Source organism: Crotalus tigris, unplaced genomic scaffold, assembly GCF_016545835.1.
Source record: "Crotalus tigris isolate CLP2741 ecotype Arizona unplaced genomic scaffold, ASM1654583v1 scf7180000017744.3724543626:3957646, whole genome shotgun sequence".
Taxonomy (NCBI): Eukaryota; Metazoa; Chordata; class Lepidosauria; order Squamata; family Viperidae; genus Crotalus; species Crotalus tigris.
In genome coordinates, this window is record NW_024096611.1 from 1708233 (window position 1) to 1780321 (window position 72089).

General features: G+C 39.1%; 1 protein-coding gene across 1 annotated transcript; it reads left to right on the top strand.

Annotated features, from left to right (window-relative positions):
* The first annotated feature begins 22934 nt into the window (after nucleotides 1–22934).
* On the top strand, nucleotides 22935–27317 carry RASSF10 (Ras association domain family member 10). The gene has a single exon (XM_039340338.1). It carries the CDS (start codon nucleotides 23345–23347, stop codon nucleotides 24875–24877), a length of 1533 nt encoding a protein of 510 aa, XP_039196272.1. The 5' UTR covers nucleotides 22935–23344; the 3' UTR covers nucleotides 24878–27317.
* Nucleotides 27318–72089: the final 44772 nt, after the last annotated feature.

Here is a 72089-nt window from a genome sequence, read left to right on the forward strand (position 1 = left end):
GCAATGGATAGAAACTAATCATAGAGAGAAGCAACCTAGAACTAAGAGAATTTTCCTGTCAGTTAGAACAATTAATCAGTAGAACAACCTACCTCCAGAATGCTTCAACACTGGAAGTTTTAAAGAAGAGACTGGACAACCATTTGTCTGAAATGGTATAGGGTTTCCTGCCTGAGCAGGGGGCTGGACTAGAAGACCTCCAAGGTCCCCTCCAACTCTAATATAATTATTATTAATCATTGCAGAGTCAACTAGATGTTGAGACTGGATTTGGCATTTTTGCCTACCTATCGAGTCCTTACCAAAGACCTGGGATAGGCAGATGTGGATGTTTGATGGTATTACAGATATCATCACAGGATGGAAGCTGTTCCTAGTAAGACCGCCTTTTGCAATTGACTAATAACAAAATTGTCAATGTCAATGGTGTTCAAGTGGTGCTCCCAAGGCATCTATTATATTGGTACTACCCTTGCTTGCCTTTGCTACAGTCGTTCTATTTCTATTTGTAAGTCTTTGTATTTTGATATTTTCTCCAGTTCTTTCTCTTCTATTCTGCTGATTCCAGGCACTGCCACATCCACTATCTAGACTTTTTTGTCTTTCTTATCCACAATTGTTAAGTGCAGGTGTTATGTGGCAGGTGCTTGTCTGTTTGAATTCTAAAGTCTCAGAGCAATTTAACATTTTCATTTTCTATCTTTATTTTAGGTCCCACCAGTTCTTGCTTGCAGGCAAATGATATTTCTTGCAGATCTTCCAATGCACCATTGTTGCTACTTTGTCATGCTACTGCTTGTAGTCAGTCTATGCAATCTTCTTGCAGCAGCTTGCCAGATGGTCCACTATTTCTTTAACTTCTTTGCATAGGCAGCACTTACTGTCTGTTGCTGTCTTCTCAATTTTGACTTTGTGTGCATTTGTCCTTAAGGCTTGGTCTTGTACAGCCAGAATTAGTCCCTCAATCTCTTTCTTCAACTTTCCTGCTCTTGGCCATTGCCAGGTCTTGTTATTATCTGCTTTCCCCACTATTTTTTAATGTACTGGCCATTTAATGCTTTGTGTTACCATGCCTCCATTCTGTTCTTCATTTGATCTTGTAGGCCAGTTTGGTCTCTCCAGTAGTCAGTAAGCCTTCCTAATATACTAACTTCAGTGCATCTTCATCATTGACTTTCAGATATTCTTCCAAAGCCATTTTTTCTTCTTCAACCATCTGATGTACTTGCAACATTCCACGCCTACCTATTTGCCTTGGTAGATAAGAGTCTATCAATGTCACTGCGTGGATGAAGGGCATGATTCACTGTCATTATTTTTCTGGTTTTCCTATCCATTGCTTTTAGTTCTGCTTGAGTCCAGTCCACTATTCCAGCTATGTATCTAATGACTGGAATTGCCCAGATGTTGATTGCCTTCATGGTATTTTCTCAATTGAGTTTGGACTTTAATATCTTCTTCACTCTCTTGATGTATTCACCTCTATTTTTTTTCTTGACTACAATGTGCTTGATGTTGTCAGTTTGAAGGATACCCAAGTATTTATAGTAATCTTCTTCAACCAGACTCTTAATGTTATTTTCATGGGGCATCCTGATTCCTTCAGTTTTCACTATTTTTCCTTGTTTGATAGTAAGTGTGGCACATTTGTCCAAGCCAAACTCCATTGTAATATCTTGGCTATATATACAGACAGTGTTGAACAGCAATTCTACTTCAGATGAAGTTTTTCCATTCAGCTTCAGATCATCCATGTAAGGGAGGTGGGATAGTCTGGCAGATGTTTTTGATGTTTGATAACCATGGCCTGAGTTATTCAGTATTGTTGACAGAGGAAACAGTGCAATAACAAATAGCAGTGGTGATAGTGAATCTCCTTGAAATATTCCTCTCTTGATATTAACCTCTCCCAGTCTCTCACCATTGACCTGCAACTGTGTCTTCCATTGTGCCATCGATCTTTTGCACAAACTTTCTGATATTTCTATTGACTCCTGTTATTTCTAGGCACTAGATTATCCAATCATGTGGCAGAGAGTCAAATGCCTTTTTGTAGTCAATCCATGCTACATTCAGGTTGGTCTTCCTTTTCTTGCAGTTTTCCAAGATCATTTTGTCTATTAGGAGTTGATATTTTGTTCCTCTGCTATTGGGGAGGTTTCCGTTCTGCTCAGGTGGAAAGAGATTGTTTTCAACTAGATGCTGTTGGACTGCATCAGATATCACACCAGTTAGCAATTTGAAAGTTGTTGGTAAGCAGGTAATTGGCCTGTAGTTGCCTGGTGCTGCCCATTTTGCTGGATCTTTCATTATCAGGTAGATTTTCCCAGTTGTTAGCCACTTTTCAATTTCTCCTCCTTATAGTATGTTGTTGAACTGCTTGGCTATGAGTGAGTATAGGACAATTAGATGTTTCAACCAAAAACCATGTAGTTCATCTTCACCTGACTAATTCTTGATCTTCCTTGCTCTTTTCTCTATCATTTCTGCTATTATTAGTAGTTCTTCCATTTCAATTTCTGTTCTATTTGCATCCACCTCTTTTAACCAAGCTGCGTCCTTGTTGTATTTCTTTGGGTTATCCCATATCTGCATCCAGAATTGCACTGTTTCTTCCTTGTAGGGTACTGACTGATTCATTGCAGTTTCTCCATTGATGGATTGGTAGAAATGTTTCTGATTGGATTGAGAGTTCTGATTGGGGGTTCTGCCTGTCGAGCTTTGTATCTGCTGATCTTCCTGGCTATAGCGATCATTTGCTGCTTTATTATTTCCAGTGCTTTCTTGATCTTCCTTGTTTCTAAGTGGTATTTCTTGATTAGGTATTCTTTGGTCTTCTTGTTCTTCAGCTTCTTTTCTTTCATCTGTTCTAGCTTGCTTGCAACTGATCTTAAACTTGCTGATGTTATTTTCCAGTCTAACCTTCCATTTTTGTGGTATACTGTTTGTTTTTTTTTCTTCTTTGTTGATTTTGTATCCCAGGTATTCAGTTATAACTGCAACTGTGCTGCATAGTGGTTTGTTTCTTACAATGAATTGGTGCTTATACTTGATATTGCAGTATTTGCATCTTTTAATACTTGTGCTAGCTGTTTCTTTGGAACAAGCTTCAATGCAGACAGCCTTATTTTGTTGTTCTTGTGCTGTTCTAGATGGTCAGTTATTCTTTGTTTCAATTCTTTTATTTCTTTAGTTAGAGGGCTTTGTTCTTCCTGAGGAAGAGATGCCTGGTTTCCAAGTGAAAACAGTTGTATATCTCTGCTGGATTCCTCTACTGCCAACTCCCCTGGTTTGCCTCTACATTCTGAGTTACTTCTGGCAAGGCTTTGATTTCTTTGCTCTGGGTAAACCTTTGCAGTTTGTCCAATTCTGTTTCTGTGAATACTTAGTTCCATTATTTCTGATTCTGGATGTTGTTCTTTCCAGAACTGGTGCATTCGCTTCAGATATTCTCTTCTTGTTGGATTTGATCTGTAATAACAGATTATTTCTATGTTTTCAATCACTGTGTATTTGCGACGAGTAAACACCTTTTCCTCCAGTAGTTCTGCAACTGCTGAGCCTGGTTGCTCAGCCAACAGTCCTGAGTCCTGTAGCCCATTTTTCACCAGATATCCAGGAACTACAACATCTAGCATGGACCTTGTTAATCCGGGCGACATCCAAGCCAGTATGGCTTTCTGAAATTTACGTTTCACCATATTTTTTATAGGAGAGACACTCTTTGACTCCTCTGAGGAGACCTGTCCAGTATGGTTGAACCTCTGGCATAGCTCTCATCTTCCTCAGAATACACAAGTCCCACAACCACATCAAGATAGTACCTCACTGGGAGTTGTTATTATTCTTTCATTAACATTTAACCAAAATTTTGTTATTATAAACCATTCATTGAAAGAGCTAAAACAGAAAAACCAATCAGAATCCAGAGATTTCCTATTTTCATGGATAATAGCAACTATTATTCCTGAAGAATGCAGCTACAGGAACTGCCTGTCTATGTATGTATAATATTTCAAGATCTATACAAATCAAAATAGTATCTTAAATCATGTAATTATTAAATTATATACTGTACCATTTTTGAAAGTGGGAATAACATTCTATTCGAGAATTTTAATTTCTCTATTGGTGAAAAAATAAATCAGAAGCTCTCACAGTTGACTGCATTTAGCTGATTCAAAATAACTTCTTTATATTCATATAAAAATATTTACAATACCATACATTCTTCTTTACAGCAACATAGTTCAATTGAAGACTTCTTACAGAGAGATACAGAGACAAAACTGAGACTGGAAATCCAGCTCCTAACTCAATACCCTTTTTGCACAGACTCAGTAGCACTTTCTTCACATTGGCTGACTGAGTTACCACATGACTCTTCCTGCTCATGAATATTCCAACACATTCTTAGCTGTTTCAGTTAACAGGCCAACAGTTTATTCAGTCCTTCCCCTTGCTACCAATACTTTTGTTTAATATGACACAGATATTCCATAATAAATGCATATGGAGGCTTAGATTTAGCAGACAGGAAAGCTTTGTGTAAATCCTGTGTTTATTGTCTTATATATTGACAAATAATTTTATCTTCTTGTTTAGTTCTTTAAAATTCTACTATGGATTTTATACAATAATATGACCATAAAAATATGTCTTAACTACATGCCAAGTGGCCATCAGATTTCCAAATTTAATTACAACAAAACATTATGCAAAATCTTGATCGTTCCATTTTATAAAAAAAATATTTTAAAATGAGGTAGGAATATCATCATGAAAAAATAGAAAGAGGCTTATTTATAGTAATTGATTCAGCTATTAGGTTATGACCAAATATTGCAACTGGATTTGTATCGTATTTATGCAATTATTCAATGAAAGTTCAAAAATGCTGTGATCTGGCAAAAGTTGTAAAGCTTGGTTAAACTCTCCAGCCATAATTATCTGATTAATGCTGTACCTCAACTAATAAGATTTTTAAAACCCCTACATAATAATCTGAATTATCTTTAGTAGGATCATCATAATCAACATAAGCAATACAATTATTAGGATATTTAATTGTCCATATTTTAAAAAGTATATCTAGATCACTTATTTCTTGCATCACTATGAATCTTAAAAATTGTTAATTATGCTTCCTACAACATATTTCTACTAGATTTTGATTTTCCACTGATGTAGAATTGACAAACCCATTTTCTGAAATGTTCTTTTTGATATGGGATAATATTGATTGCTTTTTAAAACAGCTGTTCCAATTTTTAAATTGTCCAAATTGGTACCTGTATTCTTTTAGAAAAACAATTGAGGCTATTCACTCTATGAGACAAAGATTTAACAGGTAAAATAATTTTTAAAAAGAAATCATTAAGTCAAAGGTAAAGGTACAAACTTTAAAATGAATGTACGTTTAGTTGCGCCTAACTTAAAAAAATAATCTGAAAATTAAATTGTAAAAATCTACAAATGAAGAAAAGGAAACAAAGACATAAAATAAAAACTAAAAATGAATGTTAAAAAGTTAAAAAAAAAACACAACCCACCTACCAGAACTAAGACCACCAGATGATATGTTCTGATACTACAGTATCAAACAAAGTATGAAATTAGGAGAAGTAAGTTCTTCTCCTAAAGTAAGAAACAAAATAAGGCTATTTATTAGTGTTTATGCCATCCATTTGATTTGATTTAATATGGAAGATAGAAATATATTGTCCAGAGTTCCCTTTCTTTCTTTCTTTCTTTCTTTCTTTCTTTCTTTCTTTCTTTCTTTCTTTCTTTCTTTCTTTCCTTCCTTTCTTTCTCTTTTTTTCCTTCCTTCCTTCCTTCCTTCCTTCCTTCCTTCCTTCCTTCCTTCCTTCCTTCCTTCCTTCCTTCCTTCCTTCCTGCCCTTCTCTGCCCTTCCCCTCAGTGTTAACTCCTGGTGAATGCCTGGACTAGTACTTGCAGTTTTCTTGGTAACACATTTTAAGTGGCTTCACACTGCCTTTTTCTTAGGCCTCAGAAGGACTGACTGGCCCAAAGTTGTCCAGCTGTACTAAAACACAAGGTCCCAGTTTCTACCTTGTCTCTTTAACCATTACACCAAACTGGCTCTCCTGCCCAGTACATAGAGCAGTATAAATATTGAAAGATCCACAATAACTATAAAATAATAAAACATTCACCATGAACGGTGAAAATTTAAAATGTCTAACAGTCTTTAGACCGAGTGCTGCTCTGCTAAGGCTGAAAAACTTTGCAATCTGAAGGGCAACTATGCACATCAGTGCATTAGTTTGTAGAGAGCAGAGGAGGATCACCTTCAAAACAAAAACAAAATAAAATCAACCCACTTTGTCCCTGGTGGATGAAATGGATCTGAACAAGATGTGGGCAAACTACTTTGAGAGAAAGAACATCTGGAAGAGACAGAAAAGCTTCCTGTGACTAAATCCCAGTGTTTTGCGGTTCTCTGCATCTATGACACAGGAGCCTATTTCTCTTTTCCCAAAAAAGGTAGTTTCATTCAGGCCTGAAGCGAAATGACAGGTCAACAACATCCCAAGATGAACAGTCTGTTTTGTTTTGTTATGTTATCCCTGCACGTCATGGGAAACCATTTGCTCTCCTCTCCCTTCAGGGCAAACTTTCAAAGCGAAGAGTTCTTGCTTACACTCCTACATCCTCTGATTTCTGGGGAGAATCTGTTTCTACCAGTGATGCACTTCCTTTGCTTTGAAAACTCATCCTTTAATGCAGGAACAGAAAGGTTCGATTAAAAGTAAGTATATCTTGCTGTCTGCCACAGGCACTGGAAACCAAACATTCAGCAATTTACAAAATTATCTTCCTTCAGAAGAAATTTCCAGCCCTTATGAAAAGGAAGAAAAAGTTAGGCAATTCTAATTGGAGCTGGAACTGATGTATGACTTGACAGGACATAGATACAGGTATGGCAAATCTAGACAGCATACTAAAGAGCAGAGACATCACTCTGCCAACAAAAGTATGTATAGTCAAGGCCATGGTTTTCCCATTTGCAATGTATGGCTGTGCAAGCTGGACCATAAGAAAGGCTGAGCGCAAAAGAATTGAGGCCTTTGAACTATGGTGCTGGAGAAGACTCCTGCGAGTCCCCTGGACTGCAAGGTGATCAAACCGGTCAGTCCTAGAGGAGATCAACCCTGACTGCTCTTTAGAAGGCCAGATCCTGAAGTTGAAACTCAAGTATTTTGGCCACCTAATGAGAAGGAAGGACTCACTAGAGAAGAGCCTAATTCTGGGAAAGATTGAGGGCAATAGAAGAAGGGGACGACAGAGATTGAGGTGGCTGGACAGGAAGGCCTGGAGGAACATTGTCCATGGGGTCGCGATGGGTTGGACATGACTTCGCAACTAACAACAACAACAACAAAGATACAGGTAGTCCTTGACTTACACCCATTTGTTTAGTGACCATTTGAAGTTACAACAACCTGGGAAAAAGTGACATGACCATTTTTCACATTTATGACCACTGCAACATCACGTAATTAAAATTCAGATGCTTGGCAACTGGTCCATATTTATGATGGTTGCAGTGTCCCGGGGACATGTGATCTTCAATTGCGACCTTCTGACAAGCAAAGTAAATGGGGAAGCCAGATTCACTTAACAACCATGTTACTAATTTAACAACTGCAGTGATTCACCTAACTGTGACAAGACATAAATGGAATAAAACTCACTTAACAACTATCTCGCTTAACAAGGGAAATTTTGGGCTCAGGTGTGGTCATAAGTCAAGGATTACCTGTATTTAATTCTCCGTTTCCTCTTTCAGGCTTTGTCTTCCTTCCCTTGTCTTTTCCTAAGGATCCAATTTCTTTTTTGAAATAGTCCAGGCTCCCTGTTGACAAGATCAAGCATGTATCATGAGGGTTTTAATCAATGAACAACACCACAGTGTTCATCACAGGCTCTATGGCACCCTACACATGTTAGTGTCCTTCCCTTTGAACTCTGTCATACAGCTAAATGTGTGTCTTCCAGAATACGAGTAGGGCACTGATTGAATTTGGCCAGAGTCTTGAAGCAGCAAACATCTTAGAATTAATTCCTTGGATCCTTGGATAATTTTTTTATTTATTTTTTATTATTTTTCTATTGTTACATTTCATTGGTGCTTAATAAACATTGTGTTATCTGGGTTACTTTTTGTTTTGGTTAATAATACAAATTATATTCCTAGACTCTACACTGTTTTTCCAGCCACTGATAAAATAAATTCCATATTTGAAAATATTTTGTATCTTTTTCTCTTTAATCCTCAGCGCGAGTCTGTCCATTTCAGTGCAGTCCAATATCTTCTTAATTATCTCTCCATCTGATGGATCCTTGGATAATTTGTTCTTGATCAGCTGAGGGTTTTTTTCTCAATTTCTAAAAGCTGCCTTCAACAAAAATGCCTCCCTTTCCCAGACAATTGGTATTAGAAAAATAATGCTTGACAAAAAATCAGGAGTAGATGTCTGTATGAAAAAATTTATGGGTTGATCTTCCTTGGCTGCGTGGGTTCACGACTCTGTCATTGCTTAATGCTTAGCTTCTATCTATTCATCTTCACATACTAATATCTTCTAATTCTACACAGAAAAACTAAGTAAAAAGCCACGTCTGCTGTTTTCTAGTTTTCTAGCTAATTCAAAACCAATAAATACTTTAGTTTCAAAATATTTCAGAAAAAAACCAAGATCATTATGTTGTAGGGAAAAAGGCTGCATACAAAGTTATCTTGGAACATTTTTTTTCTCTAAAGAGATTGATGGGTTGTGAGATAGAGTCTGTTAAGAGCATGCACACTGGGAAGTAAACATACTTGCAAATGTGCATACACTCCTTCACACAGCCACTTTGCAATCACTGCATGCAGTTTTGTGAACATCTGTGTCTTCAAATTATCTCCCAGTCAATTTTTCCATGCAGGAATGGACAGTATTAAATATTTTTCATCAGAAGAGGCTACTTTGCACTTCCCTTCAATGCAATCATCTAGTCTAAGCAGAAGTTGAAACATATGGTCTAAAAGAAGAAAAGTTCTGGTTGTGTGTCGCAGATAGACAGATACAGGAAGTCAGAGCTCTGCCTTTTGCACCCAATTTCACCCTCGGGTGCCCTAAAAACGGCCTAAAGTCACCCCGAAGAGGCAATGAAGAAGGAGGGGTGCCTCATCGATCGCAAAGAGATGGTGGTCTTTCCGTTTGATCTGAGGAAAGACCTCCAAACTGGCAGGGGAAAGACTGGCTACATTCCTGTGGCCAGCCATTAGCTGCTGACAATTGAAGAAGAAAAGCACCAATTAGCACATGGTAAACAGCTTGTTTGGAACTGGGTGAGAATATTGATCCTTTCTTTCCTATTTTACAACTCAATTTCCTTGGAAAGGCTCCCAAGAAGCTAAAATCCTCTGAATGTGAACAGAAGCAGTCTTTTAATTTCTTTTATGGGGGACAGGAATACATAATACTGAAGTGGAAGTAATATAAAGCTACAGTTTTGATAAATTTGAGAATTGAGATAATTGTTAAGATTTTCTCTTTGGAAAAAAAGATTGAGGTGAAATATAAGAAATCAATTCTTTGTCTTAACAGTAGAAAATGGATTTTGAATGACATCAAGTGGTGGATTTGAGTACAGCACTATAACTAGCTTCCTGGCTGCTTGGTGACTCCTAGCTTAATGGAGCTATATCAATCATTCCCTGATAAATCTAGTCAAGTAATATAGGAAATTGTTCAAGAAACATTTCAGATGTTCAAGACTGATACCCAGGAAGCTTTTTGCGCTGTCCAAAATGTAGGGAAGAGTTTTATCAAAACAAAACTCAGAGGACACACACAAAAAAAATGGAAACAAGAGAAAAAGAGCTTAGGAATTCAAAGAATACACACAGTGGATTGTATCTTACAGATGCTGAACCTGTGAAAAGAAAGTAAAGCAATAACATATTTATAAACTGATTTAATAAACAACCAGATGGGATGTATTATGACCCACTAAATCAGAAATTATATATTATCATGGAAATGGATATTGTTTGAATGATAACTTTGTTATGCAAATGATACAAATTGCATCATTTTGTATCATTTCCATGATAGTACATTATGCAAATTCTGTAAAATTGTAGCAAAAATTTGATCGGTTGCATGTAAAGTTCATTCTACCAAGCTTGAACTGCACATAACTTTGGCTTCAGCAGTTTTTTTTGTTAATTTCAACACACAATTTTCTTAATTTGTGTTATTATCAAAGCCCGATAATATCTTTTTGCTGTGTTTCTGATACAGCATAGGTGTCTGTGTGGGGGAAAGGAGGGCCAAGGAAGGCAAAATGATGGTGGCAGCAGCACAACTAAACTCTGCCTTTTTTGTAAGTGCTTCAGTGTTGGGCTTTGATATCCAGCTCGGGATAATCTCATTCCTGAACTTATAAAATTAGAACTTTCATTATCTTTGCCTTAACACTTCAACTGTGAGGCACTGCTAGCTTTATGAGAGTCACAAAAGCCAAAATATTCAGCACTTTGGAGGAAGTGGATTGAACTATAAAGCTTCTTGCTTCAGCTTTACAAAATCTTTCTAACTTTCGAATGGGAATTTCACATTTTCATTTATCTTACTCTTCGTAGATCCCTTTTGGACAGCAATTTAAAAAAACAGCTGTTGCACCTTATAACCTTCTTGTCAAGGTCAAAGAATACCTATGCTGTGGCATCCATTACTGCTTCTTAGTTTGCCTACAGATTCAGGGGGGAGGGAAGAATGGAATGCAGGCTTCGGGACATCAGACTGCCAAGCCGTGAGAACCAAGATCGCTCAAGAGTTGTTTACTGAGAACTAAAACACGCTCTCATAATAATTGTCTGACACTTCACTGGACAATGTGACCTGCACTATTAGGAGGGAGGGAGACTCTATACTTTTAATATATTGATTTTGGCGCCAATTAACCAGAGCTGGTTTTTCTTTCACCTGTGCCGAAATGGTTTACCCAATAAAGTTGTGCATTAGAGATCAGTTTATCTCAGCTGTGCTTACTTCGTTGGGTTCGTCAGGCAGAACCACAGCACTTGCCTCCAATCCTTTCAGAGTAGGCCAATGCCACTTCACTCCCTGGTATTCTAGCCCAGAAAAATCATTCTTTTTACTTCCGCTATTTTAGAGCAATGCTGGTGGAGATCTTAAACCTGCACAAGGTTTAAGAAGAGAGAAAGAAAGCTCACAGAAGGAATAGCATTTGATCTGGAAAGATCTGGGAGGCTTTGCCTTGAATCAAATTCTTAGGTCAAAGAAGGAAAAAAGACCTCAAACGTTTGCACTACTGTCCCTAGAGGCAGCTCCTTGCCAACTTCCCACGATTGCAGTTTCCAAAAGTATGGGCTGCATTATTTATTTATTTATTTATTTATTTATTTATTTATTGAATGGCCATTTTAACTAGTTCAAACTTTTTCAGAAATATACCGCTATATATGCTATTTTAAGTTTTGATTGGGACCTGCCCCGAGTTGACTATATAAAGAGATAAATACAGGTAGTTCTCGACTTACAACAGTTCATTTAGTAACCATTTGAAGTTACCATGGCGCTGAAAAAAGAGACTTATGCGTGTGACCATTTTTCACACTTAACCACCATAGCAGCATCCCCATAGGTCACATGATCAAAATTCAGACGCTTGGCAACTGACTCATATTTATGACGGCTGCAAGGTTCCAAGGTCATGTAATCATCTTTTGTTACCTTTTAACAAGCAAAGTCAATGGGGAAGCCAGATTCATTTACTAACTTAACAACTGCAGGGATTCACTTAACCAATGTGGCAAGAAAGGTCATAAAATGGGGCAAAACTCATTTAAATATCTCATTTAGCAACAGAAATTTTGGGTTCAATTGTGGTTGTTCAGTCGAGGACTATCTGTAAATCATTTGCCTGTCCCAATAAAACTCTTAGGGAACAAAAGAAGTAATGGATCTAGAATTGTTATCCACACTGGCCGGAATCTATAAACCAAATGCACAATTACTGAAATCCACTTCACCCCCACCGCTCCAGGCCCTGATTGAGCAGCATGTAGCTAAATCACCACAAGAAGTTGCTCATCATTAAAAGCTCCATTTCCTTTTAACTTCTTGCCAGAAGGCTTTCTAAAACAAATATCTTAGGCTAATAATGCTGTAACAGTTTTTGTGCATCTGTTAATCCTAAGAGGTGAGCTCTCCTCCGTGTCAATGAAGCCTTGAAGGCTGCGCCATTTTGCTCACAGGTGTTTCAGCTCAATATAAACATATGCCAGGGGGCCCAAACAACTGTTCATTTTAAATCTATAGTCATTAAAAGGTAATTACTTAAAGGCTCAATAAAGTCTTGGTTTCACATCTGGACTATGAAAAATTAATGGTTTCCAACTTTCCTCTTTATCTGCTACTTCCAATAGCCCAGATACTTCCTTGCCGTCTTAAAATACTAGATACAAGACTGAATGGTGGAAAAGAATTAAAAAAAAATCATAAATTTTTTTATTTTTTTTTTTGGTTTACGGACAATCTGAGATAGCTTTAGCCTATTAGTGAATTGTTATGAGAAGCAAGGTTTATGTAGAAAGGCTGAAGGAATTGGACTTTTTAGGCTAGAGGATAATTGATAGGAAATATCTGAAGGGTTATCATACAATAGATGGCTAAGGTTTGTAGTCTTCTCCCTCAGAGAGACTAGATTGAATGGTCCATTGTTTGAAAATCTTAATTGTAAGACTAGTTTGACAATGAAACCATTACACTTTTAATAGTGCCTGATGAGTAAATCCACCACTAAATATTATGTTCTTTTGCTTGTTTGTTTAGGGAGCTGGTGTAAGATGAAACTAGAGGGTTAGTACTGGAATGTGCAGGGATGAGGACAGAATAAATGTAGAACAGAACTAGATTTGATTAGGCTGGAGGAGAACTGAAGAGAAAGGGATCATGAGAAGTGGAAGTACATAAAATTGGAGAAGCATAAAGGAATTGGAAAGTGCAGTGGCATATAGTACCATTGACTGTGGTTCTTTAGGGTTACCAGTATGGTTGTGGGTTGTTTGATTGATTGATTCATTAACTGACTGGCTATGTCCTATAAAATTGCTGTTGACTCTTAGGGACCACATAGAGACATTTTCTCCAAGATGATCTGTCTACAGCCCAGTCCTTCAGATCTTCCAAAAGGGCATCCATTGTCACTGTAACTCAGTTCATCCACTTGGCTGCTGATTGAACTCTACTTCCTCCCATCTTTCTCAGCATTATGGATTTCTGCAGGCAGCTGGGTCTCCATATATATAGTGGCCAAAATATGACAATTTGAGCCTGCTCATTTTTTGCCTTCAATGAGAATTCTGTATTGAATTGTTCTATGATTCATATATTTCTTGGCTCTCTATGGTATTCTCAGGAGTCTTCCCCAACACCAACATTGAAATATGACAATACTCCTTCTATCTGACTTTTCCAAGATCCAATGATCATTTTCACAGGAAAAAAAACATTGCCAGGATCCATGTGTAGGCATAAAGATCTTTGAAGTACTTCGTGACCGTTGTTCTCTTACTCTTGACCGTCAATCCTAAGTGACAGAAGGTATCCAGTACTTCAATAATTCATTGCTAACTTTAAGACTGGTTGCCTTACCATGAGTTAATTTCTTATATTTAATCCATTCTTTCACTGTGCTCTTTGACTGTCATTGCAGGTTGTTCTCATTTAGCAACTATCCATTTGCAGATATGGCACTGATGCCATGTGATCATTCCTCACATTTACAACATTTACAATGTTTTGATCATGTTACCATTCCGATACATTTTTTAATGCTACCCTTTTGTTTATGTTCACCTCTGATGATGTAATCATATTTATGAATGGGCAAATTATAAATATTCTTTTCCTAGATAACTTTAAATGTTAAACTGAGCTTTCAAACTGGGACAATATTTTCTACTAAAAACATTTAAAATTTGGAGTTTTTAAGCTATGAACAGACAGCTAAGCTTCCATATGCATTGCTTATCTAAACATCTCCTATCCGTGACCTGCATTTTTTAATCCTTTCAATACATTTCCTCGATGCTGCAAAATATCAGAAAGGCAGAATGGTGGAGTTTGGTTTCTTTACTTCTATTTTATGCTGTGTGCCTCCAAGCATAACATTCTGGATAACTGCCTTTATAATTGGAAAACCTCTATGAAACTTGCAAGCATTTGGAAGAGAGCAGTATACTTTGTATTTTAAAATTTAAATATAATAAAAACAGGAGCCTTTTCTCTGTGTGCATTGCTATCTTAAAAAGTGACACTTTATACTTTTGAATACATGCAAGTTAGTGGCGTGAATCCATAAACTCTGCCAAAATCAATACGGAGACCCCCGTTGCTCCAGTATGGATGGGAAGCAAGGTTGTCAAAGTATCTGAAAAGAACCTTTGGGACTGTAACATATTTTTTTTCTTCCACACCAAAGGCCTTGGGCACTTTCCAGCACTAGCTGAAATCAATTGTACAATGAAAAAGAGCATAAAGAAAAAAATATATCTGCATAGGAAAGCAGCATTAATATTTCTTGATTGTTGCATCATCAGCTCTTTGGCATTTGAAGAGCAAGGATGAAGGGTCTGGACACATATAAAACCAACCTGTGATTAATCTTTTAAGACACCTATGCTATGTGGGAATAACTTCTGACAATGTGCTAATAATAACAGTATAATAATTCTGTTATTCTGTTTCCTCTGAAACATTTCCTTTTCCATAGAAGATATATTTCCTGATCAATCAAAAAGTAATGGTGGACAGTCTCGGACATCTACCCTCCCCTTCTTTCCAGGATTGCTTAAGGCGAGCCATAGTTTGGCTGAGCATCTTGCCAAACCATAAGAATTCAGAATCCACAAATCCATGATGTTTAGTAATATGTTTCCTTCATGCCTCCTTTAGTCCCTTTCCAATATTGGAATTCTAGTTTTAGGAATATTCTCTAATATTTGAAAAAAATGGCTTTAGATGCTTCTGGAATAAATGTCAACATTAGGGTCCTTATTCTGAATTCAGAGTCTTTCTCCACCTTGGCAATAGTTAAAAAACAGACCACAGACCTTCTAATTGCGTAGATAAAATTAAAAAAAATAATAACAAGAATAAGGGAAAATATCAGTCTAAGGCTGTGTTTCATTATCTGTTTAGCCCCAATACAAAGTCAAGCGGATAGTCAGATGATAGATACGGTAGATAGATAGATAGATAGATAGATAGATAGATAGATAGATAGATAGATAGACAGACAGACAGACAGACAGACAGACAGACAGACAGTCAGACATATTCAAATATTAAGAAAAATTATTTACAAACCAGCCAAGCTTCAGATTTTAAAGTTTCCTGCACCTATATAAAGAAGCAAAACAACTCTTTTAGAGTTTTTTTAAGAGACACAATTGAATATCTATGTTTATATCAGAAGAAATTTGCCCTCTTATATAAGACAATTAGCCTTTAAACAAGGCTAATCAACAGATGATGAAAGCAGTGGAGCCATTTTAGATAGACTTTCAGATAATTCTTTTTTTCATGTAAATTTGTTCTCCGATCTTAATCCAACTTCTGATGCATAGCATTCCCAGTTAGCCAGCTGTTCACGTTGGGTTTTAGCTTCCAAGTCGTTCATAGAGATAAGATCAGTTTCTACTGCGTACCTGATATAAATGGATGAAAAATAAATTATAACCTAACAACAATGCCATTTTTTTTTTCCAATTTGCCCTAACAGCAAGGACTTTTCTACACAATCTGTGAATGTGTTAAGTTTAAATTATTTGGAAAGGTGTGGCTTTCCTGACTGCAAAAGGAGGGACAAAGTCAAGGGCAGCATTGTTTCAGTTCTGCTTCTGACATGGCAACTGATGGAAGGATTAGATTGACAGATAACTCCACTGAAAAGTGGCAGGGTTTTGTTCAGGATAGCCTGGTTACCTCTAAGAAAGCCTCTGTGAAAACTGAGCTGTCCAGACCAGAATCTCCCTCCTCCTGCTTATCCATGTATAGGTTCAGTTACAGGCAAGAAACAGCTTGTAACCGAGCCTAGAAGGCCTCACTGGCTCTTAGCTCGGTCCCAGTATTTGTCTCGCAATTCCAAAACCAATAACTGGGAGACCTCATAAAATAAAGTTAAGAGCAAAAGAATACAGGCCTGCTGTACAGAAAAATAACACAAAGCAATTCTGCTACAAAGGGTTAGGCTCTGCTGCTGTTCCCCTTGGCTCACGTTAAAAAGTATGAAGGATTCTGTTTAATAAAATGTAAATGTAGCCCCCTCCCCATTGTCAATTAAGGAAATGAAGCATAATTAAATACAGGGTTGCACATGCTTGTTCTCCATTAATTGCAATATGCAAATCTAGCATGCAAGAAATGTAACATGTCTAGTTAGAATTCTAGATACGATTCCCAGGATACAGAAGAGTAAATGGGTCTACGACTGCAACCTTAACAGGGTGTAACAATGGACTGGATGGTAGCCACAAGTAGTGGAATAAGATGTCCATAACTAACAACCTTTATGAGTATAGGTAGTCCTTGAGTTACAAGAGTTCATTTAGTGACCGTGCAAAGTTACAACAGTATTTTAAAAAGTGACTTATGACCGCTTTTCACACTTACAGCCATTGCCGCATCCTCGTGGTCACATGATCAAAATTCAGACACTTGGCAACTGGTTCATATTTATGATGGTTGCCATGTTCTGGGATCACCTTTTGCTATCTTCTGACAAGCAAAGTCAATGGGGAAGCCAGATTCACTTTAACATACTGTGTTACTAATTTGACAGCTGCAGTGATCCACTTACCAACGGTGGCAGGAAAGGTCATAAAATGGGGCAAAATTCACTTAACAGCTATCTCACTTAGCAACAGAAATCCTGGGCTCCATTGTGGTCGTAAATCGAAGACTACCTGTTTTAGTGTTTAGAGTAAAATCTACAGGAGGAAAAGGAGTGGAAGATAGGGAATCTTGCTTACAAAGGGATTAAAAAAGATGGTGAATTCTAGCTACTTTCAGATGAATGCTGCAGATGAAGCCTGAAGAAGACATTTTGAAAAGCCAATGAGAATCAGAAAAGCTACTTGAAAAACGCTTAAATAAAGGTGTGGTTTGGAAATTAATTGTTTTCCGTTCCTAAGTCGTTGGACCATGATGTTACCTTTGGTGAAAGGCAAACTCAGAAGAATGTGGGGGAGGAGATCGCCCAGGAGTGTTAGGTGGGGATGTGGAGTGTATGGGGTGTGGAGTGGATATTTATCTATAAAATTCTTCAGTTAAATTAAAAGTAGGGAAGTATTCTTCTAATTAATTGATTACTTCAGTTTTCACACCAAGTATCTGATTAATGGAACAATAATATGCTTCAGCTGAAAATATTGAAAAACAGGCAGAAAAAACTTTGGTATTTCTTTGTGATAACATTATGATTGGCTTTGTTTTTAGGATATGAAGCTCAGATGACTCAGCTGTAATGTGTATGATTTCAACAGAGAGCTATGCTGATCACACAAGAGATACCAGGCCCTGTTGCATGTTTAATAATTCCAGCACACAAAACCTTTGGCTGAGTTGATAGCATTCACCACGGCGTATCGTGATCTATGCACTTTTTCTGAGATGGGCAGCTACATAAATTTTATGAATTAAATAAAATACTTTGTGTGATCTGCAAATTTTGATAAAAAGTGTAACAGATTCCATAAACTCAGCCAGTTGCAGCTAGACAACAAACCTACATTAAACAAATGTCTTAACACAATGTATAAATTACAGTAGGTCCATCTCACATCCCTCATTTTTTTAATTCCTTCCTAAAAGCCTATTTCTTATTTTCTTGAATTTATCCCTTCCTGGATCACATTCCATAATGATCTTGTTAAAGCAGGCCTAAACCATTCATTCATTCATTCATTCATTTTCATTTATAGCCAGGACTTTACTTCAGTCAGGAGATATCATCCACCATATAAGTGGGAAGTTCTTGGAAGACAAGTGTTAGCAGCAACAAGATTGTTTTTCCAGAACTATAAAACAAGCAAATCATTTTCTTTTGATAATGAGAATGCTAAAAATGCTACAAAAGTATTTATTTACAATATTTATATACCATCTTCCCTCTAGGATAGTGGTGGCGAACCTATGGCACGGGTGCCAGAGGCGGCACTCGGAGCCCTCTCCGTGGGCACACGTGCCGTTGCCCCAGCCCTGCCTCCCCCCATAACCTCCTCTCCAGCAGCCCCCCTGAAGGAGACTCACCCTCGAGCGTGGCCCACATGGAGCAGCGCAGCCAAGGACATGGCAGCCAGGCAGCGTAGACAAGACTCTGCCCTCACACCCCATCATGCAGTTGATGCTGCAGGGCGCGGGCAGAGGGTGTGGCCGCCATAGCGCTTCTGGGCTGCCTGGGTGATCTGCGGCGGCGGTCCCTGGAGGTGGTGAGTGGTCCTGTGGGCAGGTGGGGTGGGGGATGGGGGCAGACCGGGGGTGGGCAGGGGAGTGGAGCAGGGGTGGGGCCAGTTTTGGGGCACTCAGTCTCTAAAAGTTTCACCATCACTGCTCTAGGACCTGAAAACAGCATACATAAAAGTTCCTCTTCCCTTACTTTTATCATCACAACCACCCCCCAAAATAGGTCTGGTTGAGAGATAACATCTGGCTAAGCATCACTTCGGAAGATTAATGACCAAGTGCCCATTTGCATCTTGGTCTTCTTACTCATGATCCAGCAATCTAATCCTACTGGTTTGGCAGAAGCAAGTCCAGAAATATTTATATCTGAAATTACAAGCATGGCTGAGGCATGGTTGTTTTTGTTTGCAGCTTAACACTTGTATTGAACTTCCTCCTCCCACCCCAAATCCCTAATTTCTTAGCCCTGTGATGAGTCTAATGAAGTTTCACAAGACCAAAAACCAGGTCCAATGTGGTATTGCTCAATGGTTCATATAAGTGGGGAGCCTAGATAAGAAAGCTCTCATCTGCAGAAGGGAAATGGAATGGATGCTTGAACCCCAAACTGTGTGGCTCTCTTTGGCAGGAATGGTTTCACATGTCTCTATCCCACCCAAACCTGATCCTCATTTTCTACCATTTACTTCTTTATACATAAACATACAAGTGTATGATACTTTTGAACATTCTTTCTAAGTTAAAAAAAAAGCAAACCAATAAAATATGCCTAAGCCTGCAGACAGCCTGAAGCATTTAATGTAGTTGGTACATCGCTAAGCACACTTAATTAACCCACCTAACATGCTTCCCTGGCAAGCAACCCCTGCCCCGGCATTGTTAAGTCTCATTATACTTTATCAGGCCACCACAACATTTTGCTTTTGCTGGCACCAACGGCACATGGCATAGCATGGATCTGATGTAGCTTGTGACACGGGATTGACATCACTCCAAGTGAAAATATTATGATCAGAGGGATGCTTGATAATAGGGAGGGTGTTCACAGAACAGCTTGTTTAAGCATTTAGGAATCTTCTCATGGGAGGTTATTACCTTAAGACTGCAGAGAAGGCGAAAGGAGCTATTTGGCAGAGACAGGTCCACGTACACCTCTTCCAACAAGCTGATCTGAGAGAATGGTTTCGCTAGGGATGGGCAGTCTTTTTGTGGATTCTGCAATGAACTTTTTCAAGAGGAGAGGAGATAGAGTCTGCAAACTGTCTCATTATGCCCAACATGCATCTGGATGAAACTGAGATTTTTCTCTTTTCCCTACTTATTTAGAAGAGGATGTGTTTTAAAACATTGCAAGATACCTATGGTAGGATTCCTGATATAGTTTTTATGTGGTTTCCACCTGAACTTGGCTATTACAGCCAAAAAGAAAAGAATTGACCACAGGCAGACTTGTGGCCTTAAGCTGCCCACTCTGAACTAATAACGCCTAACGCTGTTCACGGTCCAAGCTAAAAAGTTAAAAGATTAACCAGTCTGAGGAGGGAACCTGGCCTCGGGGTTTAAGTTTCTCCAAGTAAAAGCCAGAATTACAATTACTATTTCACACTGAGAAGCTATAAAACGTTGGACCTGAAAGTGGGAATATCCCCTTATGAATCTGCTCAAACTTGTAAGAATGAGCTTGTAGGGCAGCGGTGTCATCCTACCGAAGCCACGCCCACCCCATTGTCAGCAATGCAAAGAGTCGTGATACCTCACGATACATCACATGACATGGCAAGTTTGACACCCATGTTGTAGGATCACTATCAATATCCACTGTGTTCTTTTCAATGACAAACGAACATTTGGAACTGTGGCTTCATCTTGATTTAAGTGGCCCACTTCAGCTACATTTCATAGCAACCACTGTAGCTACAGCCATTTTAAAAATATGTTTCTAAATTGGATCATTTTGCCTAGATTTAATTTTTATTTTAGACTATGTTTGTAACCTGCCCTCTGGGAAAGCTTGGTCTTGAAAGACAGAATAAAGGTATTTAAAATCCATAAACCTGCATCTGGCTGTTGCAGACTACTTTAATCAGTGCTGTTTGCACATATGCTCCCTCAATCCTAGAGAGATAATGCACTCTAAATTAGGATTTTGAAGAATCCAAGCAGACCAAGAAATGTATTTCTTTGCTGCAGTAAGTTTGACGTTTTGTAGATTTGAGATTTTTCAGTCTTTTGAAATGATGTACCTGTCCATTTCTGAAAAAAAGCACATCTGCCCAATTTCCTCCTCAGTCCAGATCAGTTGTACAAAAGCTCGTAAATCAACAGAAACCATTACCTTTGAAATGTAAACTGTTTGAACTTGGCACTTTGTGCATCTCCAGCTCAACTCTTAATGTTCTCTGCTTTGGGCACCAAACACTGAGAATTTATCTGTCAAAAGGAGATATGATTTGTGCTTTGTCTCCCTCCCTCTCTTTCTCCTTCCTCTTTTCTTTTTTTCCCCCTCCCATTCTCAGTTTTGCCTTTTGTATGGCCATGGTTTTCCCAGTTGCAATGTATGGCTGCGAAAGTTGGACCATAAGAAAGGCTGAGCGCCAAAGAATTGAGGCCTTTGAACTATGATGCTGGAGAAGACTCTGGCGAGTCCCCTGGACAGCAAGGCGATCAAACCGGTCAGTCCTAGAGGAGATCAGCCCTGACTGCTCTTTAGAAGGCCAGATCCTGAAGTTGAAGCTCAAGTACTTTGACCACCAAAAGAGAAGGAAGGACTCACTGGAGAAGGGCCTAATGCTGGGAAAGATTGAGGGCGATAGAAGAAGGGGACGACAGCTTAAATGGACTCCAGAAGATGGTAGAAGACAGGAAAGCCTGGAGGAACGTTGTCCATGGGGTCGCGATGGGTTGGACATGACTTCACAACTAACAACAACAACAACAAAAAAAATACAGATAGTCCTCGATTTACATCCAAATGGCTTTTAATACATGGAAAAGCCAGATCATTTTAAATGTTGCTGTTATTAATCAGCAACTTCTTTATGGGAAAAACATAATCGGCCTATCTCATCAGAATAGATAGGGATGGTACCGGTAATAGGGCTTTCCCATTAAACACTGCAATCTTGCCAGTCACTGGAAGCATGCCTTCTCCACTGCTATCAGTGCCCTACCCACCCACACTGAGATTTGACAGGTCCTCACCCTCTTCACCTGCAGAGAGCACTTAAGACTTGGCTCTCATCCCAAAGGTTGGGACATGGTGTGGTCACAGTGGGGAAAAAATATTGAGAATTGCATCAGGGAAATGTAGCTGTAGCACCTGGCCTTTCAATTTCCGGCTTTCTGTTTCTTTTTTCTTTTATTGTTGCACACATTGGGGTTTTTTTTTTGGAAATAGTTTTGCTCTAAGATAGGAGGCTTTACAAATGTTTTAAGTAAATAAATAAAGTAAAAATAAAAGCAACATTCTCATGTCAGACAAGGCAAAAAGAAAGCTCATTTTTTTCATATCCGTTTTCCAGAAGTGAAAGATAAAGCGTAAGATAATCTAATTGCCAGGAAGTGAATTATACTCAGAATAACGGGGTTTTGTCCCCATCTGGGCATATGTAAAAAGGTAGAGACTTATTGTCTGTTCATTCTTTTGCTATTGAAAGAGATAGCAAATTTTCTCTTTGAATCTTGGCAGCAACCACAGATTTTAATAATGCTTAGTAAGGTTTACAGTTCACTGTGCATATGATCTGCAAAATGCTTTGGCATGCGAAAAGTTTTTTGTTTTTTGTTTAATTACAGGGTGGGGGATTTTATTCAATTGAAAGACATTTGGACTGGATTTTGACTGTTTTCTTTGAAACTTTCTCTTCCAACAGTTTTTTGCAAGGTGGGTGGGTGGGAGGGTGTTGGAGAATAATTGGACATGAACACTTTCTATCAAGGAGCTCCAAAACCGATTAGGAAGGACCACTGCAAGGATTTTTGTTTTGTTTTGTTTTAACCTATTGTGTGAAATTGTATAACTGGGCGTAGTGCCCCCTGTCCTTTTAAAGCTGGGGGGTGGGTGGGATGAGAATATATACAGCACCAGAAAGATACTCTTTTTCTTTAGGGGACTTTACCCAATTTCAACGAAGAACAAAATTTAAGAAAAATGAAGAGATTGGGAAGAAAAGGTTAGGAAGGGGGTTCAGAAAAGTGGGAAAAAATAAGGGGGGGGGAAATAACTTCCGATTTCTTGGGTGCGGATATACAAACGTAACATACAATGATCTCTTACTCTTAAGATTAAAGTACCAGCATCTCGAATCAAAGCCCACAGCTGCTGGAAAAAAACGGGGCGTCGGGGGGGGGAAATCACGTGACAGGAGAAGAAAACGCGGTAGCAGAGCCAGGAGACCGAGCAGTGTCAGGAGGGAAGGTGCCGGGGGAGGCAGGCGCTTAGCAAGCCAACAGTAGCACCAGGAGGCGGAGCTGAGACTCCGAAGTTGGTTCTTCTCTGAGATCCCGTCGGCGGAAAAAAAAAAAAAAAAAAAAAAAACCAGCCACCGAGCGCCAGCGTAGAAGCAACAGATCCCAAAGAAGGCGATCCCGGAGCGCTGCAATTTTAGGCTCGGGGTGTTTTTTTTGTTTTGTTTTTTTTGGGGTTTTTTTTTTTAGCACCCGGGAGGCGGGCAGAGGAAGGGGGGTCGCGAGGTCGCAGCCATGCCTGGCCACAGCGGCTCTCGGGCGGCGCAGCTCGGTTTGGCGCGGCTCTGGTGAGCGCTCCTTATGGGGGATCCCGCCGAATAGTAGCGGGCCTCCCCCCCCCCCCAGGATCGCCGAGGAGCCGTGCCCCGATGGAGCCGGAAGAAAAAAAGATCTCGGTGTGGATCTGCCAGGAGGAGAAGTTAATCTCGGGCCTTACCAAACGTACCACTTGCTCGGATGTGGTGCGGGTCCTTTTGGAGGAGAGCAAGCAGCGGCGCAGGCGTCGGCAGCAGCAGCAGCAGCAGCAACAGGCATCGGTGCAGGAGTGCGGCGGGGGGATGTTGTCCGGGCTCCCGCAGTCTTACTGCATCGTGGAGAAGTGGCGGGGCTTCGAGAGGATCCTGCCCAACAAGACCAAGATCCTGAGGCTCTGGGCGGCCTGGGGCGACGAGCAGGAGAACGTGCGCTTCGTGCTGGTGCGCAGCGAGGCGTCCTTGCCCAACACCGGACCCAGGAGCGCCGACGCCAGGGTGGTCCCCAGCAGGGACAGCCCGGGACGCCATGGCTTGGGGGTTGCAGCCCGGGCCAGCCTGGCTCTGAGCCAGGAGCGGCAGCGGCGCGTGGTGAGGAAAGCCTTCCGCAAGCTGGCCAAGATCAACAAGAGGAAGGGGCAGCCGCAACTCGAGGAGCCGCCGGCTAAGGAGGCCCCGGCGGCCGAGAGGATGGAGACTCTGGTGCATCTGGTCCTTTCGCAAGACCACACCATCCGGCAGCAGATCAAGCGGCTCCGCGACTTAGACCGGGAGATCGACCGCTACGAGGCGAGGATTCACTTCGACCGCATGAAGCGCCACGGGGTGAACTACGTGCAGGACACTTACTTGGTCGGAGAAGAGCCGGAGCCCCCCGCGGGGCAGCAGGAGGGAAAGGTTCCCGCAGGAGCGGCCCCCGAGGCGGCGGCGGCGGCGACGCCTCCTTCGGCGGGGGAGTTCGAGACGCCGGCGGCCGGCAGCGAGGGCTTGGAGGAGTTCGCCTGGAAGTGCGAGCAGGTGGCTCGGGTGCAGGAGCAGTGGCGCCGCCAGGAGGAGCTGATCGAGCATTTGGCCGGCGAGATCCAGGAGGAGCTCAACGAGCGCTGGATGAGGCGGCGCCGGGAAGAGCTGGCGGCCGCCAAGGGCTCCAGCGCCAGCCTCTCCGAGACGGACTGCAACACCACCGAGCTGAGCGGCGGCGGCGGCGAGCTCCACGTGGAGCAGGAGCGCGTCAAGACGCAGCTGAGCACCAGCCTCTACATCGGGCTGCGCCTCAACACGGACTTGGACGCCGTGAAGTCGGACCTGGAATTTACCCAGCGCGCCTGGGCCGATAAAGAGTGCGAGCTTCGGCGCTTGCTCGATTCCCTGGAGTCCTTACACGTGGAGGAGGAAGAGGAGGAGGCGGAGGTGGAGGAGGAAACGGCGGCGGTGGTGGTGGACGAGGGCGAGCGAGGGGACCTCCCTTTCAACACGGGCGACGAGCTGCCCGCCTCTGTCCCCATCACCTCGGGAAATTGGGCTGAGGAAGCTGCCCGGAGTTTGGGCAAAGACCGCGAAGATCGTGAAGACGAGGATTCCGACACGGGTTTGAGCTCTATGCACAGTCAGGACTCGGACTCTGTGCCTGTGTGCGAATCCCTCGTGTAGCTGTTCCCCCCTCCTCCCGTTTTTTTTTTTTTTTTTTCCCCCTTCACATCATCTCAGGGACTGCAAAACTGTTTTTCTCCTTCGGTGCACAAGTTTCCATTGGCGCAAAATGCTTGGATTAAGAGTTCCTGCTTTTTCTCCTGTTTCTGATTAAGTGCATTACAATAGATTGTAACAATGCAGACTCCAGTCTGGGTCGGTCACCGGGGATCGTTGTAATGAGCCTGATGGTGGTTCATTACAGGTCATTTCTGTTCAAATAATCAAATCCTGGAAAATATATATTTGTACAAACAAAAAGCTAGTTTTCTCCATAATTAAATTTCCTTGTTTTTTTTCAAATGAAGAAAAAGCTGCCGTTTTTAATATTTAATTCTCTTAAGGAAATAAATACTGTTGTGGAAAATATATGATATTGTGTGTATATAAAACAAAGCTCCCAACATCTAAATTGAGGGCTTGACACTGAAACTTTCTGAAACTAGTCAAGAAGGGCAGATTTTGGTCTTGTTTTCTCACTCTTTAACTGCAAACTTTAAAAAAGGATTGTTGGCAAATCTCTGAAACTGTACTTTCCATTTTTTTGCTCTTTTACATCTGAGATATTTATTTTTGAACGGCTTTTCTAACCATTACATTCTTAATTGCAAGTACAAGACAGAGTGCTTTAAAAGTGTTATTCATTAATTTGCTTTCTAATTCAGGAATTTTTTTTACTCCTTGGTTCTTTCCCAATATAAAGACATATGTCTAATACAATAGAGCTGTAATTTGCTCTGAAAGAGGTACAGTAGTTTAATCTTCTGATCAAAATGAAACATATAGATGGAAGACACAGTAGCAAGAATGGGGATGATTAATAACTTGTACTCTGGAATGCCTGCTGTCATCCTGTTTGGAATAGATTCCAACAAATGTCTAAATAACAAATTTATGTCTCAGATGCAACAAATCTCTTATGCACAGGTGTTCATGGGAATAATCCAGGTTTTTGTGGGGAGGTGGGAAGGTTTATTTAAATGTTAAGAATGAATCATTGGAAGTAAATAGGAATCATAGCAGTTATGCTTATTTGGTTGTGTTTCTTAGAAAAATGGGGAATGAAACGCAGGAGATGTGAGTTAATTTGCTCACAACACACTAACAGTGTAAATCTGCATGAGAGAATGCTGGTTGAGTGAGACTTTACATTGTAATTACATGGTACGGAAACTTTAAAAGTGACATGGGCTTTAATGCTTCCAGTATGTGATTTGCAGATTTATTGAAGCAGTATGCAGTGTGTTGTGAATAAGATTGAATTTGTCTAAATATGCTGAAATCAGCATTGGGTAAGAGCCATTCCACAAAGCCAGCTCCAGTGCCTTGTTTGTTGCAGGTCTTGAGCAAAGTTTTTGTGGCCTGAAGGCCAATCTAAGGGGCAACTTCTCCAAAACTGATATGTCTATGCATTTTATTCACAATGAACTTGGTACGTGCATTCCTACTTAAAACTTTCAAAAGGAAATAGGACTTCCAAACCATTTTAACTCCTACCTTACTTTAAAATGTCAAATTTGGCAATGAATGGCATAAATTTCATTGGTGGGAATGATGGAGGCAGAAGGACTGTGATGCAACAAGAACAAATTAACCCTTTCTCCTATACACACACAAAACACCATCTCAAGGCTAGTGAGGCTATTACAACTTTTTATCACGTCTTTTAATAGTTGCAATTTAAAAGAATATGACTGAACAAATGCCACTGTAAACTCATATTACGGATTTATTTCTAAACAGAAGTAAATAATTGGAAGTTAAAAGAGGCACATACTATTTTTGTTACTTTGTTTTTCAGATTACCTTCCTTGTGAACAGTAGGGCAGTTTTTTAGTTCAACTGAGCATCAGTCACAGAAGAAATTTGGCATAGATTGTTTTTTTTCAATTTTGCTTTTAAAGGTGTGAATTGAGAGCATTGTAAGAGAGGATCAGAATCAGATTCTACCAATGGATAGTTAGAAATAAATTTAATAGGATTTCATTGTATATTGAGCTCCATGTAGAAATGAAGATTGGCTGTGTATAGGACAGCAAATAAGTCCACAAATAGTTTTGGCAATAGATGGAAAAGTGGCCATCAGTATCGTATCCATCATTGCCTTTCCCAAGCAAAATCTTACTTTCATCTATTGCATAATTGCATTGCTATTTTCTTCTTCCATGTTTTTTGAGTCAGTTATTAAAAAATGGATACAAAATGGTAGAATACAGGCCAGTTACTAAATGAATCACATTAACTGGGAAAAATTCCCTGAATGGGGCAAGGTGATTTATGCAATACTTAGCTTCATCTAAAAGCAACCAGTATTTGGGGAGAGGGGAACCTTGTATTTCAAATCGGGAAGAAAAAAGTGCAGAGACGCTGCACTGGCCAGGATGCACTATCACAGTGTTTCCCAAACTTGACAATTTTAAGGCATGTGGACTTCAACTCCCAGAATTGCACAGCCAGCAACGCTGGCTGTGGAATTCTGGGAGTTGAAGTCCACATGCCTTAAAATTGTCAAGTTTGGGAAACACTGCGCTATCAGAAAGTACTTTAAGTTAGCTGTTTCACTTTCTCCAGTTAAAATTTAACATTTAGTTTGTTATTTTACCTAAGTGACAGTCTGATCCTAGGCATTCCTGTTTTAGAAATAAATCTGGGGATGACAGCCAGATAAAAGTCAGCATGTATGCAATGTTAATCATCCTTTGGTCCTGAACATTTGTTAAAAATGTACTCTATATTTTCTATACTGAACCTGATGGTAGGAAGCTACAGTATTCCTACTGTTTAAAGAACACTGATTTGAGAAAATAGTGAATCAAAACCTTATTTGCAATAACACTGGATTATTTATGGAATAAAAAAGATGTATTTTTCACAGAGGATTCAGCTGTCATTTGTATACCAAATAACCAGGTCTTGATGTAAATTACTAATTGCACTGAGTGCCTATCCTGTTAGCACCAGTGCTATACAAGTATATGCACTTACTAGAGGCAATGAAAGACGACAGAAAAAAAAAAAATAGGGCAGAACTGAAAGGGGTTAAATGCAGCGCCAATAAAAGATATTGTACTAATAAGAGATGATTGAAATGCAAAAGTTGGGGAAATGGCAGAAATTGAAATTATTGGGAAAGTTTTGAGTGTGAGAGAACACTGCACAATGTAGGAGAGAGGGTTAATAATGTTTGGGGCAGAACATTTTTGCATGATCATGGGATGCTGCAAACAACTATAAATCCAGGCCAGTTGCTGAGCACCAAAATGTGCTCACATGTTCATGGGTGGTGGGTGGGGTAGCTTCAGTACAACTTCGGAACCAGATTGTATGTAAGTTTGGGGGGGGGTGTTGTAATGTCAAATGGTTGCTAAGTGAGCGGTCATGAAGTTGACTGTGTGTAGCTGCTTTAAACCACATTGACCCAAATTTCTCACATGGATGTCACCAGATGCACAATACTGGAATCAGGTCTAATACACAAACTATTGAACACATTCACAAGGGCATTTCCAAGCCCAGATTATGGAAGAGACAGGCTGGTGTGAGGTATATAGGTTGAATTAAAATTAAAGCAAGTAGAATGTGCCCTTAAGACTTAATCTAGAAAAACAAAGAATATAAAATCAATCTAATGAACAGGCTCAACTATGCAAAGACGACCTGTTAGTTGAATGTAATCAAGACTTAGAACTCATGATCAGCAAACATAAATGTGCATATTTTGAGCATGGGATATGAGTGGGATGGTGAACTAAAGATATTTGGAAAGGCTAAGAGAAATAAAGAAAAAAGGGTAAGTGAGTTGATAAGCACTTGGAAGAATTACAAATGGTCACCACGGACAGGTTGAGATGATGGGCATCTCTCCATAAGGCGGCCAATGGTCAAGCTAGACTTCATGGCACCCAGCTAACTAAATGTTACAAAACAAGCTCATGCGTTTCATCAACACGTTAATCTAATAATGATGCATTAGAGATTGTTTGGATTCATTAAAGTGTCAAGCTCTAAAATTTTACAAGAGCTTGTGAACAATGTGCTTACCAGGGCTGGATGACTTAAAAATGAACTGGAGAAGTGCTTGAGATTGTTTCTGCTAAGAATGTTAAGCCTGATTTTAGATTTTTTCTTAAACTTAGCATGATCTGCTTTCAAATAAAATCAAATAAGCAGTTTGTACATTGTGGGTTCTGGGGATGTTGGTTTCAATGCTCCCTACTCCATAGGTATGATTAGAAAGGTTGTGCATTAGGTTTTTGAAAGGCTAGCTGATTAAAGCACCTTCTAAATAGCCATTGGGCCGTATAATTTAATATTCAGTTGGCACAACTGATAATGCCCTCCCCCACCTGCAGAAAAAAGCAGTGGGAGGACAAGTTAATGATATCTAGGAGAACAACTGGTGAAATCAAAATTGAATGTAATGATAGAAGTAAAAGAGGTTCCCAAAAGAAGACAGCAGTAATACTTCAGTTGCTTAGGAGATTGGCCCTGGGAGTCTATCCTGTGCTGAAATCCTGGCTTTCTTTTGTAGCTCTTGCTTAAAATTTCACAGCATTTCTGGCATGAGGCAATTTATAAGAGCAACAAACTTAAGAGATACTAAGGTGAGCTCTGGACTAGCAGGCATGTGATTAGCACGAAATCTGCTGCTGTGAGAATGAAGTCGCTGAGGTATTTTTTCTCTCTGATTCCACTACAGAATGTCTGAAACCAGAGCAAAGTTGGTTTCGTCTTTGCAATCCTTGGGGAATCTGCTTTTCCATTGTCAGGTGACCTTGACTCATCCCACCTCCCAGATCTTATTCCCTCCCTCTCTTCCCCACTTTTCCATGTCTGCCTTGTTTAGTTTCATCCATTCCAACTGCTGCAATGCCTTGTTGCAAAAGGGCTGGTGCTCATTTCACTTCAAGGTAACGGAGAAGAATGTCATGGCATCTTGGAGATCCTTTTCTTTTTATTCCAAGAACCTGGAATGAAAGTTTCTGCGTTCTTCTGCTAAAGGACTGGAGAATGGAAACAATGTGGATATGGAAGTGCTTTGTGCTTCCTTGAAAAAGTCAGTGTGGTCATTTTGATGAGTGAGGTGACTGTGACTATTATAGCATGATGGACAGGTAAGAAAAGTGGTTGGGAATAGGTCTGTTTGGTTTGTTTTTCCAATTTTTGTATATATTCCTTTTAGTTACCTAGAGGTACGATTTGCACTATGACATGACACTGTGCAGGTCATCATTCTGATTCCATCTCAATTGGTAGGAGATATTTTGTGTGTGTGAGAGAGAGTGCGCGTGCGTCCACTTTTAAGTCAGTGTTGACCTCTGGGGTCTTCTTGTACTGGTCCCTGCAGTTCTCATAGCAAAAACCTTTGGGAAATGGTTTGCCATTGCCTCTTTCCTAGGTCAGAGAGTGACTGACTCTAAGTCACCCAGCTGGCTTTGTGCCTAAAGCAGGACAACAACTCACAGCCTTTGCTTTTTAGCCTGGAGCCTCAACCACTACATCAAACTGGCTGCCTGGTAATATGCCTTTGCTCCTACAAAACATGGTTGAACCTGTGTTTATGCATTCAATCTATGGTCCATTTTCCTACTCAAGCAAATACTGAAGATGGCTAAAATGATAAAAGTGCATGGAGTTAAGACAAGTATGTGAACATTAATGCTAGCAATAATTGGGAAAAGAGATGCATTTTATAGATTTTTAGCTTGATTGATGCATTTTGCAGAAAGTGTAATTTTCAGACATTTTTCCAGGGGAGTCCCATGAACCGTAGAACACATTGCAATTGTCAAAACAGGATGTAACTGTGTAATCGTGGATAATGACATAAGTGGACCATAAATCACACTAGCTGTAGGTGTGCAAATTTAGTCCTCATCACAGCTGTCATTCATACATGTGGTGATGGCTAAGGGCCAAGGAGCACCCCTGAACTGCAGTCTGTTTTTTTTTAAAGTGACTGCATTATATTTGTACATATTTTTTTTTTAAAAAAAATGTCAATAACAATGACATTTTATTTTGCTGGAAAAACATTTGCTAATGCCTTATTCTGGAATCCTGTTCCCCCATAAGCTGTTACTTGCTTCTGAAGATGCTATTGATTACAATAGCATCTTCAAAAGCAAAGCCGAGTTGGGGAGGCAAGAAAAATAAGAGACTTATGCTCCAAAAAGACAAATGTTAACTTTAAGCATGCTTAAAAAAATGTGTATGGATTTTCAATCTGAGGATTTTTTAAAAAGGACTATATAAATCTACAAAGGACACTTCCATGCATTCCCGATCAGTAGCTTCAGTAGCGAAGAGTGACTGAAAGGTCCTTGCTGAGAAGCAACATGACAACCAGTTGTGAACCAGTTAAGGACATCCCATCATTGGGCACTGTTGGAAGCAGGATGAATCTTTGGTTTACTCTTGTAGGGTTCCACTTAGTCCTCACATCTGAGTTACTCCATTTCACACATCATAGACTTTCTTTAAATAAATTAACGGCTTTCCTTATCACTCTATACTTCTTATCACTTTATACTTTTAAAGAGCTGTGGTGACACAGCGGTTAGAATGAAGTATTGCAGGCTAGTTCTGCCAACTGCCAGAAGTTCGATTCCTTCCCGGCTCAAGGTTGACTCAGCCGTCCACCCGTCCGAGGTTGGTAAAATAAGGACCCAGATTGTTGGGGGCAATATGCTGACTCTGTAAACTACTTAGAGTGGGCTGTAAAGCACTGGGAAGCGGCATATAAGTCTAAGTGCTATTGATATACCCAAAGCAAGACTTCTTTGCCATGCAAATGTTGGAAAGAGCCTTTCTTTTCCTGCATAGCACTTTTGAAAAGGGTCACAATAGAGTTGAACACAAGGAATCCTCTGGCCAAATGTCCATCTTGTCTAGTTGGCAATTTAAGCCTGATTCGGGGGGGGGGTAAAACCTGGCAATGCAAACCCACAATTTATGTGCAGGCTTAGTGGTCTCACAGTGCCAAAAAAAAAGTAGGCAGAAAAGATCAAAGGGCTTTTCGTGCTACACCATGATTATTACCTTTCCCAGCTTGTTCTTTCTTTGCTCTCTTTGTTGGATCCCAGAGTCATGAAAAGGAATAGAAATTTTGGCTCAGAACAAAAGTTGGCAAAGTATATTCTTCTCCTGTCTCAGAATGACTATTACATTAAAGAAAACAATCCTGGAAACAAAGGATCTAGTCAGTCTGCTTATTTTTCATTATAGGAGAAGGTGGATTTATTTATTTATTAACCCACCTGTCTGTTTGTTTGATACTCGAGTCAGTGTACAAATCTGTAAAAAAAAATCAATATAACCAGAATACAAATGCAAATCATAAATTAACTTAAAAATTAAAGTTAATGTTTAAAATTTGGTGAAGTTATGCTTTTACCAACTTCTGAATACTGGGGAAATGGAAGTCAAACACAACTCTCTAGGGACATATTCTTCAGCTTTGGCGCTGCAGAGGAGAAATTCTTCCCATGTAGGCAGCCAAGGTATCTTCAAGAGGACACCAACTATTGAGCAAAGTGATCAGGCAAGTTAGAGATATAGTGTCTCAGTGGCTTAATGATGCTGGAGATGGTCTCTGCTTCAATGGTTTGGAGCCTAGCATTGCATGGTGGGTGAGCTCCCATCACTTGCCTCAGCTTCTGTCCACCTATGCAAGTGGATAAATAGATACCAATTCAGTGGGGAGACGAGTTTGTGTTCCATGCAGACAGTCAGATTCCTGAACTTTCCAAGTTGCAATGCCTGTTTATGAGGGACGGGAGGGAGGGAGCTTTGGATGACACTGCAGGAAGAGCCACTCTTCATTCTTTCTGGTACAAAGCCAGTTTGCACTCCTATGGTGCACCTTGGGAAGTGTGCAAGCTTGTCTCACAACAGAGCTGGTAAATTAACAGGCAAAACACTACTCTGCAATAGCATTGTAGTCTCCTGGCTAATGAAAAAACACCATATGATCATCATCATCATTATCATCATCATCTTTTTATTGTGTGTCTTTCAATAAGAAAGACAAAAAAGTCTTGGTAGTGGACCGGGAGACAGCAGAATAGAAGAGAAAAAAACTGGAGAATATCACAAAACATAAAGATCTACAAATAGAAATAGAATGACTATGGCAGAAGTAAGTAAAGGTAGTCCCAATAGTAACAGGTGCCTTGGATGCAATCCCAAACAAGTGGAGCACCACTTGAACACCATCGGCATTGACAAACTCAACATCAGTCAATTGCAAAAGGCGATTTTACTTGGAACTTGAAACCCCACTTGAAATGGGTACAGAAAATAGGCTGAATGCATCTGGACCTATGAAGGCAGTTTCTTAATGAAATTGCTAAAATAGGACATTTGAGACTGATTTATAATTAGAAAGGTTTCCTGGGTCAAGGGAGGTCTTTTTCTGTAAAAAAATATTTTACCTGCCTTGCTTAATCATGCAGGAACATATCTATTGCTCAAGGAGGCATTAATTACCTCCCTTAACCTTAGGGCCAGTCCTAACCTGGCTTGTTTAAACAAGGGCAAAAACTGAATAAACAAATACTGTAGAGCCCTAATTTATCCTGTTCATATCCTTGACATCCATAAGCTGCCCAGAAGAAATCTATATGAGCCTGACCCTAAGATGAGCTATATACTATGTAATCTAGTCTAATACTGGACTCTAAACCGAGGTGACTCCAGTTGACTTTGACTGCAAGTGTCAGCCTTGTGAGATGGTCCAAATAGGAAGCACGCCCAGATGAACTACTTTATTCTGAGGTTTTGTTAACAGAATCTTTCAAGTCAGAAAGTATATTTTCTTTTGTTACCTTTACAACCCAAGAAATTAGAGAGGTGCTTTCTGAAATGTTTGCCATTCCTACATTCCTTCTAGGTTAAGCTGTCTCTTACCCAACCATTGCCCTGGCTGTGGCTCTTCCCTGGTCTCTCAAGATCATTCTCACATACCATTACAACAAATAATGATAATTGTTCACAATGAGTCTTGTTGGTTGCAGTTCTCATCTCTCAAGATCATTACTCAGCTGTTTTACATAGAACCAGTGGAGACAGAAAGTAGGACCTTTTTGTTGCTTCCAGTGCCATGAAATATGACCTTAAGTGAAGCTCAGAAACTGTTTGAAGAATTCCTTCATTTGTATTCTAATTTGTTGTCCATCCACTTCATTACTTTAAGCTCCCTGGTAAATCAAGAAGCCAATGAAAGAAGAAGGTGCTTAATTGATGTAGAATTAATGAACAGAATCTTCAGACTGGAGGATCTATCATTGTTTTCAACTTCTTTGGTTAATTTCCAACCTGAAAGGAAGAGAGGCCAATCATTGGTCTGCTGTCGGGCACGAAAGACCAGGCTCACACATGAGGTTCCAGTTAAATTATTATTGTTTATTACTAATGATGCCTATACACAGGAATCTAGTCAACTAATGGTTATCACTAATTTGGTACTAGATAAGGATCAATGGAATTCAAGGGACAGTTGGACTTAGTCCATTTGTGGCTATATAGAGACTCTAGGCTACTTCCTCTTTTGACTCTGTCCTCAGGTTCTGCCACTCCTTCTCCTACATTTGCCCTCTTTTCTCTGTAATGACAGATTACAGTCTCTCGTCATTTTCAATCTGCTAAGAAATAATGAATGGCCCAAAGACACCCAGCCAACTTTCATGCCTAAGAACTAGAATTCATAAAGCTAGTTTAAGTCCTTTTCTAAGTCTCAACCTTTCCCTTTGTTTAGTCTGTGGTGGTGGTTTGGTGTTCTATCTACACCATGTTTATGATGGCTCACGATTAGTAAATTGTCTTCATCAACCCTCCTGAAATGCTCTTTTTAAAAAAAAATGAAAAAAAGTATCAGTATTTTTCCCATCACTTGAGCTAGAAAGGGAAAGTGACAGAATTCTTGTAAATTTCATTTAGTTAACAAAACCTTATCTTGGATGGTTCCATCAATAAGCTTGCTTTAGAAGAGCTATCTAGTCCCTGATTCATGAATGAACAACAAAATAGTTTTTCTTCTGATTTTTTTTAAGGTAGAGGAGATCAGTGACTAGTGACTGGAAGGATTGGAGCATTTCCACCATAGGCCATAGTAGCCAGCTGGATGGAGCAGTTTGCAAGGAACTGAAACATCATACACAAACCAAGAGAGTGCAACTTGAGTCAGAAGAAGATAGAAAGATACTGTTGATGCAAAGTTAAGAAGCATGGCTGGAAATTGCATTAACTGGTAGTGGGTAGGTGGGTTAAGAACAATGTCATGCATTTCTGGTTCTAGAAATGGTAGGCAACTGATGCACAACTGGGATAAGCTGGCAGTGCACTACTCTCTTGATTCTGCAAAAAAAACTGGAAATGACGCTAATTTACAGCCTTTTGTGGGATGTGGTAAAACAAAAACAGTATACAAGGAAATAGAACATAAAGTACTCAAAGGAGAAAATTAATTGAATGACCTTGCATCCTTATTCCCAAGACTACACATTAAAAAAACAAAAATCCAAACAAAAAACAAAAACTGAAGAGCTCCACTCAAAAGTTATTTTAGCATTTGACGTGATTTTCATTTCATGCCATTCAAACACTGAAAACAGGAGTTCAGGCCTAGATTTGCAATGGAAATAGGGTAGATCTATGGAGAGATCTGTGGATTGTTTTCAATAAATTGACTGGAACATCTGACTTTCAGTACATTATCAAAAGCTTATATTGAACTTGTTTTAACTGTTCTTCCCTTGGCAGAAACATGCTACATCTCATCAGTGGTAGAATTAATTTGTTGGCTTTGACAGGTTTTTATTTACACATAGTCTTTGACTTACAAACCTGTCAATTAGTAAATTCTGATGCTTGCAAAGTGCATCATCACATGACCAACCATTGTTCACTATGGGGCATTTTTTCTGGAAACCATAAATGCCAGTTTTCAGCCAAAACATAACTTAGGGTCATGTGATCACAGGATGCCATAAACAGCTGCAAATGCAGGCTGGTTGCTGAGCGCTCAAAATACAGTCACATGACTGCAGAGGCTTTCAGAATTTTAGAACCAGGTTGTAAGTAGCTATTGGGGCAGGAGATCCATTATAACTTTGAACAGTCACTAATTGACTGTTGTAAGTCAAGGACTATCTGTATTGTATAATACTTGCAGGGTTTTTGTTAGAATTCCCAATCTGAAGTAATTCAGGGACAAGCTGAGCTAATTTCAATAAACTTAGAGAGGGCTTGGGAAAGATTCCATGGATGAGAATCCTCAAGGGGAAAACAACTCAAGAAGCTTGGGAAATTTTGAAAAATGAGATAATAAAAGCACAGTCTAGCACAATACCAACAAAGAGGAAAAATAACAGCTCTCAAAAGAAACCAGCATGGCTGCATAAAGAACTCTCTGACAAATTGAAAGATAAAAAGAACAAGTATAGAAAGTGGAAAGAGGGGCACATAACTAAGTCAGAATATCAGCAAATAGCCCGAGCCTGCAAAGATGAAGTGAGGAAAGCCAAGGCTCAAAATGAACTAAGGCTTGCAACCAAAGTCAAAAATAGCAAAAAAAAAAAAGCTTCTTTCAACATATAAAAAAACAAGAAAAAAGTGAAGGAAATGATTGGTCCATTAGTGGGTGAAAGTGGCAAGAAGGTGACAAGCAACAGGGAGAAGGCAGAACTATTTAACTCGTTTTTTGCATCTGTCTTTACACAAAGGGAAAAAACAGACCAACCTATCAAAAATAGTGCCATAAAAAATAGAATAGAAACACAAGTTAAGATAGGCAAGAAAATGGTAAGTGAGTACCTGTCCAGCCTAGACAAGTTCAAATCGCCAGGACTAGATGGATTACACCCCAAGGTTCTCAAGGAACTGGCAGATGTGATCTCGGAACCACTGAACTATAGTTTTCAAAGATCCTGGAGCACAGGGGAACTACCAGAGGACTGGAAAAGAGCTGATGTAGTTCCCATCCTCAAAAAAGGGGAAAAAATGGACCCAGGAAATTACAGACCTATCAGCCTGACTTCAATGCCTGGGAAGATCCCGGAAAAGATAATCAAACAATGAATCAATGAACACTTAGAGACAAACAAAGTCATTACTAAAAGCCAACATGGGTTTGTCAAAAATAGATCATGCCAGACAAATCTTATTGCATTCTTTGACCAAGTGACAAAATTAGTGGATCAGAGGAATGCTGTGGACATAATTTACTTGGACTTCATTAAGGCATTTGATAAAGTAGATCACAACCTACTACTTGATAAGACAGAAAAATGTGGGGTAGACAGCATCACCACCAGATGGATCCGTAGCTGGAACCGCATCTACATGGAGGGAAGTGTGTAGTGGGGTGCCCCAGGGCTCTGTTCTGGGCCCAGTGCTCTTCAACATGTTCATCAACGATTTGGACGAGGGGATAGATGGGGAACTCATCAAATTTGCAGATGACACCAAGCTGGCAGGAATAGCCAACACTCCAGAAAACAGGCTTAGGATACAGAAGGATCTGGACAGACTTGAACACTGGGCACTATCTAACAAAATGAAATTCAATGGTGAAAAAAGCAAGGTTCTACATTTAGGCAAGAAAAACCAAATGTACAAGTACAGCATAGGTGGCACCTTGCTCAATAGTTGTAACTGTGAGAGGGACCTCATAGTCCTAGTAGACAATCACCTAAATATGAGCCAGCAGTGTGCTGCAGCTGCCAAAAAGGCCAACACAGTGCTAGGCTGCATTAACAGAGGGATAGAATCAAGATCACATGAAGTGTTAATACTACTTTACAATGCCTTGGTAAGGCCACACTTGGAATACTGCATCCAGTTTTGGTCACCACGATGTAAAAAAGATGCTGAGACTCTAGAAAGAGTACAGAGAAGAGCAACAAAGATGATTAGGGGACTGGAGGTTAAAACATATAAGGAACGGTTGCTGGAATTGCGTATGTCTAGTTTAATGAAGAGAAGGATGAGGGGGGACATGATAGCAGTATTCCAATATCTCAGGGGCTGCCATAAAGAAGAGGGAATTAAACTATTTTCCAAAGCACCTGAAGGCAGGACAAGAAGCAACGGGTGGAAACTAATCAAGGAGAGAAGCAACCTAGAACTAAGGAGAAACTTCCTGACAGAACAATTAACCAGTGGAACAACCTGCCTCCAGAAGCAGTAAATGCTCCCACACTGGAAGTTTTTAAGAAGAGACTGGACAGCCATTTGTCCGAAATGGTATAGGGTTTCCTGCCTGAGCAGGGGGTTGGACTAGATGACCTCCAAGGTCCCTTCCAACTTTACTACTACTATTATTATTATTATTATTATTAAGCTGTATGATATTTCAATGGAAAAATTAATTGAATGACCTCACTTCCCTTCTCCCAAGAGTAAACACTTTAATTGAATGACCTCACTCTACTGTTTCCTTCTTGTATGTTTGTTTTAATGTTAAAGAAAATGGGGTATGATCCAGACTGGAACCACGGTGCATGAATGAGGAAAGCCTGCTTTTCCGTGAACTTAAAAAAAAAATCTCTGCCACATATATACGTTACACTCATTTGTTTTTCTTTTGTTTTTGTCTGCTCAGTCCTTTATTCCTTATCCTCACCACTGGTTTCTGACATGATGAAAAAGGAAATTGAATCAGATAAGTCATTCTAACATCATCACGTTTGCCCCTGCAGTATGGATGTGCTTTCCATTATGGCCCATGCATCTACAGTAGAAAGCAGATGTGCTCCCCTAATTTGTATCTGACTCTAGTTATGAGGAAGATAACCAGAACAGATGACTGCCTATACAATCTTTGTTTTGTTTTCAAGAGCTCTAAATGATTTTCTATGTGTGTTCTTTGTTTTCCTCAACCCATGTTGCATCTCATGAAATGACATGACATGACATGACTCACATGATCAGGATAGAAAGGACTGCTTCCAAGAGAAGGAGGGGCCTGTTGACAAAATGACTTGACAGGTCAGGCATGTTTAATCACAAAAATGCATTCCTTTGCTAGAAGACAGATAGATAAATGGTCTCACCGCCACTCTTTTGAGATGATCCCTACCACCCAAGCTTATTTTCCAAGTGATGAACTGGGTTGCAGCTATTCACCATTTGTATTTCCCAAGACAGTCCGTGGTTCATGTGAAGTCTAGAGGTAACGTGTGTGTGTGTGTGTATGTGTGTGTGTATAATCCAAAAATTTAGGAAATACAAACGATGTCGCAGTAGCGACTGCCTGCCTGTGGACGGCTTTAGATTGAGCTGATACAGGCAAAAGATTTCTTCCTCCCATATTTGGGCTGACAGGATGCATCAAAAAACACTCAAGATGAATCTCTTCCCCTAGTCTCTATCCTCCCTGATGCAGCTGATACAGCTGACAAAGTGAGAAAGAGTCTGTGGCTTAAGGTCAACAAAGCTGCCTAATGTGCAAGCAGCCCAGGTTTGAATCTCAGAAGGGTATATCTGGCTGATGAGAGCTAATTAGCTCAAAATAGCTATCCCAGTCCCCCTTAATTCTTTGTTAGCAATCCAAAAATTTAGGATGTATATATCCTGATGATTTTGTACAAAAAGCCCATTCACATGACTACATGTCCTACACCAGGGGTCTTCAAACCTGGCCCTTTTATCACTTGTGGACTTCAACTCCCAGAATTCCTCAGCCAGTGTGAAGTCCACAAGTCATAAAAGGGCCAAGTTTGAAGACCCCTGCCCTATACTATGGCAGCCATGTTCATGAGCTGCCCATTTAATGTTGCCATTCTTTATATGCGAATTGTGCTAGTCAGCAATCTTTGGCTTCTTGGGGTTATATGAAGAAGCAGTGCTGCCTCTTTTTCCCACACTTTTCTTGTGGTAGTTGTTTTTTGTTTGTGTTTGGCAGGCTCTGATAGTTTTTATGCAGGTTTCACAAACTAAAACAACTGGAGTGAAACCTGCATAAAAATTATCACAGTGTGCCAAACACAAACAAGAAACAATTGCCACAGGGGGTATTATAACTAGATACAGAGATGTAGAAATACACATCAAACTAATTCTCCTTTCTCATTTGCAGTCTCAGTGTTGATATGGGCATATCATATCTAAATTAGATATCTCCCACCTTCACTCACAATGTTGAGGTTGTAGAGCAGGGATCTTCAAACTTGACCCTTTTATGACTTGTGGACTTCAACTCCCAGAATTCCTCAGCCAGCCTGGGGAATTCTGGGAGTTGAAGTCCACAAGTCATAAAAGGGCCAAGTTTGAAGACCTCTATTGTAGAGAGACATTCTGGAACAACATTCTTCCAAAAAGAGCTTTTGAAGTCCAAAGATGTACATTGATGTTACTACTTGCTAAGATGCCATTTAATAGGAACTTTTGCTAAATATATTTAGGAGCTGAGCCAAAGGGCGGGGAATCAAATGCATATGCAACAAAAATAAAATTAATGTAGAGTGTAATTGAATAAATCAAACAGGTAAATGAACTAAACAGAACTAAACTACTCAGACTAACTAAACAGGTTAGTCTGAGTAGCAGGGGGACGTGACACCTACCATGAAGATGAGGCACGACCACAAACGCGAAGCCAAACAATAGCAATGCACCTCACCATCTCACATCCCCCCCTGCTACTCAGATTAACCTGAGCACAACAAAGCCCCCACCCGAGAACACTCCCCCAAACAATCAGAGCACAGCCAACCCCCCCCATCCAATAAGAGCACAGCCAAGCTCCTAACCAATCAGAACACACCTCCATCCAATCAGAACACAGCCAAGCTCTCATCCAATCAGTTCATACCCCCACTGGCAGTTAAAAGGAAGAAACAGCTACGATCACACATTGTTCCTAGAAACACGAAGCTGAAAACACCAGCCTGAAGATGACGAAAGGGACTTCGTCGAAACGTCGCCAAGACACTTCCAATTTTATGCGGGAGAAAACCCGAATAACCAAAGACCTACATATGTGTGTGTGTGTGTGTGTGTGTGTGTGTTTTCTGAGGTTTTCACGGGTGTTTGTATGTAGGTCTTTGGTTATTCGGATCACAAACCCAAACTCTGGCTCAGATATGTAGACGACACCTTCATAATCTGGCCACATGGGAAAGAAAAACTGGACAACTTCCTCACACACCTCAACAGCCTACACCCCAAAATACATTTCACCATGGAAACAGAAGCTAACAACCAACTTCCCTTCCTGGATGTCTTAGTCTACAAGAAATCCAATGGCTCCCTAGGACACACCATCTACCAGAAGAAAACACACACAAACCGCTATCTGCACGCTCTCTCACACCACCACCCAGATCAACTCCGTAGCCAAAACACTTATCTCCAGAACAAAATGCTTAGCTGACGAACAACACCTAAAAACCGAATTACACACTCTCACCAATGTACTAACATCCAATGGATTCCAAAAAAATAAGATTACAAACCTAATCCAAAAAGAAACCCCCACTAAAATCCAAGACAGAGAACAAGAAAATGGCAAAGCCCTCCTCCCATACATAAAAGGCACCACAGACAGAATCAGCAAGATCCTCCATAAACACAACATCAAGACAGCATTCTGCACAAACAGAAAAATATCCACCATCCTAAGAAACCCCAAAGATAAAATTGAGTTAGAAAATCAAGGAGTATATGAAATCCCATGCACCACTTGTCCCACCACATACATCGGACAAACCAACAGAAGAATAAGTGCACGCATTGAAGAACATAAGAACTCAGTCAAAAAAGAGGAACCGACATCTTCCCTGGTCCAACACCTTAAAGCCACAAGACATGAAATTGACTTTAAAAATACCAGAACTATCGCCAAAACTGAACATTTTAATACAGAATAATCAGAGAAGCCATCGAGATAGAAAAACGCACACACAGCATGAACAAACGAGATGATACTTCCCGCCTACCAGCCATTTGGAAACCCGCCCTTATTGACAAACGACTTCCTAACACAAAGAATGACACCAGACCCACACTCATAAAAAACACACAGGATGTCACCACCACACATCCACGCAAAAAGTAAACCCAAAGCCACACCGATGATAAGGCATGACCACAAACCAGAAGCCAAACCACAGCTGCATCATTATCCCCTTTAAACCCTTTCAATCCATACATGAAGCAAACTGACACCCACCATGAAGATGAGGCATGACCGTTAACGCGAAGCCAAAAAATAGCAAGGCAGCCCACCATCTTAAAACACCCCTGCAACTCAGACTAACCTGAGCACAACAAAGCCCCCACCCAAACAGAACACTCCCCCATCCAATCAGAGCACAGCCAACCCCCCATCCAATCAGAGCACAGCCAACCCCCCCCATCCAATAAGAGCACAGCCAAGCCCCTAACCAATCAGAACACACCTCCACCCAATCAGAACACAGACAAGCTCCCACCCAATCAGTTCATACCCCCACTGGCAGTTAAAAGGAAGAAACAGCTAAGACCACACATTGCTCCTCGAAGCATGAAGCTGAAAACACCAGCCTGAAGATGACGAATGGGACTTCGTCGAAACGTCACCAAGACACTTCCAATTTTACGCAGGACAAAACTCAAATAGCCAAAGACCTACACACACACACACACACACACACACACACACACACACACACCGAAAGTTTTTTCAGACAGACTGGTCTGATTGATCACACCTTGGCATTTTGACTGCTATACTGCAGTTCTACTTTTTCTCAAGTCGCTACTGTGAAACATTTACAAATCCAGATTTCTTTTTCTGACAAAGAGTTAAAAAATTAAGATGGGAGACTAATATGGCCATTTCAAGCTCTTTTGCTCTCCTCAGTTAGCCACACCCTTTATGGGATTCGAACGTGGGCAGTTTACATGTTAGGCAGTTGTTTAACTACCCAGCCACAGGCTCTCCTCCCCTCTTTGTCTACTGTACTTTCCAGCATATAAGACGACTTTCGCAAGCATTAAAATCGATGCTGAAGTCGGGGGTCATCTTATATGCCGAGTCATCTTATACGCCAGAAATAATGGTAGTTTCCGGCATATAAGACGACTTTCTAGGCATGCAACTCGGCGCTGAAGTCGGGGGTTGTCTTATACGCCGGGTCGCCTTATATGCCAGAATATATGGTATATAAAATAGTGAATATATTAAGAATGGCAACAATGGAGGAGATGGCAGATAAAAACAAAACTGAAGACAAAAACATAGTTTGAGATATGCAGTTAATGTCGTTTTGTTAGCTGAAAATGAAAAAGAACAACTTTTGCTAATATAATAATAGAAAGTAAAATGTCTGGTTTGAGATTAAATATCAAGAAAATAATGAAAAACCTGCATGCTTAGTGAACATGCAGCTGATGGCAAAGAAGGGAAAATTCTAGTCAGTTCTGGTTTTCTTGTCTCAAGAATGTGCTGAGAAGGACGAGGAAGGCAAGAACATGGACAAGAAAATTTAAATCACAGCATAGATCAGAATAGTGGCAAAGAGGGCTGTGAATGCTGGATACTAAAGCATTTAAATTATGGATTTAGAGATGATTACTAAAAGCACCCAGAATGCAAGAAGAATCAATCTATCAGTCTTGGACCAAATCAAAGGTAATGGCTGCCTTGAGGTGATGATTAGCAAACAGAAATTCACATATGCTTGGCATGTTATTCAAGAAAATTAATGGCTAGAAAATAATATTGTGCTTGGCAAAGTAGGTCATTGTATAGTTTTTGTATTTATTTAATTTATAGATCACATTTGGAGACTATGTCACAGAGCGACATAATAAGGAACATTTATCTATGCAATCATCAGGAGCCAAGCATGACTCTGGCACCTAAATAATTAAAGGAGAAGAGGAAAAAAACTACCATAGACATTTCCAATATGATCAGAAATCGGGTCAAACATTTATATGTCATAAGATTGACATCATTAAATGAAGCAGTTCAGTCACAGACAATAGGTCAGTATCACACCCTGTGTTTTATTTGGCAAGAGGCTGATGAAATAAACCATATTTTATGCAGATAGGCACAGAAACTAATATATAACAGTCTGGAACATTCTTTTGTTGGTGTTGTTTATGTACCATCAACTCATTGTCGACTTTTAGTGACCACATGGACAGATTTTCTACAAGACATTCTGATCCCCCACCCCTCCCCAGTCTGATCCTTAAAAGGATTTTCCAATGATGTATTCATTATAACTGTAACTGAGTCCATCCACCTTGCAAAATGTCCATTAGGGCAGAATTTTCTTGAATTTAGTCACAGAATAATAGGTGCATTATGTGAGCAAAAGGTGATGGGGGAGATCACAATTAAGAAGCCTGATTTATGTACACATGAACTGAAATGGAAAAAAAAATATTCCACAATGAGGCATCAAAAAAGTTGTTTACATGTGATTTCTGCCTTGCAGCATTCTGTTTCATGCAATTAGCTTCTACCCTACTAATTCTAATCAATTTTAAAAAATCCATTGAAGCATTTCACAAACTGTTTTTTTTAATTTAGATTTAGAATTAGACAAGTGGAAAGGCCATCACATAAGACATGAAAGAGACCTGCTAAATTCCCCTTCTTTAAAAAAACAAAAAACAAAAGATACCCTAACTGTCATCTTGATTTCACCTAAGACTATGGCATTGAGTTTGAATTTTTATCATTTTTTCTCTAGCTGGTTAATTATTTATATTGGAAGAGAAGTACTTTGAGGGATCCTTAGTGCTCTTTGAGCTTGCTTGTTTTCTTGCAGACTTTTCATTACCTTAACTAGGTAACATCATCAATGCTAGTAAGGCATTGTTTGCTGTCAGGCAACTGTTTGCTGTCAGTTTATATTCTGGTGTCTTGCCTGTGTGTGGGGTGGGGTGGGGTCTTAGGGATTCTTTGCTTGGGCTGTTTACTAATGGCTCCGTGACAGTTTCTTGATTGGGGTATTGCTTACTTGATTGTTGGTCTAAAGGTGACCTTGGAGTTAATCTATGCTGATCTGAGTGCTGGTGGAGAGGTGCTGGAGTCTTTTTCTCTTTGGGACTGGTTGGTTGTCTCTTTTGCATAGTCTATATATGTTGTTAATGTCTATGTGTCTATTGATGGCTGATTTGTCAGACTGCCAGGCTTCTAAAAATTCCCTGGCATTTGGCCCGGTCACATTTTTCCAATTGAAACTATGGTTAAATCTGTTTATATGTTGTGAAATTAACTATGTAGGACAAACAGGCAGAAGACTGGCAGAAAGCATCCATGAACACCAACTGGCAGTCAGAAGGCATGACGAAAATTCTTTAAGTTCACAACATAAAGACCAGGGGTGTCAAACTGCTGGCCCGCGGGCCAGATGAATCATAGTGAAACCATAACCACCTCATTGCCGGCAATGGCAAAAAAGTCTCGATACATCGCGACATGTCATGTGATGTTGCGAGTTTGACACCCCTGATATAGACATATGAAGACCCCTCATTTCAATCCTGACCTACAAATATCCTCCTTCAAGAAGTACTTTCTTAGAGGAAACAACTGAGTAAAAATGATTTGATTTCCTAGGGCAGTCACCCCCTTATAAAACATTAGATCCAATAATGGCTTCACCTATGTGTAAAAAGAAAGATTGAGGGCAATAGAAGAAGGGGATGACAGAGAATGAGGTGGCTGGATGGAGTCACTGAAGCAGTAGGCGTGAGCTTAAATGGACTCCAAAAGATGGTAGAGGACAGGAAGGCCTGGAAGAAGGTTGTCCATGGGGTCGCGATGCGTCGGACATGACTTCGCAACTAACAACATGTGTAAAAAGTGCACATTAAAAACCATATGTAAATGTTATAGAAATTCCATATACTGCATGTTATTTTACATTTATTGAATTCCACTGTCATAAGCCGCTTTCCCAATAGCTGGTTGAAAGTAAGCTGTGTTTAGTTTAAGTTAATGAGCCCTTTTCTATGGAGAATTGGTAGGTAGTTTTCTGCCCTGTACTTTGGTATTATGGCTGGCTTTTAACTTGCAGTGTTAATAAATGGCCTTTCAACCGGCTCTCTGCACTGAAGGAATTGTTAAGAAGAAAGTCATGACTTGAGGAGTAGCATTACATGCCAACAGCCCTAGGCCTGGTAATGGCATCTTTACTTGGAGTTCTGCTTCTGACCCACAATTTGACCTTGGGATAATTTCTTCAGCTTCATTTAAAGCAATCGGAACTCATCTCACTGACTTTTCCCTTTCATTTCCCTTAGTTACAGATACGGAATATGTATTATGGTGCACTAGAAAAATAGTACTGCCACATAATTTGCAAATGATAGATGGGGACCTACTTCCTTGATTAATTTGGAGAGATGAGGTAGGTAGCAGTTTTGTGGCCATGAGTCACAGGAAGCCTACTGTCTAATATCTCAGGGGCTGCCACAAAGAAGAGGGAGTCAAGTTATTCTCCAAAGCACCAGAGGACAGGACAAGAAGCAACAGATGGAAACTAACCAAAGAGAGAAGCAGCCTAGAACTAAGGAGAAATTTCCAGACAGTGAGAACAATTAATCAGTGGAACAACCTGCCTCCAGAAGCTGTGAATGCTCCAACACTGGAAGTTTTTAAGAAGAGATTGGACAGCCATTTGTCTGAAATGCTATAAGGCTTTCTGTCTAAGCAGGGGGACTAGAAGACCTCCAAGATCCCTTCCAACTCTGTTATTCTGTCTTCAAATCAGCCAAGTGCAGAATAAAAGGTAGATACACTCAAGAGTAGAGCTTGGCTGTACTTATGTAGTTTTATTGACAACTGTGTGGAAGAAACTTCCTATTGCCTGCTTCTCAGATCCTAATACAGGTAGTCTTACAATAGTTTGCTTAGTGGTTGTTCAAAGTTACAACAGCACTAAAAAAAAAGCGATTTATGACTATTTTTCACACAATCATTGCAGCATCCCCATGGTCATGTGAACAAAATTCAGATGCTTGGCAACTGACTCATATTGATGATAGTTGCAGTGTCCCAGGGTCATGTGATCTCCTTTTGTGACCTTCTGACAAGAAAAATCAATGGGGAAGCCAGATTCACTTAACAACCAGACTACTAACTTAACCATTGCAGTGATTCACTTAACAACTGTGGCACGAAGGTTGTAAAATGTCACTTAGCAATAGAAATTTTGGCTCAATTGAAGTTGTGAGTCGAGGACTACCTGTACAAGTAGCTCTCAACTTAGAACGTTTCATTTAGTGACCGTTCAAAATTACTACAGCACTGGGAAAAGTGACCTATGACTGTTTTTTCACACCTACGACCTTTGCAGGATCCCTATGGTCACATGATCAAAATTCAGATACTTGGCAACTGGCATGTATTTATGACGGTCGCAGTGTCCTGGGGTCATGTGATCACTTATTCTGAGACCTTCTCACAGGCAAAGTCAATGACGAAGCCAGATTCACTTTACAGCCATGTTACTAACTTAACAACTATGTGATTTACTTAACTGTAACAATTGTGGCAAGAAAGATCATAAAAATGGGCCAAACTCACTTAACAACTGTCTTGCTTAGCAACAGAAATTTTGGACTCAGTTGTGATTTTAAGTCCAGCACCACATATTTATAGCCCTATTGTCTGATTCATCAGCTGGGTTTTCTTTACCGAAGCAGGCATCTGGGCAGAGATGTGATGGTGCATTGGAATGCAATTAAATTATAGTGCTCAGGATGTGTTGTCATGGTTCTGACTAATGAAACAGGTCAAAGGGCCACCATCAGTGAACTGTTGGACAGTATTACTTGGTCTATTGTGTGGATGTTTGGGTGATCTTAGGGGTGGGGAATTGTGGTGGGTGGGAGTGCGTTTGGGCATTATGTGTGTGGGATCTGGTCTTTGGGTGTCAAGTAAATTTTGTTGTATGTGTACACTGTGTATACACATACAATGACAATAAAGTTTATTTATTTATTTTAAAGAACTTCCAGGCATTTTATCCTAAAAAAGTCTTTTTATTTATGTGACAAAATGTCAGCACAGGCATGATGAAAGGGAATGATAAGATCTGAAATTCCCACCCACAGAGCAGTTATTTTTGCTAGCATTCCCCTCCCTTATTTTGCTGTCATGATTTACGTTCTCCAATTAGTGTGAATGGCAAAGGTTCTCTTCCCTCCTCTTTCCGAAGGCTTTTCCCTCCTCCCTCATTCCTCCTTGAATTAACTTTAAAAGTGCCAGACAGTTCAACATAATTTGTCAAAGCAAGAATATTCAATATTAGCAGCGTTGACATGTTACTTAATTGACTGGGTGCATCTTTTAATGCAGAGTTGTTGTATATGATTAATGGAAGAGGGTGGATTCTAGTCATGGAAAACCTGTTAGTTGCTATTAATCAATGAGTTGGGTAAGAAAACCCAAACTTAAGTCCATACTCAGCTGTGGAAAGTCATTGGATCACTTTGGACCAGTTGGTATTTTTCAGACCAAGATGCCTAGAAAAGAAATGAAGGAAAAAGCACTTCATATGCTTTTTTTTTGCCTCCCAGGAAAGATGGAAAAGATATTTAGCAAATTAAAAAAGAGAGAGTTAACCTTGTACAAAGTGTGTGTGTGTGCATGCGTGCATGTATAACTACAGCACTATCAAATAATATGAGTGAATGATGACAAGAAAAACAAGGGTTAAGCATAAAATATATTGAATGCAAAATATGGGAAGTTTGATTATTGTTCTGAAAGTAATTCATGCGTACTTCAAGTAACCAGTATGATATTTGTGAAGATTGCTTTTTTCTTTAGTCTACAAACTGCAAAATTTCTTGGGAGTCCATATGTTGAGCTGAATTTGAAAGTTCTGTTTGGAGATTGCAAGGCATTTTTTTTTTTTTTTTTTTTTTTGGTTTTGGATTTTATGGTCTGCTGGGGTGGCTTAGTAGTGAACATTGCTAGTACGGTACCATATATAATGGTCATTTTGGAAAATTTCCATTATGTTCTATGGGAGCTGTAGAAAAAAAACATGTCCGACTGATTTCTATATTTCGGCTGCATTCTTTCTTGAAAGAAAGATTAAGAGCATCCAAGCCATTTCAGCTTGTAGAGCCTCTTTCTATTTTAAAATATGTGTTGCCAAATCTCTAGAAGGTGTTTTAGAAAATGCTACCAAATCACCTCAGTGACCTTTCAAGATGTGAGTCATTTATAGTGTCATGTGTTATCTGAGCAATTTATTTATAGCATTTAATGTAACTAATAAATACAGTGTCATAGGTAGTTTTACTAACTTATAACATGTGACGCTTTCTTACCATTGTTATGGATTCATCTCTTTAAATAAAGACAGAAAACTCTATTGCCACACCTCATTACCTCAAAAACAACAGAAGGAAAGGGTGAAGTTTCAGAGAGAAAGATCAGGTTTGCTTCAGTTGCTTTTCCAATGCAGATCATCACTTAAAAAGGGCCAGTGGAATTCCTTACCTACAGTGTAATATATAGTTTGACTTCTATTTAACATAAAGAGATCTTTATAAACCTTGTCGTTCCTTGATGTTAGCAAATGGCTCATGTCCCAGTATTGAGTCCGGGGACTGGGGACCCCTGCTCTTGTCTGAGAAAAATAGAGCAGAGTATCCCCAGATCCATTACTCCTCTTCAGTTTGCAGAGTCTTTAAAGAAAAGTAATTCATGAAATTAAACTGATTAATTTGCCACAAAGAGCAGGGAGTCAAGCTATTCTCCAAAGCGCCTGAGGGCAGGACAAGAAGCAACGGATGGAAACTAATCAAGCAGAGAAGCAACCTAGAACTAAGGAGAAACTCCTGACAGTTAGAACAATTAACCAATGGAACAACCTGCCTCCAAAAGCGATGAATATTATTATTATTATTATTATCGATCATCGCACAGTCAGCCAGATGTTCAGACTGGATTTGGCATTTTGTCTACCTATCGAGTCCTTACCCAGGACCTGGGATAGGCAGATGTGGATGTTTGATGGTATTACAGATATCGTCGCAGGATGGAAGCAGTTCCTAATAAGGCCGCCTTTTGCAATTGACTAATAGCGAATTTGTCAATGCCAATGGTGTTCAAGTGGTGCTCCAGTTGTTTTGGGATTGCACCCAAGGAGCCTATGACTATTGGTACTACCCTTGCTTGCTTTTGCCACAGTCTTTCTATTTCTATTTGTAGGTCTTTGTATTTTGTTATCTTCTCCAGTTCTTTCTCTTCTATTCTGCTATCTCCAGGCACTGCCACGTCCACTATCCAGACTTTTTTGTCTTTCTTATCGACAATTGTTAAGTCTGGGGTGTTATGTTGCAGGTGCTTGTCTGTTTGAATTCTGAAGTCCCAGAGCAGTTTAATTTTATCATTTTCTATGACTTTCTCTATTTTATGATCCCACCAGTTTTTGCTTACAGGCAAATGATATTTTTTGCAGATCTTCCAATGCACCATTGTTGCTACTTTGTCATGCCGCTGCTTGTAATCAGTCTGTGCAATCTTCTTGCAACAGCTTACCAAGTGGTCCACTGTTTCTTCAGCTTCTTTGCATAGGCGGCACTTACTGTCTGTTGCTGTCTTCTCAATTTTGACTTTGTATGCATTTGTCCTTAAGGCTTGGTCTTGTGCAGCCAGAATTAGTCCCTCGGTCTCTTTCTTCAATTTTCCTGCTCTTAGCCATTGCCAGGTTTTATTATTATCTGCTTTCCCAGCTATTTTTTTCATGTATTGGCCATGTAGTGCTTTGTCTTCCCATGCCTCTATTCTGTTCTTCATTTGGTCTTTCTTGTAGGCCAGTTTGGTCTCTCCAGTAGTTAGTAAGCCTTCCTGATATACTAATTTCAGTGCATCTTCATCATTGTTCTTCAGATATTCTTCCAAAGCCATTTTTTCTTCTTCAACCATCTGATGTACTTGTAGCATTCCACGCCCACCTATTTGCCTTGGTAGATAAAGTCTATCAATGTCACTGCGTGGATGAAGGGCATGATTCATTGTCATTATTTTTCTGGTCTGCCTATCCATTGCTTTTAGTTCTGCTTGAGTCCAGTCCACTATTCCAGCTGTGTACCTAATGACTGGGATTGCCCAGGTGTTGATTGCCTTTATGGTATTTCCTCCATTGAGTTTGGATTTTAAGATCTTCTTCACTCTCTTGATGTATTCACCTCTAATCTTTTTCTTGACTTCAGTGTGCTTGATGTTGTCAGCTTGAAGGATACCCAAGTATTTGTAGTACTCTTCCTCATCCAGACTCTTAATGTTATTTTCGTGGGGCATCTTGATTCCTTCAGTTTTCATTATTTTTCCTTGTTTGATAGTAAGTGTGGCACATTTGTCCAAGCCAAACTCCATTACAATATCTTGGCTATATATACGGACAGTGTTGAGCAGCGATTCTATTTCAGATGATGTTTTTCCATACAGCTTCAGATCATCCATATAAAGGAGGTGGGATAGTCTGGCAGATGTTTTTGATGTTTGATAGCCATGTCCTGAGTTATTCAGTATTGTTGACAGAGGAAACAGTGCAATAACAAATAGTAATGGTGATAATGAATCTCCTTGAAATATTCCTCTCTTGATATTAACCTCTCCCAGCCTCTCACCATTGATCTGCAACTGTGTCTTCCATTGTGCCATCGATCTTTGCACAAATTTTCTGATGTTTCTACTGACTCCTGTTATTTCTAGGCACTTTATTATCCAATCATGTGGCAGAGAGTCAAATGCCTTTTTGTAGTCAATCCATGCCACATTCAGGTTGGTCTTCCTTCTCTTGCAGTTTTCCAAGATCATTTTGTCTATTAGGAGTTGATCTTTTGTTCCTCTGCTGTTGGGGCGGTTTCCTTTCTGCTCAGGTGGAAAGAGATTGTTTTCAACTAGATGCTGTTGCACTGCATCAGCTACTACACCAGTTAGTAATTTGAAAGTTGTTGGTAAGCAGGTAATTGGCCTGTAGTTACCTGGTGTTGCCCCTTTTGCTGGATTTTTCATTATTAGGTAGGTTTTCCCAGTTGTTAGCCACTTTTCAATTTCTCCTCCTTGTAGTATATTGTTGAACTGCTTGGCAATGAGTGGGTGTATAACAGTTAGATGTTTCAACCAAAACCCATGCAGTTCATCTTCACCTGGTGCTGACCAATTTTTGATTTTCTTTGCTCTTTTTTCTACCATTTTTGTTGTTATTACTAGTTCTTTCATTTCAACTTCTGTTTTATTTGCATCCACCTCTTTTAACCAAGCCGCATCCTTGTTGTATTTCTTTGGGTTATCCCATATCTGCTTCCAGAACTGCACTGTTTCTTCCTTGTCAGGTACTGACTGATTCCTTGCAGTTTCTCCATTGATGGATTGGTAGAAACGTTTCTGATTGGATTGAAATTGGAGGTTCTGCCTATAGTTTGCAATTCGAGCTTCATATCTACTGATTTTCCTGGCTATAGCTGTTATTTGTTGCTTTATTATTTCCAGTGCTTCCTTGATCTTCCTTGTTTCTAAGTGGTATTTCTTGATTAGGTATTCTTTGGTCTTCTTGTTCTTCAGCTTCTTTTCTTTCATCTGTTCTAGCTTGCTTGCATGTGATCTTAACTTGCTGATCTTATTTTCTAGTCTAACCTTCCATTTTTCTGGTGCACTGTTTGTTTGTTTTTCTTCTTTGTTGATTTTGCATCCCAGGTATTCTGTTATAACTGCAGCTGTGCTGTACATTAGTTGGTTTGTTTCTTGCAATGAATTGGTGCTTATACTTGATATTGCAATATTTGCATCTTTTAATGCTTGTGCTAGCTGTTTCTTTGGAACAAGCTTCAATGCAGGTAGCCTTATTCTGTTGTTTTTGTGCTGTTCTAGATGCTCAGTTATTCTTTGTTTCAATTCTTTTATTTCTTTAGTTAGAGGGTTTTGTTCTTCCTGAGGAAGAGGTGCCTGGTTTCCAAATGAGAACAGTTGTATATCTCTGCTGGATTCCTTCACTGCCAACTCCCCCTGGTTTGCCTCTACATTCTGAATTACTTCTGGTAAGGCTTTGATTTCTTTGCCCTGGGTAAACCTTTGCAGTTCGTCCAATTCTGTTTCTGTGAATATTTATTTCATGTTATAAATCGGCGTTGATCTGCTAGTCTCTGTTCTGTTATTTCTGATTCTGGATGTTGTTCTTTCCAGAACTGGTGCATTCGTTTTAGATATCCTCTTCTTGTTGGACTTGATCTGTAGTAACAGATCATTATTTCTTTGTTTTCCATCACTGTGTATCTGCGACGGGTAAACACCTTTTCTTCCAGTAGTTCTGCAGCTGCTGGCCCTGGTTGCTCAGCCAACAGTCCTGAGTCCTGTAACCCATTTTTCACCAGATATCCAGGAACTCCAATATCTAGTGCGGACCTTGTTAACCCGGGCGACGTCCGAGCCGGTATGGCATTCTGAAATTTACGTCTCACCATATTTTTTATGGGAGAGACACTCTTTGTCTGACTCCTCTGATGAGACCTGTCCAGTATGGTTGAACCTCTAGCATAGCTCTCATCTTCCTCAGAGTACACAAGCCCCACAACCACGTCAAGGTAGTGCCTCACTGGGGGATTATTATTATTATTATTATTATTATTATTACTACTACTATTATTATTACTACTACTACTACTACTATTATTATTATTATACATATAATATAGTGTGTATTTCTTCTGTGCCAATGTAATTTTTCCATAAAGTATTATACTTTTGGTAAAATCATGTCCCAGGAGTTTCTTTTTCTGAAAATGCCAACTGGACAGTCGACATAGTATACTTGTTCTTAGAGAAATACAGTGTTGAATGAGCATGTCATGACCCCACTTGAAAAGGGCAGTGGTGGGATTCAGCCAGTTCACACTCCTTCCGCAGAACCAGTAGCTAATTTTTTGAAGCTCAAATGCTTTGGCCACCAAATGAGAAGAGAGGGCTCATTGGAAAAGACCCTGATGTTGGGAAAGGAGAAGGCAAAAGGAGAAGGGACGGCAAAGGAAGAGATGGTTCGATAGTGACATTGATGCAATGAACATGAATTTGGGCAAACTCTGGGAGACAGTGGAGGATGGGACGCCTAGTGTGCTATGGTCCATGGAGTGGCGAAGAGTTGGACATAGCTTAATGACTCAACAATAAACAATTGTGACTATAAGTATCCTTGCATTGTGTAAATTCATTGTTATACAATTAATTGTTTTTGTGCAGAAATTTGCCTTAAGTGAAAACCAAAATCACTATTATATGATTGATGCTAGCATAGTTAATTTGTGCCAAAGACAGGAAACATTCCAAGACTTCTTTCTGACAAAACTGTTTGAACTATTTCCACCAAAACTCCGTTCTTTTCTCTTTCACAATTTATCATTGTGTTATTCAGTTATCCTAATTGTGTGTCCTATCTCCCACATACTTTTGCAATAGTTGCTACTAGAAGGTCCAAATGGCTATAACTGTTATTCAGTCTCCCTATCCAAAATGAAAGGCATCTTTCTAGCATTGGAAACAAATTTAGACATGTTATATCATGCTAAAGCTGGTAAAGGATCCTCAGCCTAGGATTCAAGTGAATTTACTGTGTGCAACATAATGAACTGTGCTAATAAAAATCATAGTGCCATAATGATTCTATTTTTTTTTGTCTACCATGATAGCTATGTATATTAGACATCCAATTATAAAAAAGATGAGAAAATACTTTCACTACATAGAACATGAGAAAAGGAAGAAAACCTCTTTGAGTTAAAAAATTTATAAGCACATCTGTCAAAAATTCAACATAGTGCCCCACAAACCACTTTTTTTGCCATTGGCTCAGTTAATGCATCATTTTTCGAGAATTCACTTTATGTGAGATTTTCAGAGAGCTTAAGCCTAATCTAAGGGAAGGGAAATCTGTATGTATCTCATTGTGATTTGCTGGAGGGGGAGGGATAATCTATAAAGCTGCCCCCTCGCCATGAACTCCCCCTCTCTTAATAGGTTAAAACTACTTAACTATTTAATTACCGTATATTCCGGTGTATAAGACAACTTTTGAGAGCATCGAAATAGCCTCCGAACTCAGGGGTCGTCTTATACGCTGAGTCGTCTTATACGCCGGAAATAAGGTAGTTTCTGGCATATAAGACAACTTTCTAGGCATGCGATTCGGCGTCCATCATCTTATACGCCGGAAATAACGTAGTTTCTGGCGTATAAGACGACTTTCTAGGCATGCGACTTGTCGTCAATTGTCTTGCGACTTGGCGTCGATCATCTTGCGACCCGGCATCGAACTAGGGGGTCATCTTATACGCCAGGTCGCCCTATACAGCGGAATATACGGTAACAAACTACTTAATGTGACCAATGAAGTTTGGGGATAAGCTGAAGTCCAACACACTCTATGTAGAAGACAGTAGGTTGGGAAAAGCTGTTCTAAAGAATTTTTGCTTTAAATGTTCAGGAGGAACAACAGTGGTATCTATTTCTATAACTTTCCACAAATCAATATTTCATTCAGCCACTGCAATCCATACACAATTACAACCAGTGGTGGGATTCAAATATGTGAACAACTGGTTCCGTGTGTGGATGCCACTTCCGGAAATCCATTCTGGTCCTGGGCAACAAAAAATTAGCTACCAGTTCTGCCGAAGTGGTGCGAACTGGCTGAATCCCACCACTGATTACAACCAATGTGAATATCTGTTAAGAGTATTGAACGTGCACCAGTTCAGATAAAATGTGCTTGCTTATTAAATCATAGAATAGAATATCTGTTTTTACTACAAGCTAACTTCCCAGCAGAGCTCAATCTATGAGTCACAGAGATTAAATGCATGTTTACAAATGTTTTTACAATGTGCTGATTTGGGGCTGTGGAAGTTACAATCTGTTCAGGAACTGCAGAATGAGAGTTTTGCAACTTGGCAGTGCCATTCTTTTTAGCAATATAAATATTTCTGCAAATTTAAGGATTAGAGTGTGAGGGTGGAGTCAGAAAGAAGTCAGAAGTCTGTCAGAAATGACAGCTTTATCATGAAATATGGCAAGATTCAGGAGCAATATTTGTTTTATTTGTTTTACTTTCATGTTAGGAGTTCAAACTTCATCTCTTTTTAAAAAAGAAGGTGGCTACTTGAAAGATACTTTCAGTTGACAGATTTTTACCTGTTGCTACTCATTTATCTTTAAATTCAATATTCAGATTCACATAATTACATGTATTTTCTGTGCATATTTTTTTTAAAAAAAGTAAGCAGCACCAGGCTGATCAAGATGGTATCTTCACAGAGTAGGCATATGCAATCAAACATCTATTTCTGGGTCTGGGTTTGGGATTGAAAATTGTAAGGAGTGAAATGAGTGCCTTCAACAAGTGAAGGATTTAAGGCATCCATTTGCCATGTAAACACTATCCATCAAACTAACATCCATGTTTGAAAAGTGTGGAATGGGGGCTGCCCAAACGGTCTACAAAGCCACATGTGGTTTGGTCCCAAGCCACCGGGGTGCCTCTTTTCTCTGCCACAAAATAATGATTTTAGGATATGACTGTGTGGCATGTTGGATATGCCCTAGAGCACCTGCTTTTGAGGTCTCACAAAAGATCTCTGTAACAAAGAATAGCAATTGTCATCATTGTTCTTGTTAGTTTAGTGTGCTTATGTGCTCTTCAATTTCAGGCAGCAAAATATTTCTCACTGACCCTGATGAAAGAAAAGTTGTCAGTGTAAGGTGTACGCAAATATTACAATTTTTTTGTAACAAAAAACTTTGATGGAGAAAAAGAAGTATTTTCCAGTCTCCCTGCTAGCTTTCTTATGAAGACTGGGGCAGTTTTTAAGGAGACGAAGCCCAGTCCAGGGAGCTAGACATCAGGAATGTTAACTGATGCTGCATTTGTTTATAGAACAAAATTAATTCCTGTTCAAAACCTTAAGTGGGAAAACTATGTGACCTCATTATAGCATTTCCATGAAATCCAGCATCTAGTTAAGGACCCTTCAGGAGAAGACTTCATGATATGTTTAATACAAGCTGACAAAAAGAGGGTGGAATTATCTCACATTATTCAACAAATTATTCAGACAGGTACTCAACACTATTCATCTGAGAGCAATCTGAATCACAAGAATCTCAAAAAAAACAACAACAGGGGAGTGCACAGAGAGATTAAGCTGTCTTTTTTGACCTGTTTTGTTTATTTTTTTAAGGACAAGATTTACCGCATTTAAATACTGTAGCACCAAGAGATTCGAGGAGTATGTCAATGAATGATGAATCAAATTAAAATTACTGCGGGGGAAGGGGAAGAAATTAAGTTAATTTCAATGGGAAAAAATGAAATCAAATTCTTCTGAATTAATGAATGTTAATTAAGAGAACGATTATGTTTGCTCGTATATCTAGCCCAAACATGTGCAAATGTTAAATATAACAGAATCCAACAGCCTTCAGCATTAAAAATGAAAGAAACTTTTTAGTATGTTATCATTGGCAAAATATATGTCTCTATTTTTATTTACCCTTAGGTATAGTGTGCAACTGAACAACACAGGCAATGTTGCTGTTACAGTGAATGGTGGCCAGTTCTGACTTAGGTGACACAGAGAAATTAACTCACATTTGAAATATTTCCAGAATCAAATGTGATGTTTCAAAAGCTTTAATTAATATAAAGTTTAATAAAATACTTTGCAATTTATAGTATTTGAACAAATCAAACTACGCCAAGTTGACTGGCACAGTGGAATTGGATCTGCTCCATCATCATAAGTAATAGAAAGGATAGGCACATTTTTGCTAACTGCAATGATGTTCCCAGATAAATGGCTTCACTTTTCTTCATGAGATTCAATGACAATTATTTAATTATATGGGGGGAAAAACATTAACTTCTATTTAGAGACACCAGTGTTAAGGGGACTAAATCTAAGGAGTCTAGCCATTAAGAATCATGTTTGTTCCTGTCTTCATCTACATAGTCCTGCCTCCTCATTGAAATAACTTCATTGTATACTGGAATAAGACAGAATGTTGGCAACTTACTACAACTCAGGTATATACTGATATTCTGAAATTTTATATGTTCTCGTGTTTTTATTCTGATTTTTTTTTAAAAAAATAATACATCTAAAAACAAATGAAAGGAATGCAATCATTATGGACTACTATATATTCCAGATGTCTTGGAGAATGTCCAAAATAATAAAGGTTGCTTCCTTTTTTTAATTGAATAATATGGGAGAGTTCTTACAAGCTGCATCTTCAACTAAAAGAAAAGTCAGAAAAGTAATATGAAACCACATAATTAGGTCATGAAAATATTTTAGTTCGGCAAGAAGCACAGCAAGTTTCTCTGGTCTAGTACTGTGTATTGTCCATCCATGCTACTACTTTAAAATAAGAATTATTTGCATGTCCAAGAAATGTGATACATTAGATACCATCTAAAACCAACACCCAAACTTAGCGATTTTTTTCTGAGAACATATGCTATTATTTAATTTATGTAATTAATTATGCTGTTTGAAAGCTTGGCAAACTCCCATTGCTTGAGCCAAATAGGAGAAGTGTGGAAAGAAAAGTATGCCAAGATTGTTTCTAGCCCAAATTCTAAGAATGACCTGTGAGTAATAGGTAAATCTGGACAAACTCCACAAAAGGGAGAATCTGGAATAGTGCCCAGTAATTCAAGGGCATCCCAAATGGCCTTATTTCATGGAAGCTTTGCCTGCCTAATGCAGGCATTCCAATGATAGACCTACAACGAAACTTCATGGCTTAATTAAGGTTGCAAGTCTTTGTTGTTGTAAGATGAGGCATCACATGGCCTTTTTTTGACATTTTTTGCAGCATTTCTTAAGTGAACACTGTAGTCTTTAAGCAAACGCTGTACTTGTTAATTCCCCAATGGATGTTTTTTTGCCAGAAACCAGAAATAAACACCAGAAATCAGCAAAAAAAAAAAAAAAATCACACCTATTGCAGTCTTGGGACCATAGGATACTGCAAACAGCCATAAAGGTGAATCTTTTGCTTAAAACCCAAAATGCAACCAAGTGACCATGTGGTGTTTGTGTGTGTGTGTGTGTTTGTGTGTGTGTGCGTGCATGTGTGCGTGCACATGTGCAGCCATTGTAACTTTGCAAACGGTCATAGGTAGCTCTGGGGAAGTCCATCATAACTTCAAACAGTCATGAAGCACCCAATTGTAAGTTGAGGATTACCTGTATTTTATCCCTTTGCTTCTTGGTCCATGGGAACAAAGTCAGCCAATGTTCCAGTCAAAGATAACACTGATGCAGGGATGCATATGGGGCTAATAGGAGATCAATGGAGAGGACTTTTTGGACATAACCTAATCTAGTGTTCTCAATTTTTTCTTCGCCATGGACCCCTTTTAAATATCTAATAAATAAAATGACCAAATGGCTTGGCCTTTTGTCACCTGCAGTATATTGATTCAGAAACTAATCAAGGAGAGACGCAACCTGGAATTAAGGACTGGACAGCCACGATCTGAAATGCTATAGGGTCACCTGCTTGAGCAGGGGGTTGGACTAGGACCTCCAAGATCCCTTCCAGCTCTATTCTGATTGATTTATTGATTGATCTTTTGTGGCCACAGACCACCAAGGCTTAATATTTAAATCATAATATTTCTTCAAGCTTTTGCAGACCCCCTGTGATGACATCGCAGCCCCCCCAGGGATCTGCAGGCCATAGGTTGAGAGCCACTGATCCAGTCAGGAAGAAAAGTGGAGGGAGGAAACCAAAGAGGAACATTTGCAAACAATTCTCAGCAAAGAAAAGGCCAAAACTATGCTGTGGAGATGGTGGAAGTTATAGTCACACATATGGTGGACCACCAGAGGAAAGATGGATATGTTTCTTGAAGGAAAAGGCAAATCGAAATACAATAAATATTGAGTACACTTAATACATGCAAACTTATTATTGCACTTATGTACAAATTAATAGCAAGCTCATTCTCTGATTTTCATTTTATGTAGCCCAAAATACAAGAGAGGGATTTAGCAACAGGTTCAAGTGAATCTTCAAAGTTTGTAGAAACAAACAAACAAACAAATAAGAAAAAAAACAGCTAAGGGAGTGAAGAATCCCAGAGAAATAACCCAGCGTGATCTAAATACATTTGGTGGTTACAGAATTGCCTGCTAATTTTTGAAGAGTACAAATCTGAGGGCAAAGTGTATCTTGGAGAAAGAAATACTGTAGCTGATACCTGGGAACCTGAGCAAGAACATTCAGTCTCTATTGAAATACTTTGTTGCAGTTCCACTTATATAACACATTTCAGTACAATTGCTGGTCTATTTACATCCGGGTATTCCTCAACATTATATACAAAACCAAAGAAAAAACACTATTTATTATTATTATTTTTTTTAAAAAGAGCACTATTTATAATCTTCAACTTGAAATGTTACTTTATTTCTCCCCTTTCTGAAGGCTGCTGTCAACCATATCCCAGGGACTTGTATGTAGATCTGGAAGACTGCAGAAAGCTGGAGCATTGACAAACCACCTAGCAGCCACCCACCATGAACTCTGAGGGAGGCAGAGATCAGCCAGACAAGAATAACAAGGTTGGGAATTCTTGGCAAGAAGGACCCAGAGCAACATGTACAACATGTGGGAATGCTGAAAAAAAAAGGAGGGAACATCTCAACACAGTCTCAGGTAATTCAAAGTACAAAGAGAATTATGCATCGTAGCCTTTCTGATAAATCAAAAATAGAGGTGGCTATGCTACACTAATTTTGGTGATTAAAAAAAAAATATTGCTGAGCACCATGGTGCATGCACAGAACATGCCTTCACAAAGTCAGGCCATCATTTCCCTCTCTCTCCATTGGCCTTCTTTAGTTGGCAGGAATTCTGTGAAGACTCCCTAGAGCTTCTCCACCCTTGCCTGGAGATACCAGGGGGTGAAAGGTGGATATTCTGATTCAAAACATGGGCTTTCTCATTAAGTAACAGACTTTTATAGAATTTCCAGAAAGAAATAAGTAATAGTTAAGTTTTTAAAGCAGGGCTTGGCAACACAACACCTGCAGGTTCATTGGCCTCCTGCAGCCATTTTCCTTACTGTTTATCAGATTCTTCATCCCACCTGATTTTTTAAGACGTTTATGTTAATTAAGACATGGATCCCTATCTCTCTCTATCTCAAGGTGGTATGCTGCAAAACAAAATACCAGCAGCTATAGCATCTAGTAGCAACTTTTTTATATATAAAAATGCATGTGGATTTACTGATTTATTTACCAGCAGTTGTACATTGACTATTCATAGGACTTTGTCCTGTATATGATTTTAGGAAATTATAGTGGCAGGTATGCAGCCCACTACTTGCTCAGGAAAAAAAAAGACTAATTTAGGACTGGTTGGTAAATAGTAGCTTTGAGGATTATAAGGTCTGTGGAGAGTGACAACCACTTACTAGTTTGCCCTCTTAGATAACTATTTTGTTTGAAGAGATCATAGCAAATCTACCCAGAGCAGCCATTTCGGAAGAGTGCCCAGACTAAGCTCTCATGCTCCAGAATTGGCCACCACCTTGAAAAAGATTACCTGCCCTGATTTTAAACTATAGTTTATTGAGGAAAAGTTGTATATTAAATGTGAGAAAGGAACACACACAGATATATATATATATATATATATATATATATATATATATATATATATGTAGATATATATTCTTTTCTCATATTTAATTATATATATAAAATTTTAAATAAATGCCATATTCATTGAGAAATACTTTCTATAAAATCTTGATAGAAAAAAAAATTACAGTTTGCTTCCAGGGTGTTTTTACAGAAGAGATTCTATCCAAAATAAAGACAACACTCTGTGGTTTATACCATTAATTCTTTGAAAGACATCTTCCGGGCTGAAAATGAATTCCACCCAGCATCATTTATTATCATTATTATCATTAAAATCGCACATGCTTTCACATAATTTCCTAATTACATGATTAAGGGTTTTAAATATAGTTTCAAAGTGACATTTCTTCTTGCATGAAGGTAATGCCAAATGTATTTTTACACTAAGCAAGCAAAAGTGATTGATCTTTTGACTTATAAATCACCCTCTACTTTGCAAACAATCCAGATATTCAGGGCACAGTTGACTGAATATCAACATAGTTCTCTCAACAGAGTGTCCCTCTTCAAGGAAGATGGCCATTTCAGACAGGTGAAAAATAAATAAATAAAAAATCAGAAGTGATGACACATTTAGCATTAATTTGGGATGTTTTTTTTTTTCAATGCAGTGCTAGGCACTGATTAGTAAAGTGTCATCCCAACACATAGTATTATTACTATGCACACCTAGGTGAATCTGTGTGTGTACATCACACCCATGGAAGTGAAAGGAGGTGTGAACCTTTTTCAGAGGTGTGGTGTTCCCATCAAACAATGTCAACAAATAGGGAATAACTACACAGCACTGAATTTGATGATGAGTTAAAATAGGAGGAGAAACTCAGAATAACCACCGAAAGAATACCAATTTTATTTTTAATTTGTATGCAAAGAGGAAAACACCATGACTTTACTAGTATGTTTGATCTTGTTGACTGTAATATTGAGACAGAAAAGGGTGGAGATGTGGCAAACTTTGTCATACATATAAACATACACATACACACATTCATCATACTCCAGTTTGGAACTAAAATAGCTACCACCAATAATTTTAGTCAAGGTTTTTATACCTGAGGTGCATGATGGCAGACACAACTTTGAGTATTGATCAGAACAATGAGCTTCCCAAGGTTTTGGTGAAGAATTCAAAGTTGTATACCAAGGTCTACAACAGGCAAACTCCAAGGTGATGTGAAGACTGAATAATGTACTGTGAAGGTTCAGATACATCAGAATCAAATTAGCTTGGTTGTAAAGAAGCTTTTAAACTGGGAATGTGAAAATGAAGATACTTCATTGCTTTCCCTTCATGCTCTGGAAATAGCCGATGTAAAAAGAAGGAAAGAGAATGGGAAAATGGAAGTAAGAAAGAAGAACCTGGTTAAGTTACCTCAAAGCTAAAATAGTTGTGTTGAATTAGAGACTGTTCTAACAACTGGGTAGTTCAACAGAGACCTTAGTTGCCACTTGGAATGAGGAGGTGTGGATTGCTTCATATCAGATTTGCTCCTGTGAACTCCTCCTTCAGGACATCCTGGAGCCGCTTGCGTTTTATTAAATTGTTTCAGGAGATGAAGCATCAGAAGAAACAATTAAATCACTGCTGGAACTACGGGTAGTCAAAAGTGAATCTGACCAAAGATATATTCAAGCCAACATTAATCTACATCAGTGGTTCTCAACCTTTTTAATGCCGCGACCACATAATACAGTTCCCCATGTTGTGGTGACCCCCAACCACTTATACATCACCGGGTGCCAGGGGCGTGGCCAAAGAAAAGGGGGAAAAAATGGCGGACAGCCTTGTTTGGCGACCCCCGTGAAATGGTCGTTCGACCCCAAATGGGGTCCCGACCCACAGGTTGAGACCACTGGTCTACATTGTAGCAATAAAAGCAGAAAAACAGCATTATTTTTTGCCTCTTACCATGTCCACAAAATGCCACACAGCAGCCCTTTTAGGCATGGGGATATTAGTACCATTTAAACAAGATACTCCATTCCCTAACAGTAAACTCATAACTGTTATTCTGAAAAATATTCCTCTAGTTACACCCAAAATATATGATTCTAAGAGATTCAATGTCATAGCATAGCCATTAAAATACTTTAATGGTCATATTTCTCCCACTACTTCTTGTAATTAAGTAATTAATCCTATTTCTACTGTTAAAGTACTTTTAGAAAATGATTTTAACCTACACAATATGTGGAAAGACCATTGGATAGAAAGTTGCCCCACAATATCAAAGTTTGCATTGCATTTTGGAAAAACCATCTGGATTTGGCCAGCCACCTGAGATATAGACAACACTGAACTGAATTTGCGCTAGCCCTGGTATATATGCAGATGCCCTCTACAAATGGAGCAAAACACTATCACAGAATTGTGACAGTGGGGCTGAAAAACAAACCATCCAACATATAATGTCAGAATGCCAAAATAGAGCCTATAATGGAGACTTTGTTGATTTCCTGACTGTAACAAATAAAACAATTTTTTTTAAATCTAGACATAACACTTGTAATGCTTTATATTTTATATTTCATATTTTGTATTTTAATCTCTTGTGGTTTTATTGAAATGTGATGTGAATGTGCCATATGGTAAATAAATAATAATTGTAAATAAGTTCCAAGGATTATATTTTTAGTTATTGATTGCCTCAGTGTATTCGCCATTAAAAAAAACAAAAACCAGAGAGGATCAGGAAAAGGTATACATATAATTACATATACACTTAATGCAAATTCATAATGTAACAGTTTATAATCTCAGAAAATTATAGTATGACATGAGCATGGCATAGGCGTGGTCAGGGAACTGGTAACCACAGCAACGTTTGATCTGGAATAGAGAAATGAATACATATAAAAAAAGAGAAAGGCAAGGAAAAACACATTTACTAAGGTCCCATAAAAATCTGTTATTAGAACAGATAAGACTTCCCTGATTCTGGGGTCAGATTCATAGACATAAAAGATGAGAACCATCAGATAAAGCTTGACTGAACTCAGGTACAAATGAGAGGAACTAGAAGACCCCAAAGAATTATCCATGTCATACATACTTTCATATGTGCACTAATTCAGATGCTCTGATTATTATAAATTAAAATATATCGACTGAAGTGCCTTTGTATTAATGGACTTAAGCCATGGAAGTGGGCAGCAGGCAACATAAGACTTATTCCAATTGTTTTTAGTATAGCAAATTTCTGACTAGTTGAAAACAACATGAAGCTAGGGTGCTGTTGCAATATCTCAGTCAATTTGAAGAGTAGGGAATAGTTTATGTTTGCCATGTTGCTGATCTCTAGTTTTTTTTATTATTCTTATTTAAAATATTTGTACCTCCGCTTTTCTAGCAAAAACATCCCAGGGTCAGTTATTAAAGTCAGATATAACACATATATAATAAAACATTAGTTTTAAAAAATCAGTGGAGTTTAGTTGCCGTGAGATGGTTTCTAGCTATTGTACCTGTCATATTTTATTCACAATTTGAAATTTCATTTATTCCAGTGAGAAATTTATAATCAGTTTAGGTCATGTTTTGTGAATCTGGAGTTCCAGGAGGTATGGCATATTTTAGATTAGAGAAAGGCAAATCTGAAACTCTCTGATGACTTTCATACCTTTTTTGGAATAATTGTAACAATCTCCCATAAGCAATCAATTCAGCAAGATCAAATTGCACTGGGCAAGGCAGAAAAAAGAGGGATCAGTAAGAGCAAGAATGGATAACCCCATTGTTTTTGACTCTGACCTCTGTACTGTTTGCTTAAGATCCATTGCATGCAGATGCCAATATTGATACTAAAAAAAGAGTCCAGTCTCTGGATTAGATAGTATTATCATACACAAATTCTTCTATTAAATGGCCATTTGAAGATTTGGTCTTTGCTGAGATTGATGTGTAAACAGGCTTTGGGCATGAGCTGAGAGGGTCAGAAGATGCCACCAGTCTTAAACACCCATTACATCTTCCCCTGCATCAACCTGCCTTTGGCTCCCATCTAATTGCCCCATGCCCATTACCCATTGAATTCATCTCCCCATCCTGAGACCCCAGAGACAATTCCCTCCCCATATGTTAGTCAGTTGAAAGAATGGATAAACCTGTAATTTAATAATCTATTAATCTTGAATGACCAGAGGCCCAATGGCTCAGTGGCTTAATGATGCTGGAGATGGTCTCTGCTTCAGCGGTTTGAGTTCCTGTTACTTGCCTCAGCTTCTGCCCATTTAGCAATCCAAAAGCATGTTCTATGTGAGAGATAAATAGGTACCACTTCGATGGGGAGACTCCCTGCAGGCAGTCAGATTCATGTTGGCTCTGAACCTTTCCCCTTTGCGAGGTGGCTCTGGGGAAAGGAAGGGGTCTTAGATGATGCTATAGGAAGAGCCACTCTTCTTTCTTTCTGATGTGAAGTCAACTCACCTGTGGCACACCCTGGGAAGCGGGCAAGTGTGTCCTACAATAGAGCTGATAAATTGGCAGCTACTACTATTACTCTACAATAGCATCATGCTCTCCTGGCTAATGAAACAATACTAGATGATGGTGGTGGTAGTGGTGGTGGTGATCTTGAATAACTATAAGTAATCATGACATCTGTGGAACTTATTTCTAAGTGGACTTACAGAGGTGTGTGCCACACAGATGATACCACATGGAAGATCAAAGAAGTTGAGATGGCAGCTATAACCACACAATTGAAGCCCTCTCCCTTTTTTGACATTCGTGACATGTTAGAAAGATTCAGACAGGAAGAGGGCTTTGAATGTAGAGTCACTGCTGCCATACTGATTTTTTTTACATACACACACATCCATTCCACTATGAATATCTCTTTAATACTAAAAGAATTGCAGCTGCTGAATGAGTCTTGAATAATGTATTGGATACATTATACACTTGCAATTTGAAATTTCATTATTCCAGTGGGAAATTTATAATCAGTTTAAGTCATGTTTTATGAATATGGAGTTTCAATAAGATTAGCTAAAATGTGTCCTAATGTCTCCTCTAAATGTTGGAAATGTAATCTGACAATTGGAACATACTATCATATGTGGTGGGAGTGCACGCGAGCTCGTGATTTTTGGAATAGGATTAAAGAATGGTTGGAAGAAATATTAGAGGGAGCGGTAAAGCCAAAACCAGAACTTTTCCTGTTAGGTATAACCACGCAAAAGTACGACAAAGGCATACTTTATTTAATGTTACACTTTCTAACGGTTTCCAGACTGGTCTTTGCTCAAAATTGGAGGAATAAGAGAATTCCAACAGAAGAAGAGATCCTGTATAAAATCCTTTCATGTGCTGAGATGGACAGGCTTACAATGATTATGAAGGACAAGACAGAACTCAAATACTTTGAAATCTGGGACAAATTTTACCGTTGGTATGAATTAAGAAGAACTGCTCGGATCTCAAGTTAATGATAGGATTGAAATGTATATATAACTGTACATATAATTGTATATTTAATTGTATTACATAGAAGGATGAGGCTTATATAGAGGTTAAGAATGGTGTATTATCTTTTTGTACCACGAGAAACAAACTATTTGGAATACTTACTCTGGAATGTCACGCTTGTCCATTTTTGTTTTAATTGTATTACAAATAAAAAACTTTTTAAAAAAAGAATATGGAGTTTCAGAAGATATGGCATTGTTTAGATTTGAAACCCTCTGACTACTTTCATATCTTTTTTGGAATAATTGTAACAATCCCCCTGCTATCAGACCAACATTCTAATTCTAGAACTAGCCCTGAATAACAATACAAATAGAAAAGGCTTATTGTTTTAAAACAATAAGATTTCAAAACTCCATTGCAAGATTTTTTTAAATGGGATGGCAAAATGGACTGAGCTTTGAAGTCACAATTGATACCCAAAGCCATAGCTTTATAAGAAGTTTCACTGAAACAGTTATTTCAAATCACCAATATATATTTTTGTAGTTCTAGGGGAAATAATTACTTGTGTTTGAAAGGAAATTAATTCTATTTTTAGAATTGCATGAATGGGAGCTGTTTAATAGGGACATCTGGAGTAACATTCAGTTGGCACAAATAGATCATTAGCAATTCCTAAAGCAAGGACAATTTCAGCCTTGATTTGAGAAAGCAACTATACCTATTGTCATTTAATTCTACATTTAAACATTGATTTAAATATAAGTCAGTTAATATGATGCTTGGAATATAGACATTGCACAAGATATGTAATTTTGAAATAGCAGATGTGACTTTTTGAGACTATTTTAAAAAAGTGTTCACAAAGATGTCATAATGAAAATCATTGTGGCTACTGATATTAGAATGAATCCAGTTTATCTTACAGCAGTTCTTCTTGCATTGGAGAAAAGAATAATCACAGCACAGCATAGTATCGTTAAGACTTCTTCTTTCTCCTTCAGCCCCTTGTAAAGCTGTTGTAAGAGCCCAAAGAACCTATAGAGCAATTATGTTGAAATAGTGGTGTTTAACAGATTAAGCTTTTTATTCACTGAATGGTTAATCCAAATATGGATTAGTTAAATATATTTTTGCTAATATCAATTGGTTTAACATTGATCAGATGTATTAAAAAAGATGCATTAAGCCAGTGGTTCTCAACCTGTGGGTTGGGACCCCATTTGGGGTCGAATGACCATTTCACGGGGGCCGCCAAACAAGGCTGTCCACCATTTTTCCCCCTTTTCTTTGGCCACGCCCCTGGCACCCAGTGATGTATAAGTGGTTGGGGGTCACCACAACATGGGGAACTGTATTATGGGGTCGCGGCATTAGAAAGGTTGAGAACCACTGCATTAAGCAGTTCTCAGGTTATGGCCATTTGTTCAGTGACCTTTCAGAGTTACAATGGTGCTGAATAAATGGTACTTACAGTGAGTCCTCATTGTTCCATTCATCACAGGATCCCCGTGGTCATGTGATTACAATGTGGGTGCTTGGCACATGGCCTGAGATTAGGTCATGTGATCATCATTTCCAACCCCTTCTAACTTCCCCTAAATAAAGTCAATGGGAAAGCTGGCAGAAAGTCAGATGTCACGATCATGTGGGGTGCTTGCTTTGTGATCTACACATATTTCATTAAATGTCCTTGTTTAATGAAAGCAACTGAGATTGCCAGTTACTAAGCAACATGGTCAGATCCAGTCCCAATTGTTGTTATAAATCAACGAGTACCTGTAACGTGGTTGCTGATTAATGCATGCCATGATCTGTTTTTACATGATACGTTTAGAGGTCTGGTTGATGTGTATATACTGTAGTTGATTTTATCTGCTAAGTATATATTTAAATGTTAGCTGGGCTATAAATTAATTACTTCTCAGAGATCTCACAGATCATGAAATGACCTGTGAGATGAAAACAAGACCTAAGATGAAGGCAAGAGAGTTAGCTTAGTTTCTTCATTTGCTCATTTTTTTTCTTTCTAGAATCAATTATTCTGAACTTTGGAGAAACCCCTTATCTATCTATCTATCTATCTATCTATCTATCTATCTATCTATCTATCTATCTATCTATCTATCTATCTATCATTTATCTATCTATCTATCTGAATAAGCAAGACTAAGGCTAGGTAGTAGTGACAATTTTTTGATTTTTCCTTAGGTGAAAAATTAGGGATCTGAATATTCTTTCCTCCTTCCTAACTCTTGGGCTTTCAAATTTTCTTGTAATGCAGTAAGCACTATAGTCCCAGTGTAACCTTTCCAGAACAAGTGGGAATGGTTGCTTTTGTCTTCCTGTGTGCAAGAGTCTCTAGCTTTGTCTACCCTCTCACTTCTTTAAAATCCTGTAATAAGATAACACAGCCAGGAGATCCACGGAGCAGAAGCCTGCTGACCTTCAGCTTGGAGTAGGTGCCTACAGCTGAGGGAACAAGTATAGAGCAATAGCTTTTGCTTCCTCTGCTTTAAAATGTCATGAATGTTTTCTGCAGGTTTCAAGCTTTTCAGAGACTTCCTACTTTATTACTGCTCTCTGCTCCTTAGTGATCAACATTGTTTTTTTCAAGTTTCACCTATTTATACAGAACTTGTCCATAATACAAGTATTGTTGACAATAAGGAGTCTTTGGTGTTTCTCAGCTTTCTTGTTTGCTTGCAGATGTTTCATTACCCATTGTCGCTTTTATTTTTTTAACAATGAACATGCAGGGCTTAAATTTTAGAAATCAGTGTTGTGAGATCTTCATAGAGGAGGCATATGTTAGTGCCTGCAGGGAATTTTAATTCACTGTATTTTTTAACACTTAATTTGCATTGATTACAAATAAATGTACACATGTATATATATGTACATATACCTAAAGATACAATGGCCAATGTGATGTGGTGGCTAAGATGTAGCATTAAGAATGGAGAGACCCAGGTTCTTGTCTCCCTTAAGTATAGAAGCTATCTGGGCCAGTCCCTCTCTCAGTCTTAATCCACTTCTGATTCTTTGGCCAGTTGGCTGAACAACAAAGTTCCTCATCACCTCGTGTATGACAGCGTCACTATAAGAACTGGTGAAGCACAGTGCAAACAGAAATAGACCCTTCAATCCTGCAGGACAAGTGCTAACAACAACAACCCACTCACACAGACACACACTCTACCTTGGAATCTGGTTTGATGTGTGATGCAGAAATGCTTAAATAAGTATAAATCTATACCAGTAAAACCAAATTGATGAATACCTCAAATGAGGTCTGTTTAGTCCTTAAAGAAAAAAACAACACAACTTTCCACCAATTTTATTTACTTCTAAAGTATGGAATCAATTTTCACCCCAGAAAATAAAATAGATTAATTTTATGATTGATTATTTTTTTCTAGGAAGCTGGTTAACATTGAAAGCTGTAGTCAAGCTATGTAAATATTTCTACCATAGGGTAATGATCATACTGTAAATATGATAGTCTTTATGTTTAGTGTAGACAATCACATCACAAGGATTCCAGGTGGCTTCAGCAATAAAATTCATGGCAACATATAATAAAATCTTCCTTTATCTCTCAGTACAACCATTAGGTCAGAATGTAATAAATGGGAGAAAACCTCCCAAAAGACACCAACAGAGATCAAGGTCTTATTGAAGCAGGACTGGTTTTAAAGTTTTTTTTTTTTAAAAAAAAACAATTAAATAAAACTAAACATATCTCCAAACGTGAGCTGTTCTGCATTACTGGGTCTGCCACTGACCTCTGGAGCCCATTCCCCTTAATTTCTCACGAGACCAGGATCCTAATATTCTCTTTCAAAGAGACTTCCTGGATGGGCAGATTCTATTTGGAAGAGGCTGCCCTAAAATTACCTTGCAGTCCAAAGCTCAATCGGGTTAATACCACAATCTGAATTGGACCTGGAAACCTCTTTTAGTCCACATGAAAGAAATGTGGGAACCCATTATTCAAGAATTGCTTCAACTGAGCAAGATATTCCTGTCCTTCTACTGCCCAGCCCATGGTTGATCTGCCAACCAGCTTAGGTGACAGTTGTAGTCCTTAGCTTTTTAACCACAGTTCAGTTTGTGACTCTCAAAGGATTTATGCCACAGCCTTATCTTAACGTTTCAGAAAAATGCCTTCCGTGGATATCTAGGCATCTGGTACTTAATTTTTTATGTAGGCGGATGATTGCATTTTAGTGGGAGGAATATTGCTACTTAAACAGCCACAGAGAGTCAGGTATTTATCTCAAGGAAGACTCCTCAGCCCATGAAACTTTCAAACAAAAGGAGGAGAATCAACTGTTATGATCTCCAGGACTTTTACTCCACCAAAGAATCTGTATATAGAAGCAAGTTTCTATGTATCAACTGCATGATGACATTCATGTGTTTCTTTGCCCAGAAATCAAATATTATACATTTCCCTCCCTTTGTTTCTCCCTCTGTGAACTAATGCCTTTTTTTTGTCCTGCTTTTTATTCAGTTTTGGTTCTCTCACACACTTTCTAACAAGGCAGTGAAACATCTATTTCATTTCTTAAATATTTTTATTTGTATCCCACCTTTATTATTTTTACAAATAACTCAGTGGCAAACATCTCCAGCACAACTTTCTCCTCCTATTTTCCCCACAACACTAAGGCTAAGGTGGGACTGGAACTCACAGCCCTTCTCTTTCTAGCCTAGTGCCTTAACCACCAGACCAAACTGGTTCTTAAAGAAATGGCTGGTGCTAACCTATTCCCAATGATATAGCCTGTAAAATACCTCATCTCTATTTTTCTCATTTTCCTCATTGGTAAAATCTAATTGTCTTCTCTGCTACACAAAAATAAATTAGACTGGATTTAGTTGACAGTTATTTAATTAAAACACTTATAAAATGGGATGCTATATGTATGTAGATAAGTTTCAAATAAAAAAGCTGTATCTGTAATCTCTTCTGTAATAGAAGTAATTTATTGTGTTGATGTAAAAAAAAAAAACCTGCTACTTTTTTATATCTTCTTCCCAATCTTACCTTTCTTTATATTG

What these genes read in the sequence shown, in the direction of transcription:
- RASSF10 (XM_039340338.1), top strand. Translation starts at nt 23,345, where the DNA reads ATGGAGCCGGAAGAAAAAAAGATCTCGGTGTGGATCTGCCAGGAGGAG.